Genomic DNA, 72,089 nt, shown 5'->3' on the forward strand with positions numbered 1-72,089 from the left:
GGGATCTCTTCAAGAAAATCAGAGATACCAAAGGAACATTTCATGCAAAGATGTGTTCGATAAAGGACAGAAATGGTATGGACCTAACAGAAGCAGAAGATATTAAGAAGAGATGGCAAGAACACACAGAAGAACTGTACAAAAAAGATCTTCATGACCCAGATAATCACGATGGTGTGATCACTCACCTAGAGCCAGATATCCTGGAATGTGAAGTCAAGTGGGCCTTAGAAAGCATCACTACGAACAAAGCTAGTGGAGGTGATGGAATTCCAATTGAGCTATTTCAAATCCTGAAAGATGATGCTGTGAAAGTGCTGCACTCAATATGCCAGCAAATTTGGAAAACTCAGCAGTGGCCACAGGACTGGAAAAGGTCAGTTTTCATTCCAATCCCAAAGAAAGGCAATGCCAAAGAATGCTCAAACTACTGCACAATTGCACTCATCTCACACGCTAGTAAAGTAATGCTCAAAATTCTCCAAGCCAGGCTTCAGCAATATGTGAACCGTGAACTTCCAGATGTTCAAGCTGGTTTTAGAAAAGGCAGAGGAACCAGAGATCAAATTGCCAACATCTGCTGGATCATGGAAAAAGCAAGAGAGTTCCAGAAAAGCATCTATTTCTGCTTTATTGACTATGCCAAAGCCTTTGACTGTGTGGATCACAATAAACCGTGGAAAATTCTGAAAAAGATGGGAATACCAGACCACCTGATCTGCCTCTTGAGAAATTTGTATGCAGGTCAGGAAGCAACAGTTAGAACTGGACATGGAGCAACAGACTGGTTCCGAATAGGAAAATGAGTTCGTCAAGGCTGTATATTGTCACCCTGCTTATTTAACTTATATGCAGAGTACATCATGAGAAACGCTGTACTGGAAGAAACACAAGCTGGAATCAAGATTGCCGGGAGAAATATCAATCACCTCAGATATGCAGATGACACCACCCTTATGGCAGAAAGTGAAGAGGAACTAAAACGGCTCTTGATGAAAATGAAAGTGGAGAGTGAAAAAGTTGGCTTAAAGCTTAACATTCAGAAAATGAAGATCATGGCATCCGGTCCCATCACTTTATGGCAAATAGATGGGGAAACAGTGGAAACAGTGTCAGACTTTATTTTTCTGGGTTCCAAAATCACTACAGATGGTGACTGCAGCCATGAAATTAAAAGACGTTTACTCCTTGGAAGGAAAGTTATGACCAACCTAGATGGCATATTCAAAAGCAGAGACATTACTTTGCCAACAAAGGTTCGTCTAGTCAAGGCTATGGTTTTTCCTGTGGTCATGTATGGATGTGAGAGTTGGACTGTGAAGAAGGCTGAGCACCGAAGAATTGATGCTTTTGAAGTGTGGTGTTGGAGAAGACTCTTGAGAGTCCCTTGGACTGCAAGGAGATCCAACCAGTCCATTCTGAAGGAGATCAGCCCTGAGATTTCTTTGGAAGGAATGATGCTAAAGCTGAAACTCCAGTACTTTGGCCACCTGATGCGAAGAGTTGACTCACTGGAAAAGACTCTTATGCTGGGAGGGATTGGGGGCAAGAGGAGAAGGGGACGACAGAGGATGAGATGGCTGGATGGCATCACTGACTCAATGGACGTGAGTCTGGGTGAACTCCGGGAGTTGGTGATGGACAGGGAGGCCTGGCATGCTGTGATTCATGGGGTTGCAAAGAGTCGGACACGACTGAGCAGATCTGATCTGATCTGAACACAGAAAATTGAGAGACATGATTAAATGTTATTAGGATGTCAAGTGTTGGGATGGCCTGTTATGCAGCAAAAGGTAACTGATACACCTGCTCTGGGGCTTCCCTGGTGGCTCAGTGGTAAAGAATCTGCCTACTAATGCAGGAGATGCAGGAGACTCAGGTTCAATCCCTGGGTTGGGAAGACCTCTTGAAGAAGGAAATGGCAAGCTACTCTAGTATTCTTGCCTGGGAAGTCCCATGGATAGAGGAGCCTGGAGGGCTACAGTCCATGGGGTCACAAAAGAGTCATACACAACTTCGCAAACGACGCCTGGACTGAAAGACAGGCACTGTGTTTAAGGAAGAAAATATGTTTGCCCCCTCTCCAAGGCAAACATAGTGAACTAGAGATCCTTGGGCTTTTAGGGGATCTGAGAATGGACTTCAGGGAGCCTATGACTCTACCTGGATCAGCATGCAAATTGTAGGTCCCTGCACATGTGTGCACTTCTCAAGGAAAAAAAGATCATAAAATGAATCAGATTCTCCCACCTCAGGAGTTCCTGACAAGGAGTGGGCTGGACAAGGAGTGGAGAAGACTTATATCTCCTTGCTGTGACCATAGACTCTGTTTCATCGGGTTTAGCTTATTCAAACTTTTTTTGAAGTATATGACAAGTTTGTCAAAAGAATCAAACCTCAATGTATAAAATAGATAAAAGCGCTGCTGCTGCTAAGTCACTTCAGTCGTGTCCAACTCTGTGCAACCCCTGAGACGACAGCCCACCAGGCTCCCCCATCCCTGGGATTCTCCAGGCAAGAACACTGGAGTGGGTTGCCATTTCCTTCTCCAATGCATGAAAGTGAAAAGTGAAAGTGAAGTCGCTCAGTCATGTCCGACTCCTAGCGACCCCATGTTCCACAAGCCCACCAGGCTCCTCCACCCATGGGATTTTCCAGGCAAGAGTACTGGAGTGGGGTGCCATTAGGCTTAGATTCTCCACAATGCTGCTGCTGCTAAGTTGCTTCAGTCATGTCCGACTCTATGCGACCCCATAGACAGCGGCCCACCAGGCTTCCCTGTCCCTGGGATTCTCCAGGCAAGAACACAGGAGTGGGTTGCCATTTCCTTCTCCAGTGCACGAACGTGAGAAGTGATAGTGAAGTCGCTCAGTTGTGTCCAACTCCTATCGACCCCATGGACTGCAGTCTACCAGGCTCCTCTGTCCATGGGATTTTCCAGGTAAGAGCACTGGAGTGGGGTGCCATTGCCTTCTCCGCTCCACAATGCTACATCACCTTTATTCCCCACACAGGTTCCTGAGATACCCTTGTGATTGAAAACTATTTGCCATGGGGGCAATTTTCCCCCATACTTTGCCTTTTCCACAATGTCATATAATGGAATTTATACAGCATACAATCTTTGGAATGTGGCTTCTTCCACTTAAGATGATGCTTTTGAAATTCATCCACACCAGACCATATTCCAGTGGATCCTTCCTCTTTATTACTGAGTAGTATTCCATCATGTGGATACTATGGTTTCTTCATCCATTCATCTGTTAGTGGACATCTGAATTGCTTCCTTATAAGTTTTAAATACCAAAAGAAGTTTCTGGGGTAATTTGAAAACTTCCCTTCCTGGGATTAAAATTGGCTTGCATTTTCTATGAGGGTGGCAGAGGCAGAAGAATATTCCTGTGACCTGGATTTTGAAGAAGCTAGGGGAAGTGCTTCCTGTCCTTTATTGTGCCCATGAAGTGAACATCATGAAGTGTTTCCTTGGTATTACCTGCCTCCTGAGAAACCTGTATACAGGTCAAGAAGCAACAGTTAGAAATTGACATGGAACAACAAAATGGTTCCAAATTGTGAAAGGAGTAAGTCAAGGCTGTATATTGTCACCCTGCTTATTTAATTTACACACAGAGTACATCATGTGAAATGTTGGGCTAAATGAAGAACAATCTGGAATCAAGGTTGCTGGGAGAAATATCAATAACCTCAGATATGCGGATGACACCACCCTTATGGCAGAAAGTAAAGAAGAACTAAAGAGCCTCTTGATGAAGGTGAAAGAGGAGAGGGAAAAAGCTAGCTTAAAACTCCACATTAAGAAAATTAAGATCATGGCATCTGGACCCATCACTTCACAGAAAACAGATGGGGAAACAATGGAAACCTTGACAATCTTTATTTTCTTGGGCTCCAAAATCACAGTGCTGGTATACTTCAGCTAAACATATCACCTAGAGATTGCCATCATTGATTAGTGGTTTACTGGAAGTGTGCATGTATGCTCAGCTGCTAAGTCAGGTCTGACTCCTTGCAACCCCGTGGACTGTAGCCCGCCAGGCTCCTCTGTCCAAGTGATTCTTCAGCAAGAATACTGGAATGGGTTGCCATTCACTTCCCCAAGGGATCTTCCTGACCCAGGGATTGAACCTGGGTCTCCCACATTGCAGGCAGATTTTTACCATTTGAGCCACCAGGGAAAGAAGGCTGGGCAAGCTAAATTCATGCAAAACAACTGGATAAGACTCTTGAGAGTCCCTTGGACTGCAAGGAGATCAAACCAGTCAATCCTAAAGGAAATCAGTCCTGAATATTCATTAGAAGGACTGATGCTGAAGCTGAAGTTCCAATACTTTGGCCACCTGAGGCGAAGAGCCAATTCATTAGAAAAGACCCTGATGCTGGGAAAGATTGAAGGCAGGAGGGGAGGGGGATGACAAAGGACAAAATGGTTGGATGGCATCATCAACATACTGGAGTGGGTTGCCATTTCCTTCTCCCAATGAGTTTGAGCTACTTCTGAGAGATGGTGAAGGACAAGGAAGCCTGGCGTGCTGCAGTCCATGGGGTCACAAAAAGTTGGACGTGACTGAGCAACTGAACAACAACAAAGTACTTAGCTGAAATCAACGCAAGTTTTCAATAGTGATTCCTACCAGCATGTCATTTGGCAGATGCGGGAGTTATGCACAGCCAAAAAGGGGATGTAAAAATCCAGTCCCACCCCTCCCTCCAGGTGCCCACCCACTTTGAGGTCGGTTGGCACCACGGCACACACGAGGATGCAGATGAATTCCCAGACAGTTGTGTAACAGCCTCGGTGTAACAGATAGGCAGGTGTCACAAAGCATGGACGCCCTGAATCAAACCAGCTTTATCACATTTCACAGTATTTCAGGCCTCTCCTTCCCAGCTCTGATTCCATGCAGGGCCCTGAAATCGATATGTGCCCCAGCGAGCTCAGGAGGGCCCCCATCCAACCCGGTAGGATGTGCCTTAGCTCTGCTGCCTGAAACAGGCCCCCCCAGCTGCTGAGGACCCTGGGAGATGATAGCAGTTGCAGGGCATTCTGTTCATTTCTGGCGCCAGTGGTTTCACGGGCATCTTTTCTTGCTTGGCAGCCCCCAGGAAACAGAGATAACATAGACTGTGCACTTTGCTTATGGGATTATGAAATATGTTCTGTCATTTGTAATAAGACAAGGAAAAGTGTTTGCCCCAAAACATGCTTCTATGAGTTGGCACTGTAAAGGAGAAGTTTTCAGTGGAGAAGATGAATCTGGAGTTGGGAATTCACCTTATCCTAGAATCCTTGACTTTCTCCCCCCTTGTTGGTCTTGCCTGAGGTGGACTGATGTAATTCTCTGCAGAGAACTGGGCTGGGAGCTCAAGAGAAGCATGGAGCTGCTGCTGCTAAGTCGCTTCAGTTGTGTCCGACTCTGTGAGACCCCATGGATGGCAGCCCACAAGGCTCCCCCATCCCTGGGATTCTCCAGGCAAGAATACTGGAGTGGGTTGCCATTTCCTTCTCCAATGCATGAAACTGAAAAATGAAAGTGAAGTCACTCAGTCGTGTCCGACTCCCAGCGACCCCACGGACTACAGCCTACCAGGCTCCCCAGCCCATGGAATTTTCCAGGCAAGAGTCCTGGAGTGGGGTGCCGTTGCCTTCTCCCAGCATGGAGCTAGCAGGTCTCTAATAGATGCTACAAAGGATAGCTCCCTCCATAGCTCTTGGTGTCCCCCAGACAATTCTCAGTTGCATCACCCAGGAGAACATGCACAGTTCCCTAGATTCTTGGGGTCTCTACCAAGAGTTGGAAGCTAAGTTTACTCTCCCAATTGGCTGGACACTGCAACCTTCACTGTTCAATTTCTTGTGTGAAAAACTGCCTTTTCTTAATTGAGTCTAACGAAGAAAATTGCATTAATTGGGGGAGACCCAGCCTCTGACTCATGGTCATGGCTTGACTGAAACATTCCTTGAAGGAAACCAAGGTTCAAATGATGTAGCATGCTCAGTGACAGCTGGGGTGGGGTGGAGTAGGAGAGGGAGGTCAACATAGCAGAGAGGTGAAGGGCAGAGCCTCTGCAATCAGATGGCCTAGCCTACCACTGTCCTACTGCAGGACCATGGCAAGTCATTCAATCTCCTCGAGCCTTGGTTTCCACGTCTATAAAATGAAGTGATAATAATGCCTATCTCCTTGGGTTAAAATTGAGTAACAAATGTTTAAATAAAGTGAATACTTGGTGCTTGGCACATAATAAGCCCTCAGTAAATAAAATATATTGTTCTTGTTGATATATTCCAACAATGTTCTGTTAGGGAAAACTTCCTGGTTAGCTACAACTAAACTAAACTACAACTATAGCTTAACTTTCTGGTTAGTTCCAATGGGAACTGGTCAGTCAGCCTTAGCTGCCCAGCACTGCCTCATTTTCAGACTGGGTTTTGAAGCTCTGAGTCCAGACTCTGCATAGGGGCCTGGCAGAATAACAGGGCATCATTTACCTGAGGTTGGTAGTGCTTGCCCCATAGATGGTTACTTGCAGAATTATGGGCAGAGGTGGATAGTCAAGCTGGCCATACCATCTCACTTGGGCATTAATTCCATGCAGCTGATCGTCCAGGTATGAAATCAATCAACGGAACTCAGCACCCTCCTCAAGACCTTCTTGACTTATGTAAATATATGGCCACCTATATCTGCCTGCCCCCGCCCCCATAATGCCTGAGCCCTTCCAACCTGCTCCTCCCTCCACTGCAGTGCTCTTCCCCTGGCTTCTCTTAGATCACTCCAACTCATCACTCAGGTGCAGCTTGAACGGCACTGCCTGTGAGCCATCCTCCTGGGATTCCTCCATTATTCTTTCGTCACCCCAAGTTTTTACAGCGATAGTGCCTATCACAATTTTTAATTGTACACTTCTTTGAAAGTTGGTGTATTTGCTGTCTGTCTCTCACTCTATCTTGCATCTTCTTGTTTCCTTATTGTATACTCAGAACCTGGCAGAGCAGTCACTTGATTTGTTGAGTGATTGATAGAATGAATAAATGAATGGATGAACGAATGAATTCCAGTGGGCTGTATCAGGTTGAACCATATAAAACTGCTGTTATTCGATGATCTCTAACCTACAAAAATAGCAATTTCAAGTTTTGGCCTAATATTTACCATATGGGAAATTTACCTTCACTTATGTATGATGAATTTATGTTATAAAGGGCATAAGAAGTCATCTGTTAGTGCAGGCTCACTTCACTGTTTGGGAGCCCATACCAGTATCTCCAGAAATGTAACACACCTGAAGTACATATAACCATCCTTGATTCATATGTGATGAAACCAAGCAGCGTAATTCTATGGACCGCCCAAGGTCAATGCTGCTTGTGGTTTAAATTATACACATGTGTGTTTATATATACTGGTAATTTTTAAAGCCCACATTCAGTAGCAAAAAAAAAAAAAAGCTTTGCAAATTGAGGGTACATATATAATTGAATTTAAAACAACACAGTTAATAAAATGCTTTCATTGTTTTTGAACTTAATGGCAAGTGAGGCTTTTATTGATTTCATTCTTTATACTCACCATTAACGCAATACAATTGCTTTTTAATTTAACTCAAGTGCTTTTAGCTCACAATTTTTAAATTCAATAAAAATCACTTTTAAAAAATCACTTTATTGCTTTGCTCACTCTGAATTAAGCATTTCGGTGAACTTGAACAAAACCTCTTTGCAAATAGATGCATTTCTGTAAATATGCATCAGCATATACTCATTACCAGCTTCTAGCCTTTCAATCTGATCACAAGTCAATGAACATAATCACCAATCAATTTTCTTATTAGTCAGAAAGTTGTGGCTGATATCAAGGCCTGGTAAGGGTAGAAACTATGTGATTATTAAATTCTGACAGGTGTCCTAATTATCATTGTGACAGTAACTGCTTTAAGTTGTGTAATTTTATTCAATGGTGTTGAAAATTTTAATTGACATATAAAACTTCGGCACATGTAAAGATGAGCTAGTTATTGCTAACTTTGGCATCATTTTGGACATTATTCAAAGCAGTAGGCTGGTTTCCTTACTCCCATTCGCACACTCCCAAGCAATATTAACAATCTATAATTGGTTCTAATAAACGTTGCTTATGTCTGCTCTAGGAAACTTCTTTACCACCACTATTTCCCCTGAAAAACCTAGATTTAAGGTTAGAGTACAAGTTCTACAAGCGGCATTGTATCCACATAAAAACTTTATTAGCAACTTTACAATCTTAAGTCTTTTTAATGCTAAAAAATTTCCTCAATATTGACATTCCTATAAACATTGGCCAAAAAAAAAAAAAAAGATCATCATTCCTGCAGTCTGCTAAATGCAAACATATTTTCCATGTGCACTTCATATTCCCTCTCCTCTTAATACCTCTGAGTCAATGACTTTATCTCCACTATAGAAAAAAAAAAGGCAAAATTTAACAAAGAAGAACATTTCCTATTTTCTCAGACCCTAGCATACAAGCCAGGGAACATTAATTTTCTGAAATTAATCAATTATTCATGCGTTTGCCTTCTCTCTCCATGGTGAGTAGGTGGGAGTGACATCTTAAGGGATCTTGTATGGACAAAATGCTTTTGGAACGGTGCTTTCTGAGATAGAGGATTAAACTAAAGATCTTGTTTAAACTCCAGTCACAGTATTCAGCCTCCTTGAAACCCAATTTGAGTGTGTCCCAGGTCCACAACTCCACTGGTGTTGGATGAGCCATGCCTCCTAAGGGCAGAGCGAAACATGGAGAACGGTAAGGCAGGTGGCTCCTCCTCCACCCTTTCTCTAAGAGAAAAAGTAAAAGAAGAAAATAAAAATGCGTAAGAGTTTATTAATGAAAGCAATAGGCCAAAAGAAGCAGAAGATGAGCAAAAGTCAACATGGGCACACATGTTCTCAGGGAAAGGTTGGGGAAGGAGAAATAATCACAAAAACATGCATGAAAACCAGTGTGTCAGGGGACCACAGAGCCTGCTCGGATGTGACAGAGGCAGTGTTTGTAGCAAAAGAAGAACAGAGCCATGAAATAGCACACAGACACTCCCAGAATGGGCCTGAGGGTGACTGGCCAGTGATGTGGGTAGCCACTGACAGCTCAGACCACAGGCATCCACAGCAACATCAGAACTTCTTTTAAAAAACACCCAGTTAGTTGTTCAGTCTGTAAAATGGAAAGTAGCTAACACTTTTTTCCAGACCACACTCTTTCGGTGGCTATCTATACCCAGACACTGAACAGCCCCTCACTAACAAGCAATGAACAGGCAGCCTCCAGCGGACTTCCAGAAATGGTTCACAAATGCAGAGCTGTTTCCTTGGGCTCTTGAAGATTAGAGATTTATGAGTCGATTTGTGGCTGTAGGCCCCCCTCCCTGGGCCCTTAACCTTAGTACTTAAAGCCAAGTCTTCATAACTCAAGAGTAAGAGCAAGAACAATCTCTCATTTACCCTGCACCTGGGACTCTGGTCAGCTCTGTGTACACAGCTCACTATCTGTCATATTCCCCAAAGCTCTGTGGTAAGAACCCGAGCTGTAGACAGAACCTGGTTCTATCATTTCCTGTCACTATGATACTGAGCAAGTTACTTAAACTTCTTTATGCCTTCATTTCTTCATGTGCTAAGTGTAAATAATATTAAAAATCTATTTCATGAGTTGTTACAAGGATTAAATGAGATCTGCACCAAAGTTGTTTGTAATAGCATCCAGCACATTGTAAGCACTCAATAAAGATCAAATTGCCAACATCTGCTGGATCATCGAAAAAACAAGAGACTTTCAGAAAAACATCTATTTCTTCTTTATTGACTATATCAAAGCCTTAGACTGTGTGGATCACAATAAACTGTGGAAAATTTTGAAAGAGATGGGAATAACAGACCCCCTGACCTGCCTCTTGAGAAACCTATATGCAGATCAGGAAGCAACAGTTAGAACTGGACATGGAACAACAGACTGGTTCCAAATAGGAAAAGGAGTACGTCAAGGCCCTATATTGTCACCCTGCTTATTTAACTTCTATGCAGAGTACATATGAGAAATGCTGGGCTGGAAGAAGCACAGGCTGGAATCAAGATTGCCAGGAGAAATATCAATCACCTCAGATATGCAGATGACACCACCCTTATGGCAGAAAGTGAAGGGGACCTAAAAAGCCTCTTGATGAAAGTGAAACAGGAGAGTGAAAAAGTTGGCTTAAAGCTCAACATTCAGGAAAGTAAGATCATGGCATCTGGTCCCATCACTTTATGGGAAATAGATGGGGAAACAGTGGAAACAGTGTCAGACTTTATTTTGGGGGGACTCCAAAATCACTGCAGATGGTGATTACAACCATGAAATTAAAAGATGCTTACTCCTTGGAAGGAGTTATGACCAACCTAGATAGTATATTGAAAAGCAGAGATACTACTTTGCCAACAAAGTTCCATCTAGTCAAGGCTATGGTTTTTTCCAGTGGTCATGTATGGATGTGAGAGTTGGACTGTGAAGAAAGCTGAGCACTGAAGAATTGATGCTTTTGAACTGTGGTGTTGGAAAAGACTCTTGAGAGTCCCTTGGACTGCAAGGCAATCCAACCAGTCCATCCTAAAGGAGATCAGTCCTGGGTGTTCATTGGAAGGTCTGATGCTGAAGCTGAAACTCCAATACTTTGGCCACCTTATGCGAAGAGTTGACTCATTGGAAAAGACCCTGATGCTGGGAGGGATAGGGGGAAGGAGGAGAAGGGGACAACAGAGGATGATATGGCTGGATGGCATCACCAACTAGATGGACATGAGTTTGAGTGAACTCCTGGAGTTGGTGATGGACAGGGAGGCCTGACTTGCTACAATTCATGGGATCGCAAAGAGTCGGACATGACTGAGCAACTGAACTGAACTGAACTGAATATTATTATGGTTAGAGCTATTCCCAGGGGCAAAACTGCCTAGAACCCAGCCTACTTCATACCCAGTTATGACAAAAGGTAGAACAAATATTTTTCTAGTTCTTTTTTTATCTATATAACTAGCCATTATTTAATAGACATAAAGATAATATGTGCCACGTAAATTGATCTATAAATCTAAATGATAGATTTTATTGACAATAAATAGCAAATAATGCCATATATTACTAGAAATACAAATGCCTAGACTTATTTCGTTCTTGTTTTTGTTAGTGATGTGACATGTGCACAATCTCACACAGATTTCCTAAACTCTAAGAGACTCCATTTCTTCCTCCATAAAATAAGGATGACAATCCTGGCAACAGAATACTTTTTTGGACTGTTTTTAAGGCTTTTAAGATAAAATAAGGTGATGGGCATGAAAGTACATTGGCACAGATTTACCCTGTGTGCAAATGTCAAGCTGTACTCATTTAAGCAAATGTCCTAAAGGACCTTCTCTCTAAACTACCTGTGACAGAATGAGCCTTGCTCTATCCAGGTTTTTGCTAAAATCTGTTCCTAAGTGAGCTGAGGGCAAAGTGGTTTCTCACAGAAAGTGTGGAGCTACAAGGACCCTTAGGATCAGAGGTTCCCGTTCTTCATCTGATCCTGCTGAGACCAAGGCCTGAATTGCCTTCCTTCTCCAAAGAGACAGAAGCCTCCCGACAAGCAGTCAGGGATTTCTCACTCTTTGCAAATAAATGGTTTTATTTTTATTTTTTTTTAACTTTACAATATTGTGTTGGTTTTGCCATATATCAACATGAATCCACCATAGGTATACACGTGTTCCCCATCCTGAACCTTCCTCCTTCCTCCATCCCCGTACCATCCCTCTGGGTTGTCCCAGTGCACCATCCCCAAGCATCCAGTATCGTGCATCGAACCTGGACTGGTGACTTGTTTCATATATGATATTATACATGTTACAATGCCATTCTCCCAAATCATCCCACCCTCTCCCTCTCCCACAGAGTCCAAAAGACTGTTCTATACATCAGTGTCTCTTTTGCTGTCTCGTATACAGGGTTATCGTTACCATCTTTCTAAATTCCATATATATGTGTTAGTATACTGTATTGGTGTTTTTATTTCTGGCTTCACTCTGTATAATAGGCTCCAGTTTCAAGCCCCTCATTAGAACTGATTCAAATGTATGATACACACAGTTCAGTTCAGTTCAGTTGCTCAGTTGTGTCTGACTCTTTGGAACCCCATGAAACGCAGCACGCCAGGCCTCCCTGTCTATCACCAACTCGCAGAGTTCACCCAGACTTATGCTTATCGAGTGAGTGATGCCATCCAGCCATCTCATCCTCTGTTGTCCCCTTCTCCTCCTGCCCCCAATCCCTTCCAGCATCAGAGTCTTTTCCAATGAGTCAACTCTTCACAAGAGGTGGCCAAAATACTGGAGTTTCAGCTTTAGCATCATTCCTTCCAAAGAAATCCCAGGGCTGATCTCCTTCAGAATGGACTGGTTGGATCTCCTTGCAGTCCAAGGGACTCTCAAGAGTCTTCTCCAACACCACAGTTCAAAAGCATCAATTCTTCAGCACTCAGCTTTCTTCACAGTCCAATTCTCACATCCATACATGGCCACAGGAAAAACCATAGCCTTGACTAGACGGACCTTTGTTGCCAAAGTAATGTCTTTGCTTTTTAATATGCTATCTAGGTTGGTCATAACTTTCCTTCCAAGGAGTAAGCATCTTTTAATTTCATGGCTCCAGTCACCATCTGCAGTGATTTTGGAGCCCAAAAAGTAAAGTCTGACACGGTTTCCACTGTTTCCCCATCTATTTCCCATAAAGTGATGGGACCAGATGCCATGATCTTACTTTTCTGAATGTTGAGCTTTAAGCCAACTTTTTCACTCTCCTGTTTCACTTTCATCAAGAGGCTCTTTAGTTCCTCTTTACCTTCTGCCATAAGGGTGGTGTCATCTGCATATCTGAGGTTATTGATATTTCTCCCGGCAATCTTGATTCCAGCTTGTGCTTCTTCCAGCCCAGCATTTCTCATATGTACTCTGCATAGAAGTTAAATAAGCAGGGTGACAATATGCAGCCTTCACGTACTCCTTTTCCTATTTGGAACCAGTCTGTTGTTCCATGTCCAGTTCTAACTGTTGCTTCCTGATCTGCATATAGGTTTCTCAAGAGGCAGGTCAGGTGGTCTGGTATTCTCATCTCCTGAAGAATTTTCCACAGTTTATTGTGATCCACACAGTCAAAGGCTTTGGCATAATCAGTAAAGCAAAAATAGATGTTTTTCTGGAACTCTCTTGCTTTTTCCATGATCCAGCAGATGTTGGCAATTTGATCTCTGGTTCCTCTGCCTTTTCTAAAACCAGCTTGAACATCTGGAAGTTCACGGTTCACATATTGCTAAAGCCTGGCTTGGAGAACTTTGAGCATTATTTTACTAGCATGTGAGATGAGTGCAATTGTGCAGTAGTTTGAGCATTCTTTGGCATTGCCTTTCTTTGGGATTGGAATGAAAACTGACCTTTTCCAGTCCTGTGGCCACTGCTGAGTTTTCCAAATTTGCTGGCATATTGAGTGCAGCACTTTCACAGCATCATCTTTCAGGATTTGAAATAGCTCAACTGGAATTCCATCACCTCCACTAGCTTTGTTCGTAGTGATGCTTTCTAAGGCCCACTTGACTTCACATTCCAGGATATCTGGCTCCAAGTGAATGATCACACCATCGTGATTATCTGGGTTAAGAAGCTCTTTTTTGTACAGTTCTTCTGTGTTTTCTTGCCACCTCTTCTTAATAGCTTCTGCTTCTGTTAGGTCCATACCATTTCTGTCCTTTATCGAGCCCATCTTTGCATAAAATGTTCCCTTGGTATCTCTAATTTTCTTGAAGAGATCTCTAGTCTTTCCCATTCTGTTGTTTTCCTCTATTTCTTTGCATTGATCGCTGAAGAAGGCCTTCTTATCTCTTCTTGCTATTCTTTGGAACTCTGCATTCAGATGCTTATATCTTTCCTTTTGTCCTTTGCTGTTCACTTCTCTTCTTTTCTTAGCTATTTGTAAGGCCTCCCTAGACAGCCATTTTGCTTTTTTGCATTTCTTTTCCATGGGGATGGTCTTGATCCCTGTCTTCTGTACAATGCAGTGGCTGCACAGGCACAGGAGGGCCTAGAGGAGCTATTCCATGTTCAAGGTCAGAAGGGGAAGCAGTGAGCAGATACCCCTTATCCAAGGTAAGGAGCAGCGGCTGCTCTTTGCTGGAGCAGCCGTGAAGAGATACCCCATGCCCAAGGTAAGAGAAACCCAAGTAAGATGGTAGGTGTTGCAAGAGGGCATCAGAGGGCAGACACACTGAAACCATACTCACAGAAAACTAGTCAATCTAATCACACTAGGACCACAGCCTTGTCTAACTCAATGAAACTAAGCCATGCCCGTGGGGCCAGCCAAGATGGGCGGGTCATGGTGGAGAGATCTGACAGAATGTGGTCCACTGGAGAGGGGAATGGCAAACCACTTCAGTATTCTTGCCTTGAGAACCCCATGAACAATATGAAAGGGCAAAATGATAGGATACTGAAAAAGGAACTCCCCATGTCAGTAGGGGCCCAATATGCTGCTGGAGATCAGTGTAAAAATAACTCCAGAAAGAATGAAGGGATGGAGCCAAAGCAAAAAGAATACCCAGCTGTGGATGTGACTGGTGATAGAAGCAAGGTCCGATGCTGTAAAGAGCAATATTGCATAGGAACCTGGAATGTCAGGTCCATGAATCAAGGCAAATTGGAAGTGGTCAAACAAGAAATGGCAAGAGTGAACATCGACATTCTAGGAATCAGCGAACTGAAATGGACTGGAATGGGTGAATTTAACTCAGATGACCATTATATCTACTACTGCGGGCAGGTATCCCTCAGAAGAAATGGAGTAGCCATCATGGTCAACAAAAGAGTCTGAAATGCAGTACTTGGATGCAATCTCAAAAACGACAGAATGATCTCTGTTCGTTTCCAAGGCAAACCATTCAATATCACAGTAATCCAAGTCTATGCCCCAACCAGTAATGCTGAAGAAGCTGAAGTTGAATGGTTCTATGAAGACCTACAAGACCTTTTAGAACTAACACCCAAAAAAGATGTCCTTTTCATTATAGGGGACTGGAATGCCAAAGTAGGAAGTCAAGACACACCTGGAGTAACAGGCAAATTTGGCCTTGGAATATGGAATGAAGCAGGGCAAAGACTAATAGAGTTTTGCCAAGAAAATGCACTGGTCATAGCAAACACCCTCTTCCAACAACACAAGAGAAGACTCTATACATGGACATCACCAGATGGTCAACACTGAAATCAGATTGATTATATTCTTTGCAGCCAAAGATGGAGAAGCTCTACACAGTCAACAAAAACAATACTGGAAGCTGACTGTGGCTCAGATCATGAACTCCTTATTGCCAAATTCAGAGTTAAATTGAAGAAAGTAGGGAAAACCACTAGACCATTCAGGTATGACCTAAATCAAATCCCTTATGATTATACAGTGGAAGTGAGAAATAGATTTAAGGGCCTAGATCTGAAAGATAGAGTGCCTGATGAACTATGGACTGAGGTTCGTGACATTGATACACACAGACCTACCTCTAAATCCCATGACATGAAGTTTGTCACATCCAGCCCCTTCTCGTCCATAACTGCTGCAGCCAATTTGAGATGTGAATGCAATGTTCAAATCTTCCTCTAACTGTTGAACAAAATATCCATCAAGAAATAAACTGCTTCAGATATATTAACCAACCTTCATTGCCCTAAATAGTAGAAACCAGTAACAAAAACTATTTCAAACACCCTTTGCTATTTCACCTCACTTGGAAAGCAACGAGGTGTATTTCCTCACCACCCACAATGCTTGCCTTAGGAATCACTGAGAAAGCTTGCTGAGCCCCTCAACACCCTTCATCCAGCCGCACATCATTCTTCAGCTACCTTCAACATTAGCCTTACACCAGACACCACATAAAACAAAAATGGCAGTATATTCACAACCTCTGTTCCAACTGTGCATCTCTTTCCCATTTTCCATTCTTGTTATTGATCCTTAAAGCTGCTGTCCTCACCATTAATTCACTATCTTCAGCCTTTGTCCTTCAAAGTTGACCCTAGGCACTTTCTTCTTGGGTCCCTACATGGTAATCCTCATCTCCTGCCCTTCCCTTCAAAGCCAGACAATGTCTGACTCCTTTCTATAAGCTGCCTCAGTCCACCTGAGACAACACTCCAGGTTCAACCCAGATCAAAGCCCCATCCACTGTCATCACTTTCTTCCAGGTGACATCTCAGCAGAGTTCACTTGAGTCACTTCACATGTCCCTCCATATGTGTTAAGTCACTTCAGTCATGTCCAACTCTTTCTGACCCTATGGACTGTAGCCCACCAGGCTCCTCTGTCCATGGGGATTCTCTAAGCAAGAATACTGGCGTAGATTGCCATACCTTCCTCCAGGAGATCTTCCCGACCCAGAGATCAAACCCAAGTGTGTTGTGTGTTAAGAACTGGCAGGGGTGTTCTTTACCACTAGTACCACCTGGGAAGCCCTCACATTTCCCTACCTACTCTTTAATGACTGATATGTCTTGAATATAGAACACATTTCCTATTTAGAGAAGCTTGGTCTCAATTACTTTCCAAGAAGGCTGGAAAATGGAACCAGTGCTGTTCCCAGAAAGGTCAGGCTGCATGGACATGCAGCATAGCTGGTGTCTTTAGTCACTAAAAGTGACTTCCTACCACATCCCAATTGAAGGTTCTTTCACAATGGAAATGAACTTGCTTTTTCTCTTCTTGGTAAAGCGGTAATGGTAAGTGTGGACTTTCCAGAAGATTAGGTTCTACAGGAGATGTGTAGGTAGAGCAGTATAATATGTTAGTCTTGGGGATGTAGTGACAGAAGAAATATGTTTTACAGGTGAAATCTCTTCATTAGCACGGACACCAGGCTTGGGTACTACCTACTCGGTTTGGATCTTGGGGCTGGAGCAGGGAGAACTAATCTATGACAACATGAGGTCCTGGGAGCAGAGAGTGATTGAACCAGATCCATCAGTGAGGACCACAGGGAGGAAGAGTATCAAAGGCAAGAAACAAAGTCAGTCTCAGAGATGAAACTTTGGGACCTGGAATTGAGAAATTAAGATTTAGTGAAATCTAGTTTGTCAAGCCAATGGGAAAGTAGTTAGGATGGAATGGGACTGATGGGGAAGTCCATAGCAACTGCCTAAAACAGCAGTAGAAGTGTTAGCCCTGCTTTCATGGATTAATGAGGGTCTGATGGAAGGGACCACCTGGTCTATTACAGACTTTTAAAATTTATTCATGCATTTAGACACTACCATCCTCCAGAGGATTTTCAAGGATGTTCAGTCTTGTCTGGAAAACACCATCACAGAACACCATAGAATTGATTTTATCTTCCCATAGGTTTCCAAGTCACCTGTCACATCCCATCTCATTAATTCTGATGAATTCAGGAGGAAGTTCAGTCTGGATTAGAGGTTGGTTTAAATTAATGAAAAAATTTAAAGAAACACTTTTCTTTCTTTCTTTTTTTTTTTTTTACTTGAAGTCACAAGCTAGGTGCATATTGGGTAGGATGTGAAAATAGCAATTTAGGCCTGGTGATGGACAGGGAGGCCTGGCGTGCTGTAGTTCATGGGGTCACAAAGAGTCAGACATGACTGAGTGACTGAACTGAACTGAACTGAAGAGTGGGTGAAGGGAAAGGGGTTGTAATACTTGACTCTTAAGTTTTCTTCCTTCATTTTCTGAGATCTTAGATTCTAAGTGTACATAAAAGCACACAAATATTTATGTCTACAAATACCTAGAAGATTAATTCAGCTAGTTTTGTATGGCTCATGACTAAAAGTAAGGAAATGATTTTGACTCTACCCAGGAAGTATTCTCTGTTGGAGCTCTCCAAATAGAGTGGATCACCTTGTAAGGTAGCAAGCTTTCCACTCTAAAGTGTCCAGGGTAGGAAGAGAAGCAGTTGAAGGGGATAGTGTGGAGGGGGTTAAATGAGAATAGTTATGCATAATGACCCTAGACTCTATTATTCTGGAAAATAACATATAAATAACTACTACACTCGGCTTCCTCGGTGACTCAGTGCTAAAGAATCTACCTGCCAATGCAGGAGATACAGGTTTAATCCTTGGTCCAGGAAGATCCCTTGGAGAAGGAAATGGCAACCCACTCCAGTATTTTTGCCTGGAAATCCCCATGGACAGAGGAGCCTGGCATGCTGCAGTTCAGGGGTCGCAAAGAGTTGGACATGACTTAGTGACTGACCAACAAGTGCCACACTACTTGAAGAACTGGAAAGTAGCAGGCTTATAAACTTTGTAAACTTGATTACACTATGAATTTGTTTAGCAAATGCTTCTTTATGTAGATAGAGTGCATCCTTGGTTGAAATTACCATTATTTAGGCATTAATGGCATTTTAATATATGAGGGTTTTATCGCATCACCAAATAATCTAATTGTAATTCAATTTGCAGCCAGCACTTAATGCCACGAAAAAAAGAAAGTGGGGAGGCAAATTTCTGCTTTCTGATACACATGACCTGTATCTAAATTGTAGACTGATTTGTATCTATTCAAGAAAAGGTGTTATTCAGGGAAGATTAGCATATTTCATAAAGGACCAAAATGAACCTAGTAATTACAGAAGTGTTGATTGAATTGTTTGTGGCATGGACATGGCTTCCGTCCTAACAGGGCCCCTACCACACTCACTTTCAGTCCACAGAGTAAACCTGATTACCTGGCTGGTTATTTTTCAGCATCCTTTGCCACCAATGCTGACTGCAATGGGATCAATATTTACTCAACAGCAAACGAGTGTTATATTAGGAAATAGAAAGAATAACTCAGAACAAACATGCAACTCAATTCAAAGAGCTGTGAAATCCCCTCCTTGACATTATTGTCTTTCTCTGCAAGCAAAGGCAGAAATACTTGGCTCCTGCCTGGGTTGCAGGTACTCCTGGGACGCTGAAAACACAAAACACGGTGGCAGTGGCAGGACTGCAGGCAGGCGTAAAGCCCACGCAATGGTCGTGGATTAGTGTCTCCTCAGCACCTGGAGACAATAGACACAGAAACAAGCCCTGTGCCTCGACTGCCATTTGTGGGTCTGAATATCCACGACGTGTAGGGCCAGCTTCCTCCAGCTCAGCCCTGACTCTCCATTTCATTTGTCTTTTGAGCTCCATGTGCCAAGATAGAAGCTGCCAGGTGCAGTGTGTTTATTTCATTTTGGGCCAGATTAGTGTCCCCAAGAGAGAGGCTGGTTTGTTGCTGTGAAGCCCATGAAAGTTAGGATGAGAAACAACCCCTGTAGGTGGCCAGCCAGTGTGCCTCATCTTCCCCTTTGCACTGAGAGCTGCCTGGGCTGGGAGCGCCTTTGCTCCCTGCAGTCCTTGCCTTTCCCTGCACTTGACCCAGGTAACACACTTCACCTGGCTCACTCCTACACCTCCTTGAAGACTCAGTAAACTTCCCCTGCACCCCCAGTACTCCCACCTCTGACTGTGCCCCCACTATAATCAGGCTCCCTCCTGGTACAGTTTGGATCCTGTGGGCAGGATCTACCTCAACTCTCTTCCCACTAGACTGGAACTCTTTAAAGGTGATGACAGCGTTTTCTCATCTCTGCTTCCAGTGCCTTGCCCCATAGTGAAGTGAGAAAGTGTTAGTTGCTCAGTTGTGTCTGACTCTTTGTGACCCCATGGATTGTAGTCCCCTCCAGGCTCCTCTGTCGATGGACTTCTCCAATCAAGAATACTAGAGTGGATAACCATCCCCTTCTCCAGAGGATCTTTCTGACCATAGTAGGTATTCATCAAATATGTACTAAAAAAAGACAAACTGGATGCTTGGAGCCAACCAACATTTGGCCATTTCAGATGTAAATATGTCTCTGAGAAAAAGAAGCGTCAATTTATGCCTTCCTAGAATCCCCTTGGGGTGACTAAACTTTCCAAAAGAGGGGTCTGATGAAATGTCTGCCCTTGAGGTTCCTTCTGGAAGACAGTGTTGTTTCTAGGACACATTCCCGCCACCACGATTACTGCTAGCATGTTAACAGCTCTAACGCACATGCAGGACACTACCTGGACTCCTGCATCTGTCCTGTAGCCAGGTCTCGGGCAGATTCTACTTCCCTGCCATGGACCCTATGCTTCTCAACCAGTCAGCTCTGGCACAGGCTCTAGACATGTTCCTCCCCCTCCGCCAAGGAACTGGATGACTAAGACCTTTGAGCAGTGATCTAGTCAACTGTCCACCATGTTTCCAATCTCTTGAAGTGCCTTCTCATTAATACCCAGTAAAGGACCTAGCCCCCAGTTAACCTTACATGGTTCTCCCACCTCTTTACCCTTAAGAGTCCTGCTCAGTTGTCAAGGCTAAAGCTGCTTTCCCAAAGGTTTGAGTGTTAAGAAGGGAGGCTGCAGTCCCCTTCCTAAAGTTTCTTTCCCATGAGTTAAAGCTAATTGAGATAATTAACTTTAACTACATTTTACCTTCAGAGAAACTGAGGCACCATAAAATGATGATTTGTACATGGTTAGGCTGTCTGAGGAGGCCTTACAAACAGCTGTGAAAAGAAGAAAAGGGAAAGGCAAAGGAGAAAAGGATAGATATTCCCATTTGAATGCGGAGTTCCAAAGAATAGCAAGGAGAGATCAGAAAGCCTTCCTCAGCGATCAATGCAAAGAAATAGAGGAAAACAATAGAATGGGAAAGACTAGAGATCTCTTCAAGAAAATCAGAGATACCAAGGGGACATTTCATGCAACGATGGGCTCGATAAATGACAGAAATGGTATGGACCTAACAGAAGCAGAAGATATTAAGAAGAGATGGCAAGAATACACAGAACTGTACAAAAAAGAGCTTCTCGACCCAGATAATCATGATGGTGTGATCACTGACCTAGAGCCAGACATCCTGGAATGTGAAGTCAAGTGGGCCTTAGAAAGCATCACTACGAACAAAGCTAGTGGAGATGATGGAATTCCAGTTGAGCTATTTCAAGTCCTGAAAGATGATGCTGTGAAAGTGCTGCACTCAATATGCCAGCAAATTTGGAAAACTCAGCACTGGCCACAGGACTGGAAAAGGTCAGTTTTCATTCCAATCCCAAAGAAAGGCAATGCCAAAGAATGCTCAAACTACTGCACAATTGCACTCATCTCACATGCTAGTAAAGTAATGCTCAAAGTTCTCCAAGCCAGGCTTCAGCAATACGTGAACTGTGAATTCCCAGATGTTCACTGGTTTTACAAAAGGCAGAGGAACCAGAGATCAAATTGCCAACATCCGCTGGATCATCAAAAAAGCAAGAGAGTTCCAGAAAAACATTTATTTCTGCTTTATTGACTATGCCAAAGCCTTTGACTGTGTGGATCACAATAAACTGTGGAAAATTCTTCAGGAGATGGGAATACCAGACCACCTGACCTGTCTCTTGAGAAATCTGTATGCAGATCAGGAAGCAACAGTTAGAACTGAACATGGAACAACAGACTGGTTCCAAATAGGAAAAGGAGTACGTCAAGGCCCTATATTGTCACCCTGCTTATTTAACATATATGCAGAGTACATCATGAGAAACTCTGGACTGGAAGAAGCACAAGCTGGAATCAAGATTGCCAGGAGAAATATCAATAACCTTAGATATGCAGATGACACCACCCTTATGGCAGAAAGTGAAGAGGAACTAAAAAGCCTCTTGATGAAAGTGAAAGAGGAGAGTGAAACAGTTGGCTTAAAGCTCAACATTCAGAAAACAAAGATCATGGCATCTGGTCCCATCACTTCATGGGAAATGGGGAAATAGTGGAAACAGTGTCAGACTTTATTTTGGGGGGGGCTCCAAAATCACAGCAGATGGTGATCGCAGCCATGAAATTAAAAGACACTTACTCCTTGGAAGAAAATTTATGACCAACCTAGATAGCATATTCAAAACCAGAGACATTTCCAACAAAGGTCCATCTAGGATGAACTGAACTGAATGTATGGATGTGAGAGTTGGACTGTGAAGAAAGCTGAGCACCGAAGAATTGATGCTTTTGAACTGTGGTGTTGGAGAAGACTCTTGAGAGTCCCTTGGCCTGCAAGGAGATCCAACCAGTCCATTCTAAAGGAGATCAGTCCTGGGTGTTCATTGGAAGGACTGATCCTAAAGCTGAAACTCCAATACTTTGGTGACCTCACGTGAAGAATTGACTCATTGGAAAAGACCCTGATGCTGGGAGGGGTTGGGGGCAGGAGGAGAAGGGGACAACAGAGGATGAGATGGCTGGATGGCATCACCGACTCGATGGTCATGAGTTTGCGTAATCTCTGGGAGTTAGTGATGGACAGGGAGGCCTGGCGTGCTGAGGTTCATGGGGTCACAAAGAGTCGGACACGACTGAGCGACTGAACTGAACTGAACTGAACTGAGGTAACTTTAGCTACCTGTCCAGCCTTGCACCTAGATATGAGATCCTAGAATAGGGGGCCCTTGTCGGTAGGCAGTGCTTGCTATCCTTAGCGACTAGAACCAAGGGTATTGACTTATCTGGCAAGCTATGATGGACATCACTGTTAATAAGTCTCTCTAACTAGATTCTCTCCCCACAGCAAATGGCCTCTCCTAGTCAGATTCACTCAAGTATTGAGAATTTGGTACCACACTTACTATGAAAAGTCATAACAAACATTTTTTTATACTGAAAGAATTCCAAATGCAGAAGTAAATAAAAAATAAGTTATCACTTCTTCAAATATTAAGTAAACAGAATAAGTAAGATAAATACCCATTGCCTTTCTAACAGCTCTTTAGTCGGCCCCAGAGTATCTAGAAATAGCCATATATATGTGTGTGTGTGTGTGTACATGACATTATCAACAATGTATATAACAGTAATTGTACAATTTATCAGGATACATTATTGTCATTTATTTGTTCCCCTCTCTGTCCCAGTGGACCGTGAGCTCACAGGGAGAGTCTGCATCCCAATGCCTGGAGTAATCATTGCTAAATATTTTTTGAAGGAGTGGATGAACAAATTAATAAGTGAAAGAAGAAACAAATGAGTGAATGTGTCGATATGTCCCCCAAATACCTCCATGTATGTCATGTATGTAAATTATATACTAAATAAATCTCAAAATGGAATTATATAAATGTTAATGAGTGGTTTGATTTTTTTTTCAAAATGTCTCTTTCCTATAGCAAGATGACTTCAGAGATAAGGACCCAGGACTGCCATGTGATTGATTGCTTGCAGGACCAATCAGAGCTCCCACTTACTCCAAAATTGATGGCTCCAGCCCCACCATGGTGGTGCAGTTTTTCATTATATGAAATGGAAAAGTGATTTAATAATTCTTTCTGTCTTATATTGCTTTAAAGAATTTCAGACAGTTAAAAATTGCATGGATTTTTCCACCATCTGTGTGAGAGTGGGGAAAAAAATGCTGGTTTTGTTTTTCCTGTTTTTAATATGAGCCAGATGAAACAAAAAGATTGTTTCCCTGCAAACTATAGGTCAAGTACCTATAGAGGCTCAGGGATGCTCTGTAGGTTATCATATTATCTTTCTTTCTTGACAGGATACCATTAGGTGGTGTATTATTTCAACATTTATTATTTTTCATGTCCTTTTATCTTCACACTAGGATTTCTTTTAAAATTCCAATCTATGCATTTGGTTTCATTATACAGCACTGTCATTTACCAAACCAATTTTTGAATGGCTTTCAATATTCTTTAGTTTCACATTTGTCATATCAGCCTGAGATGGTGCCCTAGTTATGTCTGTTTTAGCTTGTTAAAAAGAAACCTATCCAGCGAATGAAGTGTTGGGAGATCACACCTTTAAAGGTAAGCATTACGCGTTCTGGAGAACTGGAAATTGCTCAACGAGGAAAGGCAACCATTACAGAAAATAAAACAAAAATGTTGAAACCGCATGTAACAACTGGTGTTCATTTTTAGAATATCATCAATTATGTTAACATCTGGAAAAATTCGGTAGACTGCTGCAGTTTTCTCCTACAGCCCATGTGCAGATCTGTCCTGATTCATAAATGGATTGCCCTACCCAAGTGTGAAGTGGCCCAGAGCTTTCCTTGTTTTAGAGTCAGTAGCATAGAGAGTTTCTAGCTGAATGCAAAAATATTAATAAAAAGAGACTTTCAGTTTATTCCACCTAGTTGACAACAGGACATCCTATCCACATAGGCATGACTGCCAGAGGCCCTCTGAAGCACCTTGACACTGTCTTATGATGTTCTGAGGAACTTTTCAGGATCTATTTGGATGTCTCTATTTCTACCATAGTTTTACTAAGCTAAAGATATTTACATTGCAGGAAATGTGAAGAATTTTGGAGAAATACTTACAAGTCTCTGTTGCAATGTTGTCAGTTAAGAGTCACATGATGCATAACAGATTGGCTGGCCTAAGAACTGTCATTTCAACAGAACCAGACACCAAACAGGGCAGCAGAAACCCCTGACATCATCTTAAACTTGCATTTCACAAGACATTGCTCCTCCCACATTATACTGATAAAAAGAAGACCTTTTCAGTTCAGTCACCAGATGATGGGATGGGTTTGATTCACTTTTTAGTAAAATAGGAAAATTCAGGTCACACATTCATTAGGGCTGCCATTATAAATTACCACATATTGGGTGGCTTAAACAACAGAAATTAATTCCCATGGTTCCAGAGACTAGAAATCCAACACCAAGGTATCAGCTGGGCCATGCTTCCTCTGAAGCCCTAGGATGTATTCTTCCTTGCTTCTTCCAGCTCTTGGTGTTCTGTGTGCTAAGTCACTTCAGTTGTGTCTAACTCTTTGCAACCCCATGGACTATAGCCTGCCAGGCTTTCCTGTCCGTAGGATTCTCCAGGCAAGAATATGGATTGGATTGGAGTGGATTGCCATTTCTTTCTCCAACCCAAGGATTGAACCCATGTCTTTTAGGTCTCTTGCATTGGCAGACAGTTTCTTTATCACTAGCACCACCTAGGAAGTCAGTGATTGCTGGCAATCCCGGGTGTTCCTCGGCTGGAACATCACTCCAACCTCTGCTTCCTTTGTCACAGGGTCTTCCCTGTCCATATCTTAGTCTCTGATATGTCTCTTCACTAAAGGGTATCAGTCACTGAATTTAAGTTTCACTCTAATCTAGTATGACCTCTTCCTTGACCTCTTCCTAACTACAAAAATCCATAAAGATCTTATTTCCAAATAAGGTCATATCCTGAGAATCTAGGAGGGCAAGAATTTTTGGGAGACACTATTCACTCCAGTACAGGGGTTAATTATAGTTTTGGAGAGCTTTGTAAATTTTCTCAGTCCCAGTTGAGCTTTGAACATGAAACACACAACAACCTCTCTAACATGCCCCTTCCCAGTTCTTCTTAAGTTTCATAATACTCTGCAGACAACAAAGACAGAATTCAAAAATTCTGAACCACACATTTTCATTGGATCCAGTGCTCTCTTTGCCTCTAGAATAGATTAAGATTTTCTAGTTTGGAAATTTAACCTCTACATGGTTTGGGCTGGTAACGACAGCCAAGTTGGTCTCAGACTTAACACTAGATGGGATAAGTTGAGGAGGAATTCATTAACGGTGCAAGATTTTCATGTACTTTGATTGAATATCAGTCTAGATAGGAAGTATTTGACAAAAGTAGAACTGAAAGCTAAACCATGGTTTGATTGTCTGGACAATTTTGGGTAATTATACCAGTTTAAGTTAAGCCATAAAGGAGACTCAAACAATAGTGACGTCAACAAGGCAGGTTTATTTCTCACTTTCTGCAACTGAGAAGTCTCCTTCTTCAAGAAACCTGGGTCTCCTGCACTGCAGGCAGATTCTTTACTCACTAAGCTATGAGGGAAGCCCCTGAGAAGTCTGGAGGTAGGCAGATATTTATGCAGGATGGAATCTTTAGGGACCCGGGCTTCTTTCACCTGCAAACCCTACCAAGATAAGCCCTCATCTTCATGGTCCAATATGCAGCATCCATTTTCCAACATAAAAAGGTAATGAAAGGAGCATTTTCAAGATAACTCCGGATCATATGGCTCAGGAACACTAGATCTGTTGGTCATGCCTCCAAAAGAGTCCAGCCATCTCTTGCCTACATTCTGAGGTTGGATGCCAAATACATGAAAGATGTGTGCCTTGATGGTCTGCTGAAGAAGCAGCAGGCACCTGTCTTTGTTTGACATGTTCTTATTTGATTATTTTTAATAGACTTTTTGAGATATAATTTGCATACCAGAAAAAGAATATGTGCATTTTTGAATGTATAGTTTGAGGAGTTTTGACAAATATATATATCTTTGCAACCACCACCTCAGTCAAGATATAGAAACCTCATGCCTTTTTCAGTCAATCCCTCTTCCTGACCCCAGACAAACATGAATTTGATTTCTCTCATTATAGATTATATTTTTCCTCTCGTAGAACCTCATACAAATGGAATCAGACATTGCATGTTCTATTCTGCTTGGCTCCTTTAGCACATTAAAATTCTTTTGAGATTCATCCATATTGTTGTATATATCAGGACTTGCTCCCTTTTTACCAGGAGAGCAGAATTCCATTGTGTGGATATACCATAATTTGTTCATCCATAATTTTTTTTAATTTATTAATTTTTGACTACACTGGTCTTTGTTGCTGTGCATGGACTTTCTCTATTTGTGGTGAGCCAGGGCTACTCTTCTTTGTGGTGTATGTTCTTTTCATTGCAATGGCTTCTCTTATTGGTGAACACAGGCTCTAGGCTCTCGGGCTCCAGTAGTTGTGGCTCACAGGCTCTAGAGCCGGGGCTTGGTAGTTGCGGTGTATGGGTTTAGCTGCCCCGTGACATGTGGAATCTTCCTGGGCCAGGGATCAAACCTGTTTCTTTTGCAGTGGTATGCAGATTCTTAACCACTGAGCCATCAGGGAAGCCCCATCCATTATATTATTGATGAACATTTTGTTTCAGTTTTGGGATTATTAGGACAAAGCTGCTGTGATCAGTCTTGTGTAAGTCTTAGTGCAGGCACAGGTTTTAATCTCTTTGGGGTATACACATAGGAGTGGAATTGCTGGGTCATGTAGTAAATGTATGTTTAAATTTATAAGAAACAAAAATTGCTTTCCAAAGCAGCAGTACACTTTCACTTTGCCACCAGCAACATATGAGATTTCTAGTTGTTCCTTATCTCTACCAAAATTTGATTATTATCAGTCTTTTTAATTTTAGTAATTCTAGTGAGTATATCAGTTCAGTTCAGTTCAGTCAAAGGCAATGGCACCCCACTCCAGTACTCTTGCCTGGAAAATCCCATGGATGGAGGAGCCTGGAAGGCTTCAGTCCATGGGGTCGCTGAGGGCCGGACACGACTGAGCAACTTCACTTTTTACTTTTCACTTTCATACACTGGAGAAGGAAATGGCAACCCACTCCAGTGTTCCTGCCTGGAGAATCCCAGGGATGGGGAAGCCTGGTGGACTGCCATCTATGGGGTCGCACAGAGTCAGACACGACTGAAGTGACTTAGCAGCAGCAGTTCAGTCGCTCAGTCGTGTCCAACTCTTTGCGACCCCATGAATCACAGCAAGCCAGGCCTCCCTGTCCATCACCAATTCCCGGAGTTCACCCAAACTCATGTCTATCAAGTCAGTGATGCCATCCAGTCATCTTATCCTCTGTTGTCCCCTTCTCCTCCTGCCCCCAATCCCTCCCAGCCTCAAGGTCTTTTCCAATGAGTCAACTCTTTGCATGAGGTGGCCAAAGTATTGGAGTTTCAGCTTTAGCATCAGTCCTTCCAAAGAACACCCAGGACTGATCTCCTTTAGGATGGACTGGTTGGATCTCCTTGTAGGCCAAGGGACTCCCAAGAGTCTTCTCCAACACCACAGTTCAAAAGCATCAATTCTTTGGTGCTCAGCTTTCTTCACAGTCCAACTTTCACATCCATACATGACCACTGGAAAAACCATAGCCTTGACTAGATGAACCTTTGTTGGCAAAGTAATGTCTCTGCTTTTGAATATGCTATCTAGGTTGGTCATCCTTCCAAAGAGTAAGTGTCTTTTAATTTCATGGCTGCAATCACCATCTTCAGTGATTTTGGAGCCCCCCAAAAAATAAAGTCTGACACTGTTTCCACTGTTTGTGATTTTAATTCAAGTTTCCTTGATGACTAACTCTTGTTCATATGTATATTGATCATTTTATGTCCTCTTGTGTTAAATGTTTGAATAGTGTGCTCATCTTTACAAGTTTGTTTTGTGGTCTTAATATTGAGTTATAAAATTCTTTGTATATTTTGTACACAAGTTCTCTGATATGTTTATGCATTGTATATATTTTCTTATAATGTTGTAAAGATGCTTTTCCCGTGTTTTCTTCTAGAAGCTTCATAGTTATAGGTTTTACAGTTAGGTCTATGATTCAAGTTTATCTGGTATAGCATGAAATAGAGGTTGAAGTTGATTTTTTGTGTTTCTCCTTATGAACGTCCAGTTCTTATAGCATGACTTATTAAAAGGAGTATACTTTCTCTGTTGAATTAACTTGGTATTTTTGTTGAAAATCAATTGGCTAAATAGATGTGTGACTAGTTATGAACTCTCTGTTCTGTCCCATTAAACGTCTATCCTTGTACAAGTACTACACTGTCTTCATTACTGTACCTATTTCTTGAGTCTTTAAATGAGAGTGTTAGTCCTCTTTCTTCTTCCTTATTAAAGTTGTTTCTGCTCTTCTGTTTTTCTTTCATTTCTGAATAATTTTTAAATCAGCTTGCCAATTTTCAAAATAAAGAGACCACTGGTGATATTCTGTAGAAATTGGCAAAGTGATTCTAAAATTTTTGTGGAAATGACAGGGATCTAGAGTAACCAAAACAACTTGAAAGAGAACAGCATTACCTGATTTTAAGACTTACTATAAAACTTTACTAACCAAGACTATGGATATAGTACACATCAAAACCACTGAAACAGATCAATGGAACAGAATAGCGAGTTTAGAAATAGACATATGTAGACATATGTATGGAGAAGGCAATGGCACCCCACTCCAGTACTCTTGCCTGGAAAATCCCACGGATGGAGGAAGCTGGTGGGCTGCAGTCCATGGGGTCACTAGGAGTCAGACACGACTGAGTGACTTCACTTTCACTTTTCACTTTCATGCATTGGAGAAGGAAATGGCAACCCACTCCAGTGTTCTTGCCTGGAGAATCCCAGGGATGGGGGAGCCTGGTGGGATGTTGTCTTTGGGGTCGCACAGAGCCGGACACGACTGAAGCGACTTAGCAGCAGCAGCAGACATATGTCTACATATGTAGACAATTGTTTTTTAGTTTTTATCTTTTGGGCGTACCCCATCCATGTAGGATCTTATTCCTCAATGAGGGATAGAACTCATGCCCCCTGCACTGGAACTGTGGAATCTTTTTTTTTTTTTTTTTTTTTGGAATCTTAACCACTAGATCACCACCAATGATAAGTTTTTAACAAAGTAGCAAAAATAATTCAGGACAAATGGTGCCGAAACAACTGGACATTCATATGCAAATATATATATAATACATGCATTTAATTTCCAGTATTAACAGATATTTTGCCAAAGATATGTGGATGGTAAAAGTTTGCTTAATATGTTATAGACTGAATGTTTGTGTCCCCTCAAATTCATATGTCGAAGCCCTATCCCCCAGTGTGATAGTATTTGAAGATGGGACCTTTGGTAGGTAATCAGTGTTAAATTAAAGTGTAAAGGTGGGTCCCTCATGATGGGATTAGTGGCCTTATAAGAAGAGGAAGGATTCTCTCTAACTCTTGCCCTGTCTCTTCTCTCTTTTGCACTTTCAGTGCACCCAGCTATATGAGAATAGAGCAAGAAGGTAGCCAACTACACAAGCCAAGAAAAGAACCTCAACAAAATCTAATTGTTCTGATGAGTTTCAAAGTCCACTTTAATCTTGGACTTCCCAAACTCCAGAAGGGTGAGAAAATAAATATCTGTTGTTTAAGCCACAAAATCTATGTTATCTTATATGGCAGCCCTAGTAAATTAAGACAATATTACTAGTCATTATGAAATGAAATTTAAAACTACAATGAGATATTACTACACACCAATAGGAATTCAAAAATTAAAAAGACTGTCCATACCAAGTGTCGATAAGGATGTAAACAAACTAGAACTCTTATATATTGATACTGCTGGTGGGAGTATAAAACCATATGACTGTTCTGGACAACTGTTTGGCGATTTCTTAAAACTCTGCTTATATGTCTACTAGGACACTATAGACCGCCAGGTTCCTCTGTCCATGGAATTCTCTAGGCAAGAATACTGGAGTAGATTATCATTTCCTTCTCCAAGGGATCTTCCCAACTCAGGAATTGAACCTGGTTCTCCCACATTGTGGGAAAATTCTTTACCATCTGAGCCACAAGGGAAGCCCTCTAAAACTCTACCTGTACGTCTATTATATAAGTCAGCCCTTCTGCTTCTCGGTACTTGCTAAAGAGAAATGGGAGCATGCTGCTGCTGCTGCTGCTAAGTCGCTTCAGTCATGTCCGACTCTGTGCGACCCCATAGACGGCAGCCCATCAGGCTCCCCCGTCCCTGGGATTCTCCAGGCAAGAACACTGGAGTGGGTTGCCATTTCCTTCTCCGATGTATGAAAGTGAAAAGTGAAAGTGAAGTTGCTCAGTCGTGTCCGACTCTTAGCCACCCCATGGACTTCAGCCTACCAGGCTCCTCCGTCCATGGGATTTTCCAGGCAAGAGTACTGGAGTGGGGTGCCATTGCCTTCTCCGAATATAAGCAAGCAAATATTAGTACATAAATCTCTTAGCAGCTTGATTGGAAATAGCTCCAAATTGGAAACAATCCAAATGTCCATCAACAGGTAAATGGTTAAAAATACAGTGGTATATTCAACCAATAAAATACTGATTATCAATAAAAAGGAGTGAATAGTAATCTAATACAAGTGTGCCAAGCCAAAAAACACACAGAGCATGTGGGAGGAAGTTGTCCTATAACTTGAACAAAAGCTTGACAATGAATGATACCCTAGATTATTCCTTTCCCTGTGTAAATGCTAGTGAATTTTCATCATAAATGTTCTTGAAAAGTTGTACCACTTACTAGATAGCACTTCCTTTTTATTTCTTACAACAAGCTGTTTCGTTAAAAAAAACTCCAGATACACATGTGATAAGAACTAAGATTTTGACATTATGGTTTCAGGCAAAGACACACTCTTCAATGTACTCGATACTATGGTTTCTAGTAAGAATATCTTCAGAGACAAATTTTAAATTCCTATTTGACTAAATGCAAGCACTTTGGTTTGTGTATACCAAGCAAGAGAGATAAAGAAGTGGCATCTTGATTTCTATGTTCCTTATGTACACATGTCATCTCCATGTGCTTAGTATAATTAACCTTTATTTTTGTTAAAGGTGTTTGTTAAGCAAGGGGCAGGTACACAATGGGAGCTCATTCAAATTAGGGACACACTTCAAATATACTCTCCAAACTGAAATTCCAACTTTACTCTCACTCTCTACTCTCACTCTCCCGGCTCTTTTAGAGGATCCAAGTACATAGTCCCCAACCCCTGGGAACCTGTCGCTTTTCCCCTGGAGAACTTTCATCCAGGGTCATCTTACTCACCACATCTTGATCGCACTGGGTTCCCTGTCTTTCATTACACCCAGCTGGAAGTGGATGTGGATGGTTGAGTTTCATTCTCTCCCTGGGGAAAAAGGAAGCAGCAAGCAGACAATGCCAAAAAAGTTCTGTGGTAGATGTAGAAGGAGAAAACCATGAACTCCTTCTGGTTATTCTTTTTTTTATATATGTAGCTATTAAAAATTATAACTATACTATATTTCTATAATAACTCTTGCTTGCCTGCTGTATTGAATCTCCTTCCAACCTCATGTGACACTTCCAATCTATCCACCTCCTCTCATTTCTCCTCACACATGTTTCTGGCCATGTGAGGTCTTCCCAGCCACTCCCCCTACTCCACTCTATTCCTACCTCTGTCCTTAAGACCTCTCCATTCCTTCTTTCACCCTCTTTGTCTGTTTCAATATTCAAGGCTTCGAAACCCACAGCATGTCTCTCTTCTCTTCAGTACTCTTGTACTTAGATACATTTACTATAAACGTAGCCCTAGATTATTCCACAAGGGTTTCATTTTTTTTTCCCCAGTTAGACCCAGTGAAGGTCAAAGTTTTCCCCATCTCAGTGTGCAGCACATAGTGAGGACTCTAGGAGCACCCTGCAGGAGTCTTACATTATCTGTAGTTCTACCAATTAACTGTGTAACTTGCTTAACTTTCTGAAACCCAGTCTATCCCCCTATATAGAAGCAAGATGGAGGGATAAGAACAAAAAGTTGATCTCTGCTAGATTGCCCTGGGCGAAGGTATCACATAAAACTGCTTTTAAATCAGATCCTCTCCTAATTCTTCCTTTCCAGAATTTTCTTTAAATGGTTCAATCTAAAAACTGGCCCACAAAAGTCCATCAGATTCTATGGGCCACCTGTAGTTGAACCCCCATACCCACTGTTGTCATCACCAAAGAAATACATATGCACACATGCATACACACACACACACACACCACATACTTGACTGGTACCTAGAGCATAATCAAAGGTCAGCTTTTACATACATGTAATCAGCAAAGTCGTAGAAAGATATGGAGCAAAAGATTTGGACAAAGAGCAATGGAAAACATTATGCCACTGTGTAAGTGCTCCAGAGGGGCAGAAATCAGCTTATTTGAGATAGCCTAGAGAGGAATGTCGCTAGGGGCAATGACCTGAATCAAGTTGAAAAGATGTGGTGCCGAGCAGGAAATTCCCCAGTTGGCCTGTTACACTAGGCTTGACAGCCCCAAGGAGCCAGTGGAAGCTTATGTCATTAAGAAGCTCTTGCTGTTAGTACACTGCTAATGGGAATAATCCCACTTTGGTGGGATTAGAGAATGTCTTTTAGACTTGACAGCTCAACCCCTTCATTTTTCAGGTAAGAACACTGAAAAGGAGCCCAAAAAAGGCAAATCACCTTTGTAGGATCACAGTGTTAAACCTGAACGTGACTCCACGCACTAACTCCATTTCCTTACCTTTACTCCCTGGCAAACACAGGTAAATCCCTCCGGACCTTCTCTGCCAGACCTCCAAATCACTAGATACAATTTGCAGCCCCCCACCTTACTTGCTGTTTAGGAAACATCTGGCACCTTTAATGGCTCCTCTTCTCTTGAAAAACCCCTTCTCTGGCTGCAATGATTCCACCTCTCCAGTGGCTTCTTGGCAATTGTCTTGGAAGACATGCTCAAGTCGCAGTTTCAGCCCTGCACTGGGAGCCATGTGATGTCTGCACACAGGTTTAGGAGCAAGCCTCTCTTCCTGCCTTTCTCCTTGGTCCCCCTTTAAGAAGAAGGCATCATGTTATCTGATTTATCTGACTCATCCACTCAGTAAATTTTGGGTTCAAGTTTGGGGACATGTCAAGTGAACAGATGGCCCTGGGACATTCTGTGAACAGTGTACCCTAGGCACAGCAGACCCAGAAGACTTCATGGTGGGCAGAAAGAGGAGTGTGCTAATGACACAGCAGACACACTTCCTGCCCTAAAAGCTTAGCATTCTCAAGGAAGAACTGAACTGACGCCTATGGACCGAAAGACCTGGAAATAAGAAAGGTGACTTTTAGCACAGCATTGCTGCTACATTTAGCAGATGGCAGCTGGATGTCTTTGGCAAGTTACTAAATCCCTCTCTAAGCCTCAGTCCCCCCACTTGTAAAATGAAAATAAGAACTCCTGTTTGGAGAAAGACAAATAGCATATGATATCACTTATTTGTGGAACCTAAAAATATGATACAAATGAACTTATTAACAAAACAGAAACAGACTCACAGACATAGAAAACAACCTTATGATTACCAGAGGGGGAAAGGGTCGGTGAGGGACAAATTAAGGGTTTGGGAGTAATAGATATACACTACTATAAATAAAATGCATAAACAATAATGACCTACTGTATAGCACAGGGGACTATAGTTGATATCTTTAATAACCCATAATGGAAAAGAAACTAAAAAGAAATATGTATATATATATATATTTCACATATAAATATATATATATATTTCATATATAAATATGTATATACACACACACACACATATGGGCTTCCCAGATGGCATAATGGTAAAGAATCTGCCTGCCAGTTCAGGTGGTGTAAGAGACACAGTTTCAATCCCTGCATTGGAAAGACACCCTTCAGTAGGAAAAGGCAACCCGATCCAGTATTCTTGCCTGGGAAATCCCGTGGACAGAAGAGCCTGGTGAGCTACAGTCAATGGGATCACAAAGAGTCGGATATGACAGATTCGCTGAGCAAACACACGTGCGCGCACACACACACACACACACACATATACATAGATATATAACCAGATCACTTTATATATATATATATATATATATATATATATATAATACATATAAATAGTAGAACTATTTATGGATGGGGAACACATGTATACCTGTGGCGGATTCATTTTGATATTTGGCAAAACTAATACAATTATATAAAGTTTAAAAATAAAATAAAATTTTTAAAAAACCTAAAAAAAAAAATACATATAAATATAAAACCAAATCACTTTGCTGTGTACCTGAAACTAATATAACATTGTAAATCAACTATACCTCAATAAATATAAAATTTTTAATAAAAAAATTCTCCTTGGCCTACATCAGAGGGTTACTGTAACAATAAAATAAAATAAAGAGATGCATGTGGAACAGTTAAGTAAACCATATTCCACTGCTCAAGAATGCATGTGGCTAGCATAGCTGGCCCTGACATTCAAGAAAAAGTAGGAACACCAAAGTAGAAGTGGAAATCACCGAGGCCTCCGCCTGAGTGAACCTGGCAAGGGGTTATTTGTCTGTCCAGAAAACTCAAGTGTCCCTGACAGCACAAATCACCTGGGCTCTGGACAGGTGCAGCCCCAGGACTCCTGGCTCCAGGGGGACACCGAGGGCAGGACGGCCTCTCCACAGAGCAGGCTGGACAGGACTGCTTCTGTCTGAAAGTAGCTGGGCTCCCATGGGAGTTAGGGCTTGCTGTTCACCTCAGGAGGGGCTTGTTGAAAGCTATCTCCTCTAATTGCAATTTTCTGTAACTGTCTCCTTCCTTTACTCAGTGCTCTGAATCCCATGGCTCTCCACTCAATAACAATACAAATCCCTTCTGACTCACTTCAGATCCTTAGTCTAAATTCACCAATAAGATGGCTGTTATTGTTGTTGTTCAGTCGCAAAGTCATTTCTGACTCTTGACAACCCCCTGGACTGCAGCAAGCCAGGCTTCCCTGTCCTTCACTATATCCTGGAGTTTGCTCAAATTCATGTCTGTTGAGTCAGTGATGCTATCTAACCATCTCATCCTCTTCCACTCTCTCTTCTTTTTGCCTTCAATCTTTCCTAGCATCGGGGTCTTTTCCAATGAGTCTGCTTTTCACATCAGGTAACCAAATTATTGGAGCTTCAGCTTCTGCATCAATCCTTCCAATGAATATTCAGGGTTGATTTCCTTTAGGATTGACTGGTTTCATCTCCTTGCAGTCCAAGGGACCCTCAAGAGTCTTCTCCAACACCACAGTTCAAAAACATCGATTCTTCAGCATGTAGCCTTTATTATGGTCCAACCCTCATATTCATACATGACTACTGGAAAAACCATATCTTCGACTATATGGACCTTTGTCTGCAAAGTGATGCCTTGAATTATCCCTAATTTATATAACCAGTGTTTGCTGTATCCAGGACTCCCTAAATTGTCCAAATTCAAGAAACTCTTCTTATTTTTAATTCCCATTCACCCACCCAACTGAGCAGATTCTGATGTACCAAGAGTCCAGGGTGTCAGTCCTGTCAGTCAGTTCAGTCACTCAGTTCAGTTCAGTTCAGTCGCTCAGTCGTGTCCGACTCTTTGCGAGGCCTCATGCCAGGCCTCCCTGTCCATCACCAACTCCCGGAGTTCACTCAGACTCACGTCCATAGAGTCAGTGATGCCATCCAGCCATTTCATCCTCTGTCATCCCCTTCTCCTCCTGCCCCCAATCCCTCCCAGCATCAGAGTCTTCCAATGAGTCAACTCTTTGCATGAGGTGGCCAAAGTCAGGTGTGTCCAGCTCTTTCGAACCCCATGGACTGCAACATGCCAAACCTTCCTGTCTATCACTAGTTCAAACTCATGTCCATTGAGTCAGTGATGCCATCCAACCATCTCATTCTCTATTGTCTCCTTCTCCTCTTGTCTTCATTCTTTCCCAGCATCAGGGTCTTTTCCAATGAGTCAGTTCTTCACATCAGGTGGCCAAAATATTGGAGTTTCAGCTTCAGCATCAGTCCTTCTAATGAATATTCAGGACTGAAGACATACTGAACTGGACCTGTAAGACATACTGGTTGGATCTCCTCGCAGTCCAAGGGACTCTCAAGAGTCTTCTCCAACACCACAGTTCAAAAGCATCAATTCTTCAGGGCTCAGTTTTCTTTAGTCCAACACTCACATCCACACATGACTACTGGAAAAACTATAGCATGGACTAGATGGACCTTTCTTGGCAAAGTAATGTCTCTGCTTTTTCATATGCTGTCTAGGTTGGTCACAACTTTTCTTTCAAGGAGTAAGCATCTTTTAATTTCATGACTGCAATCACCATATGCAGTGATTTTGGAGCCCCCCAATAAATAAAGTCTGTCACTCTTTTCAGTGTTTCCCCATCTATTTGCCATGAAGTGATGGGACCGGATGCCATGACCTTAGTTTTCTGAATGTTGAGTTTAAGCCAACTTTTTCACTCTCCTCTTTCACCTTCATCAAGAAACTCTTTAGTTCTTCTTTACTTTCTGCCATAAGAGAGGTACCATCTGCATATCTGAGGTTTTTGATATTTCTTCAGCCAAATTTGATTGCAGCTTGCGCTTCATCAAGTCCAGCGTTTCTCATGATGTACTCTGCATATAAGTTAAATAAGTGGGGTGACAATATACAGCCTTGATGTACTCCTTTCCCAATTTGGAACCAGTCTGTTGTTCCATGTCTGGTTCTAACTGTTGTTTCTTGACCTGCATACAGATTTCTCAGGAGGCAGTTCAGGTGGTCTGGTATTCCTATCTCCTGAAGAGTTTTCCACAGTTTGTTGTGATCCAGAGTCAAAGGCTTTGTCATAGTCAACAAAGCAGAAGTAGATGTTTTTCTGGAACTCTCTTGCTTTTTTGATGATCCAACGGATGTTGGCACTTTGATCTCTGGTCCCTCTGCCTTTTCTAAATCCAGCTTGAACATCTGGAAGTTCATGGTTCATGTACTGTTGAAGCCTGGCTTGGAGAATTTTGAGCATTACTTTGCTAGCATGTGAGTTGAGTGCAATTGTGCAGAAGTTTGAGCATTCTTTGGCATTGCCTTTCTTTGGGATTGGAATGAAAACTGACCTTTTCCAGTCCTGTGGCCACTGCTGAGTTTTCCAAATTTCCTGTCATATTGAGTGCAGCACTTTCACAGCATCATCTTTTTTTATTTGAAATAGCTCAACTGGCATTCCATCACCTCCTCTAGCTTTGTTGGTAGTGATGCTTCCTAAGGCTCACTTGGCTTCACATTCCAGGATGTCTGGCTCTAGATGAGTGACCAAATCATTGTGGTTATGTGGGCCATGAAGATCTTTTTTGTATAGGTCTTCTGTGTATTGTTGCCACCTCTTCTTAATATCTTCTGCATCTGTTAGGTCCGTACCATTTCTGTCCTTTATTGTGCTCATCTTTGCATGAAATGTTCCCTTTGTATCTCTAATTTTCTTGAAGAGATCTCTAGTCTTCCCCCTTCTATTGTTTTCCTCTATTTATTTGCATTGATCACTGAGGAAGGCTTTCTTATCTCTCCTTGCTATTCTTTGGAACTCTGGATTCAAATGGGTATATCTTTCCTTTTCTCCTTTGCCTTTCACTTCTTTTCACAGCTATTTGTAAGGCCTCCTTAGACAACCATTTTGCCTTTTTGCATTTCTTTTTCTTGGGGATGGTCTTGATCACTGCCTCCTGTATGGTGTCATGAACGTCTGTCCATAGTTCTTCAGGCACTCTGTCTATCAGATCTAATCCCTTGAATCTATTTTTCACTTCCACTGTATAATTGAAAGGGATTTGATTTAAGTCATACCTGAATGGTCTAGTGGTTTTCCCTACTTTCTTCAATTTAACTCTGAATTCGGCAATAAGGAGTTCATGATCTGAGCCACAGTCAGCTTCCAGTATTGTTTTTGTTGACTGTGTAGAGCTTCTCCATCTTTGGCTGCAAAGAATATAATCAATCTGATTTCAGTGTTGACCATCTGGTGATGTCCATGTATAGAGTCTTCTCTTGTGTTGTTGGAAGAGGGTGTTTGCTATGACCAGTGCATTCTCTTGGCAAAACTCTGTTAGCCTTTGCCCTGCTTCATTCTGTACTCCAAGGCCAAATTGTCCTGTTACTCCAGGTGTTTCTTGACTTCCTACTTTTGCATTCCAGTCCCCTGTAATGAAAAGAACATCTTTTGGGGGTATTAGTTCTAGAGGGTTTTGTAGATCTTCATACAACCATTCAACTTCAGCTTCTTCAGCATTACTGGTCTGGGCATAGACTTGGATTACTGTGATATTGAATGGTTTGCCTTGGTAACATAGAGAAATCTTTCTGTCATTTTTGAGATTGCATCCAAGTGCTACATTTCAGACTCTTTTGTTAACTATGATGGCTATTTCATTTCCTCTAAGGGATTCTTTCCCACAGTATTAGATATAATGGTCATCTGAGTTAAATTCACCCATTCCAGTCCATTTTAGTTCACAGATTCCTAAAATGTCGATGTTCACTCTTGCCCTCTCCTGTTTGACCACTTCCAATTTGCCTTGATTCATGGACCTAACATTCCAGGTTCCTATGCAATATTGCTCTTTACAGCATCAGATTTTGCTTCCAACACCAGTCACATCCACAACTGGGTGTTGTTTTTACTTTGGCTCCATCTCTTCATTCTTTCTGGAGTTATTTCTCCACTGATCTCCAGTAGCATGTTGGGCACCTACCAACCTGGGGAGTTCATCTTTCAGTGTCCTATCTTTTTCCTTTTTCATATTGTTTGTTGGGTTCTCATGGCAAGAATATTGAAGTGGTTTGCCATTCCCATCTCCAGTGGAGCACATTTTGTCAGAACTCTCCACCACCCAGTCTAGAAGATTCTGATGTACCAAGGGTCCAGGGTGACAGTTTGTCAAAGTTAGAAAGGGTGATGGTTCTGGAGCCAGATTCCTGATTCTGATCTCAACTCTGTCACTTCCTGGCTATGTAAACCTTGGCAAATTGCTTAACCTCTCTGGCTTTAAAATTTTCATCTGTAAGAGACTTCACTTAATATGTGTAAAGATCTCCAAGCATTTCTTGACCATAGTAAATGCTTGATAAGTATTATCAGTTTTGTTACTATCAGAAGAGAGGTAATACCTAACAGTGAATACTCTCTGGGCTACAAAGTCCTGGACCCTTTGTGCTGGGAGACAGGATGCAGCCTAGAGCCTCCTCGCCCAGAAATCTGAGTTGCCAAGCTCCAAGCATATCTTCTTTACTCTCATATGAAAACCTCTGTTAATACAAAGTCCACAGCACCACAATTTGACTGACAGATGCTTACCCAGTTAAAGGCACAGGGCAGTGGCTCTCAACCTTGTGCTATATAGTAGATTCATGGCAGTGGTGGGGGGTGGTGGTGAAGGGGGGCTTTAAAAAAAAAATCCTCATTCCTAAGCCCCACACCCAGAGATTCTGCTATCATTTATTCTAGGATTTGATGTGAGCATTTGGAAGCTTTGAGTGCTTCCCAGGTGATTCCAATATGCAGCCAAGGTTGAAATCACTGACACAAGATAAAGTTACAAGCTTGGTGATGAGAGAGAGGTTTTCCCAGGGCAGAGCGAGTGTATTATCATTTCCACTGTCAATCTTCCAGGACAGAGATGGGCCTTCAGCCAGGAAATGTCAACAACTTGGAGACTGATATTAAACTTGAAGAGTGGGAATTCTCATCTCTTTCTGAGCTTTGTGGTCTTAGATTTGGTTGCAAGCCTCTTCCATTGGAAATTAGACTGGAAACCAGGCATGCTGGCAGTGGCCACGAAAGAGTGGCTTGGTTGGGTGGTTCAGGCTCTCTCACTAAGATTGCAATTGACACAGGATTACAATCATCTAAAGGCTTGATGAGGGCTAGGGAGTCCTTTCAAAGGTGGCTCACCCAATAGCCATAGGCAAGTTCCAGCTCCTTGTTGGCTGTTGGCAAGTGGCCACAGTTCTTCTCCATATGGATGGACCTCTCTACAGGGCTATTTGCAACTTTGTTTCCCCAAGTGCAAGTGAAAGGGAGAGACAAGGACAGAGAGACACAGAGGGAGGGAGGGGGGAAGAGAAAGCTTGAATGCCTTTTATGACCTAATCTCAGAAGTCATACATCATCACTTCGGCTAGTGTCTGAGTCTTTGCAACCTTGTGGACTGTAGCCCTCCAGACTCCTCTGTCCATGGGATTTCCCAGGCAAGAATACTAGACTGGGTTGCCATTTCTTTCTCCAGGGGATCTTCCTGACCCAGGAATCAAACCCACATCCTCCGCATTGGCAGGCAGATTCTGTACCCCTGAGACACCAGGGAAGCCTGCTACATTTGGTTACCTAGAAGCGAGTCACTAAATTCAGCTCACATTCAAGGGGAGGAAATCAGTCTACATCTTGTCAGGGTAGCATGGTCAAAGAATGTTTGGACACATTTTACAACTACCACACTCTTCATCCTCAGGTTTCAGGTGAAGTAACTTCCCTTCCAGGAAGATGTCTCTGACCCTGAAACATGAAATTGGGATTCAAGGTCACCCTCTGGCCTTTCTATCACACCCTTTGCCCACCTCTGTCACCACACTTTGCTGAACTGTCAGTTTCTACTCCCATCTTCAAAATAAATAAATAAATATGGAAATTTCTAAAGGACAGAAATGGAGTATTTATTGTCATATTCCCACTGTCTGTCATAGAGCTTGGTTCTGAGAAGGTTCTCAAAGTGCTCATAAAAGTATGGACTCAGTTCTGTGAGTAGCTGAGAGGTCTGGGTGAGAGGAGCCTCCCTTCACTGGGCTTTTAGCAGGAAGAGTCTTGCTTGAGCTTCTTTACAGGAGAGCAGTGGGCTTCTAAGAGAACTGAGAAGCTCGAAGTCCTCTTAAGGGCGCGGCCTAGAATGACACAGTGTCACTCTCTCCACACTGCAAGTCACAGGACCAATCCAGATTTAAGTGTAGAGGAAATGGACTCTCCTCTTAATGGGAACAATGGTCTGTGCTTATCAGAGTTCGGAGGAATTGTTGATAACCATTTCTACCACAACAATCAAAGAAATTTGGAAAATATGAAATTAAGCAAAGTGAGAGCGATTTGGCTTTATTTTATCTTTACCTGCAGGAATTCTCAAAACCTTTAAAATACTCGTGATCATTGTGAGTCTCCAAGAAGGCAATTTTGTATACAATGTGTCCCAAACTCACTGAACCACTGAACTCCTCTCCGTTCCTTTTTCATTTTTTACCTTTCATAACTAGTATTACTCAAAACACAAGATCTTTAAAGATGCTTCTATCCTTAAAATCTTTTGATTTACAAACAGAAAGTGCTTTTCCCTTATGAATGAGGGGGAGGAAATGGCCAGGTCAGAGAACTCCCAGCTTCCAGTTTCTTAAGTGATTTAACACATAAATAAAGGTGAAAATCATCAAGTTATGGTCTTTCCCTCAAAAGATTGAGAAAAGACCAGAGAGAAATTCAGAATGCATGTGGGACAATCAAAAAGGAAAATTAGAGTGTTCAAATAAATGATGCTGCCATTTCTTTCAACTCTAAGTTTCTGTAATTCTTTTTACTGCCTCATGAGCCCTATCCTCAAAGCTAGAGAGATATATGGAATAGGAATCAAGTTATTCTGCTTTGTTTCTCTTTAATGAAGTTGTGCCTTTTGTTTGTTTGTTGCTGTTTTTTTAATCATGGGCAGGGATTATTAGGGCTTCTAATAGCTCAGTTGGTAAAGAATCCGCCTGCAATGCAGGAGACCTGGGTTCAATCCCTGGGTTGGGAAGATCCCCTGGAGAAGGGAAAGGCTACCCACTCCAGTATTCCAGCCTGGAGAATTCCATTGACTGTATAGTCCATGGGGAAGCAAAGAGTCAGACATGACTGAACAACATTCATTTCACTTCAGGTAGGTGGAGGAACGAGAAGAGCAGAAAACAGACCCAGAGGTTACGTATGGTTTCTTATTATCTGTGCTCTGTAGGTTACGTATGACCATCCTACTTTTGTTTTAGGATCTTCAGAAAACACAAAGAAATAGAGAAGAAAAAAAAAAAAAAAACTTGCTTGTAATCCCATCACCCAAAGAAACTGTTGTTAATAGCATATTTTCTTTCAGAATATTACTGTATATATACCTGTACAGTATTGTATATAGTAGTAGCATCTTTGGGTTTTTTTCTACCTTTTAACTGTTGTAAATAAGTGCAGCCACGAGCATTTATCTACAAGGATTTTGAGTACCTGTTCCCAGTTCTTTTGGGTAAATATCCAGGAGTGGAATTACTGTGACACTTGGAAATCCTGGTTTTGACTTTTTAAGAACCATCAAAACTGTCTTCATCCACCCTCAATTTTGTATAGTTGTAATCATACTGTCGGAGAAGGCAATGGCACCCCACTCCAGTACTCTTGCCTGGAAAATCCCATGGACAGAGGAGTCTGGTAGGCTGCAGTCCATGGGGTCGCTAGGAGTCGGACACGACTGAGCAACTTCACTTTCACTTTTCACTTTCATGCTTTGGAGAAGGAAATGGCAACCCACTCCAGTGTTCTTGCCTGGAGAATCCCAGGGATGGCGGGGCCTGGTGGGCTGCCGTCTATGGGGTCGCACAGAGTCAGACACGACTGAAGTGACTTAGCAGCAGCAGCAGCAATCATACTGTGTATATATTTGTTTGTGACACGAAAATAGTTCCTTCAAATTAGAGACTTAGGCAACATTAAAAAATGCATTTATATAAAAAAAATTTATATTTTTAGTATATATCAGATCAGATCAGATCAATCGCTCAGTCGTGTCCGACTCTTTGCGACCCCATGAATCGCAGCACGCCAGGCCTCCCTGTCTATCACCAACTCCCTGAGTTCACTCAGACTCACGTCCATCGAATCAGTGATGCCATCCAGCCATCTCATCCTCTGTCATCCCCTTCTCCTCCTGCCCCCAATCCCTCCCAGCATCAGGGTCTTTTCCAATGAGTCAACTCTTCAAGTGAGGTGGCCAAAGTACTGGAGTTTCAGCCTTAGCATCATGCCTTGAAAAGAAATCCCAGGGCTGATCTCCTTCAGAATGGACTGGTTGGATCTCCTTGCAGTCCAAGGGACTCTCAAGAGTCTTCTCCAACACCACAGTTCAAAAGCATCAATTCTTCAGTGGTCAACCTTCTTCACAGTCCAACTCTCACATCCATACATGACCACAGGAAAAACCATAGCCTTGACTAGACGAACCTTTGTTGGCAAAGTAATGTCTCTGCTTTTGAATATGCTATCTAGGTTGGTCATAACTTTCCTTCCAAGGAGTAAGCGTCTTTTAATTTCATGGCTGCAGTCACCATCTGTAGTGATTTTGGAGCCCAGAAAAATAAAGTCTTATACTAAAAATATAAATTTAGTTTTTCATTATGTTTTACATATAGGATATATACCAGTCTTTTATTAAGTTTTTTGAAGCAATTTTCTTCTCAGATAATTTTTTATTATTACAAAAACACAATTTGTAATGTGTTTTACAGTTATAATGGTATCATTTGATGAACAGAAGTCTTAATGTCTCCAAATTTATCAAAATTTTCCTTTATTGTTTGTACACATGGGTCTTTTTAAATGCATCCATTACTGTTAAATAAACATATTTTCCATTATCATGTTCCAAAAAATACATGCATATATATGTCATATTGACTGTATACATATATATACATACATACACACATATATGAACTTTTAACAAAATTGAGAATGTGATGTATATGCAATTTTGTGTCCTTCCTTTATCAAAGAACTTGATTATATCTGACTGTATAACATTTCATCTGCATCTACCTTTCCCTATGTTATTTGTGCATGACTGTTATTTTGTATATCTGCTCCAAAGCCTTTGTATCTCTGATTATTTTATGAGACAATATTCCTAAACAATGGAATTACTTGAGTATGTAGAAGATTTTAAGGTTCATTATACACACTGAAAAATTACACTTAGGAAAAGCTGTACTAAATTCTATTCCAGCTATCAATGTATAAGTATGTCTGTTTAATTATTGTCTTACTTGCATTAACTGGAGAAGGAAATGGCAACCTACTCCAGGGCTCTTAACTGGAAAATCCCATGGACAGAAGAGCCTTGTGGGCTGCAGTCCACAGGATTGCAAAGAGCCGAACACAACTTAGGCACTGAGCACCTATTTGTAATAACAAATTATTTTATTCTTTCTAACATGAAAAGATAAAAATGGTAGCTCATTCTTGTGCTGACTTTCACCTCATTGACCAGTAGTAAGACTGACAACTTTTTCATGGGTATATTTAGTCTCTTCAATTTTGTTCATTAATTATGTAAGCATGTTCTTTATCCAAAAGTTTTTCAATATTTCTTTTTCATGTATTAACTTTTAAAGTTTTTCTTATACATAAAATATTCATCCTTTTCTTCAATATTTTTGTAAATGATTTTCTCAAGTTGTCATTTGCTTTTATTTTTTTATGTAATCAAATTCATCTTTTTCTCTTTTTCTTCTACTTAAAAGAAAGTGTATCCCAATCCCCAAATCAATAAATGTCTGTTTATATCTATTCCCGTTTTTTTATCTTCTAGTTCTGTGCTGCTGTTTTCTGTCCAATAAGAATTTAGTCTGTTATATGGTGCTAAGTTTAGAGGTGATTTCTCCTCCCAACTAACAGCATGTTTGGTCGCTAATGCATCTCTATTCACACAGCCAGGATCTTTCAAAGTTGATTAGTTTGAAGTTTTAATCTGTAGTTTGAAGTTTTAGTATTGGGTAGAGAAGTTCTTTATCCTTATTTAAATCTACTTTTTCCACATCATTCTTCCAGGTGAACTTTAGAAACATTCTGTCATGTTAGCAGGGATTTATATTAAAATTAGGAGTTATTTTGGAAGTAAGTCACTTCAGTTCTGTCTGACTCTGTGTGACCCTGTGGACAGTAGCCTGCCAGACTCCTCTGTCCATGGGATTCTCCAGGCAGAAACTCTGGACTGGGTCACTATGCCCTCTCCCAGGGGATCTTCTGGACCCAGGGATCAAACCTGCATCTCATGTCTCCTGCATTGACAGGCAGGTTCTTTATCACCTGTGCCACCTAGGAAGCCCCAGTGAACATCTTTCAGTGAAGGCTTCGTAAGTGAAATTCACTCAGTCATGTCTGACTCTTTGCAGTCCATGGAATTCTCCAGGCCAGAATACTGGAATGCGTAGCCTTTAAAAACTTCTCCAGGGGATCTTCCCAACCCAGGGATCGAACCCAGGTCTCCCACATTGCAGGCGGATTCTTTACCAGCTGAGCCACAAGGGAAACCCAAGAATACTGGAATGGGTAGCCTATCCCTTCTCCAGTGGATCTTCACGACCCAGGAATCGAATGGAGTCTCCTGCATTTCAGGTGGATTCTTTACCAACTGAGCTATCACGGAAGCCCAGTGTTCAATTTCCCACTGAGAAGCATGGAGCTTATTTAAAACCCTTACATCTCTCCATGAAACTGTGTATTTTTCCTGTAGATCACAGGCATCTTGTTGTAGTTCAGTTGCTAAGTCATGTCTGACTCTGTGTCCCAGTGGACAGCAGCATGCCAGGGTCCTCTGTCCGCTATTGCCTGGAGTTTGCTCAAATTCATGTCCATTGAATCAGTGATGCTATTTAACTGTCTCATTCTCTCCCACCCCCTTATTTTGCCTTCAGTCTTTCCCAGCATCTTTTCCAGTGAGTCAGCTCTTTGATACAGGTGGCCAAAGTATTGGAGTGTTGTGTGTGCTAAATTGTTTCAGTTATGTCCGACTCTTTGTGACCCCATAGATTGTAGCCTGCCAGGCTCCTCTGTCCATGGGATTTTCCAGAGCGTTAGCTTCAGCCATAGTCCTTCCAATGAATATTCAGGGTTGATTTCCTTTAGGATTCCTTTAGGATTTCCTTTAGGACTAGTCTGATCTCCTTGCTGTCCAAGGGACTCTCTAGAGTCTTCTCCAGCACCACAGTTTGAAAGCATTAATTCTTCCATGCTCAGTCTTCTTTATGGTCCAACTCTCACATCCATACATGACTACTGGAAAAACCAAAGCTTTGACAATATGGACCTTTGTTGGCAGAGTAATGTCTCTTCTTCTTAATACTCTTTCTACGTTTGTCATAGCTTTCCTTCCAAGGAGCAAACATATTTTAATTTCATGGCTGCAGTCATAGTCTGCAGTGATTTTGGAGCCCAGGAAAATAAAATCTGCACTTTTTCCTTTCCTATTTGCCATGAAGTGATGGGACCAGTACCACTATCTGAGTTTTAAGCCAGCATTTTCGATTTCTTCTTTGACCCTCATCAAGAAGTTCTTCAGTTCCTCTTCACTTTCTGCCATTAGAGTGGTATCATCAGCATACCTGAGGTTATTGATATTTCTCCTGACAACCTTGATTCCAGCTTGTGCTTCATCCAGCCTCACATTGTGCATACTGTACTCTGCATATAAATTAAATAAGCAGGCTGATGAAAAACAGACTTATTGTACTCCTTTTCCAATTTTGAACCAGCCAAGGTGTTCCATATCTGGTTCTGTTTCTTCTTGATCTGTGTACAGGTTTCTCAGAAGATAGGTAAAATGGTCTGGTACTACCATCCTTTTAAGAATTTTCCAGTTTGTTGTGATTTTCTTAACTATTCTGTTTTCCACTGTTATGAGAATTAAAAAAAAAAAATACGATTATATACTTTAATTGGATAATGCTGGCATTTGGGAAATATAGTGATTGTTGCCTATTTATCTTTTATCAAGCAATTTTGTTGAGCTTCCTTATCAATTCTGAAATATTTTCTAACAATTATCTAGGAATTTCTAGGCATATAATCACATCATTTGAAATATCAATAAATGTGCTTCCTCCTTTCAATAGTAATTCTAGCACTTTCTGCTGTGTTCTATTGTTCTCATAAGAAGAGCAGGCATTCTTTTGTTCCTGATGTTAATGGAAATACTTCTTGTATTTTACTATTAACTATGATGTAAAATGTTGACATAAGTAGTTCATTATTTTTTTAATTTAAATTTATTTATTTTAATTGGAGGCTAATTACTTTACAATATTGTATTGGTTTTGCCATACGTCAACATGAATCCACCACGGGTGTACACATGCTCCCCATCCTGAACCCCCTTGCCACCACCCTCCCCGTACCATCCCTCTGGGTCATCCCAGTGCACCAGCCCCAAGCATCCTGTATCCTGCATTGAACCTGGACTGGTGATTCGTTTCTTATATGATATTATACATGTTTCAGTGCCATTCTCCCAAACCATCCCACCCTCTCCCTCTCCCACAGAGTCCAAAAGACTGTTCTATACATCTGTGTCTCTTTTGGTGTCTCATATACAGGTTATCGTTACCATCTTTCTAAATTCCATATATATGTGTTAGTATACTGTATTGGTGTTTTTCTTTCTAGCTTACTTTACTCTGTATAATAGGCTCCAGTTTCATCCACCTCATTAGAACTGATTCAAATGTATTCTTTTTAATGGCTGAGTAATACTCCATTGTGTATATGTACCACAGCTTTCTTATCCATTCATCTGCTGATGGACATCTAGGTTGCTTCTATGTCCTGGCTATTATAAACAGTGCTGTGATGAACATTGGGGTACATGTGTCTCAATTCTGGTTTCCTCAGTGTGTATGTCCAGTAGTGGGCTTGCTGTGTCATAAGGCAGTTCTATTTCCAGGTTTTTAAGGAATCTCCACACTGTTCTCCATAGTGGCTGTACTAGTTTGCATTCCCACCAACAGTGTAAGAGGGTTCCTTTTTCTCCACACCCTCTCCAGCATTTATTGCTTGTAGACTTTTGGATCACAGCCATTCTGATTGGCATGAAATGGTACCTCATTGTGGTTTTAATTTGCATTTCTCTGATAATGAGTGATGTTGAGCATCTTTTCATGTGTTTGTTAGCCATCTATATGTCTTCTTTGGAGAAATGTCTGCTTAGTTCTTTGGCCCATTTTTTGATTGGGTTGTTTATTTTTCTGGAATTGAACTGCAGGAGTTGCTTGTATATTTTTGAGATTAGTTGTTTGTCAGTTGCTTCATTTGCTATTATTTTCTCCCATTCTGAAGGCTGTCTTTTCACCTTGCTTAGAGTTTCCTTTGTTGTGCAGAAGCTTTTAATTTTAATTAGGTCCTATTTGTTTATTTTTGCTTTTATTTCCAATGTTCTGGGAGGTGGGTCATAGAGGATCCTGCTGTGATATATGTCAGAGAGTGTTTTGCCTATGTTCTCCTCTAGGAGTTTTATAGTTTCTGGTCTTACATTTAGATCTTTAATCCATTTTGAGTTTATTTTTGTGTATGGTGTTTGTTCATTATTATTAAGAAGAATTCTACTATTCCTGGCTTCATAAATTTTTTAAAAACAAAAGTGCTGTTTAATTATGTCTTATGTTCTTTTAAAAACTAATAATATTAGGATGAGATGGGCTTCCCTGGTGTCCCTGGTGACTCAGTGGTAAAAAATCTGCTTGCAATGCAGGAGATGCAAGTTGGATCCCTGGGTCAGGAAGATCCCCTGGTAAAGGAAATGGCAATCCACTCCAGTCTTTTCACCTGGGAAATGCCATGGTCAGAGGAGACTGGCATGCTACAGTCCATGGGGTCACAAAAGAGTCAGACACAGCTTTGTGACTAAGCAACAACAGCAACATATTATACTACATATTTCATTGATTATAAAATACATTGTGGGAGAAAGATGAATTAAGAGTATGGGATTAACAGATAAACACCACTGTAAAATAGATAAACAACAAGGATTTGTTGTACAGCACAGAGAACCAAGTTTAAAATCTGATCATAGCCTATCATGGAAAAGAATCTGAAAAAGAATATACACGTGCGTTTCCCTGGTGGCTCAGCAGTGAAGAATTCATCTGCTGATGTAGGAGATGTGGATTTGATCCGTGGGTTGGAAATATCCCCTGGAGAAGGAAATGGCAACCCACTCCAATAGTCTTGCTGGGAAATCCCTTGGACAGAGGAGACTGGCAGGCTACACATATATTATATGTATATAACTGAATCACTTTGCTGAACACCTGAATCTAACACAATATTGTAAGTAAATTATAATTCAATTTTAAAAACCTTGTAATCTCAGAGATGTTAAAACATGAGAAAGAAAACATGCTTCTTAGAATGAAGATAGATTTGCTAATATTAAAATATAAGGCTGGGCCTCACTCTTTAATAGAGAAATGTGCTTATATATTATTGTTGAATTTGGTTTGCTCAAATTTAATTATGAGTTTTTAAATGTATTCATGTGTGATATTATTTCATAGCTTTAAAATGTACTTATATATATTGGGTTTTATATTGGGGTATTTTTAGTCTCATGCATGCATGCATGCTAAATCGCTTCAGTCATGTCCAACTCTTTGCGACTCTAAGGACTGTAAACCGCCAGGCTCCTCTGTCCATGGGATTTCCCAGGCAAGAATACTGGAGAGGGTGGCTGTTACCTCCTCCAGGGGATCTTCCCAACCCTGGGACGGAACCTGCATCTCTTATGTCTCCTGCATTGGCAGGTGGGTTTTTTACAGTAGCGCCACTTGGGAAGCCCTTTAGTTTCATAATCAATTGTAATTTCTAATTGATTAGCTTTCCCCCGTTTATTTTTCTCAAAAATTATTTACATAACATGCAAATTATGGCCCTTGAAAGACTGAAGTATCACATCACTAAAAGGTTTCTATCTCAGAGACTTGTTTTACACAGTAGTATTTTAATAAATTCTTTATCTGTATGGTTATTAAACTTTCCTGATTTCCATTTCTCCTGGAGCCACAGTGAATGCTTCACATTTTTTTGAAAATGTATCATTTCTTTCAAGATATTTTTATCTGTGGGCAAAGAAATTTACATGATATTTGCTTAGTCATTAAAGAAATGTCTGTATACTTTGATTTATCCTTTTCTTTTTTTTTTTTTTTGACTTTTTACAGTAATTTTTTTTTCTCTTTTTAATTTTATTTTATTTTTAAACTTTACAATATTGTATTAGTTCTGCCAAACATCAAAATGAATCCGCCACAGGTATACCCATGCTCCCCATCCTGAACCCTCCTCCCTCCTCCCTCCCCATACCCTCCCTCTGGGTCGTCCCAGTGCACCAGCCCCAAGCATCCAGTATCGTGCATCGAACCTGGACTGGCGACTCGTTTCATACATGATATTATACATGTTTCAATGCCATTCTCCCAAATCTCCCCACCCTCTCCCTCTTCCACAGAGTCCATAAGACTGATCTATACATCAGTGTCTCTTTTGCTGTCTCGTATACACGGTTATTGTTACCATCTTTCTAAATTCCATATATATGTGTTTATACTGTATTGGTGTTTTTCTTTCTGGCTTACTTCACTCTGTATAATAGGCTCCAGTTTCATCCACCTCATTTGAACTGATTCAAATGTATTCTTTTTAATGGCTGAGTAATACTCCATTGTGTATATGTACCACAGCTTTCTTATCCATTCATCTGCTGATGGGCATCTAGGTTACTTCCATGTCCTGGCTATATTATAAACAGTGCTGCGATGAACATTGGGGTACACGTGTCTCTTTCCCTTCTGGTTTCCTCAGTGTGTATGCCCAGCAGTGGGATTGCTGGGTCATAAGGCAGTTCTATCCTTTTCTTATCCTTAGTTTTCCTTGTATTCTTTCCTCTTATCTACATTTATGAGAGATTTGTCTTTTTTCAAAAGTTAGTTTTTTGTTTTCCTATTCATTATAATTCTTTAATTTTTCTTCCCTCTGCTTGCTTTACTTTTTAGATTTTTAAGTAACTCCTCATATTGACTGATTGGTTACTTCAGTTTTTATTTTATCACATTATTACACTACTATTATATAATAGTATATTATATATATTATTATATAATAGATTATAATCTATTATATATATTATTTAAGGCAAAAAAATTAACGTATGGTGGAGACTGGCCTTGTCACCTCCATTTTGATATGTAATAGTCTCATTTTCATATGGTTTTTTAATAGCTAACTAATTTAGAAATTTTTGTTTATGTATCTCTTTCTCTGTGGGTCCCCTTGCCTCCATTTTAATTTTACTATATTGTAGCTGAGAAGCTTTTGGTTTTCAAATGCTTTTGATTTATTTCTGTTTTGAATGGCTTGTTTATATAATCAGTTTTCTTTATGTTTCATATATATTTGAAAAGAAGATAAAATCTCCATTGGTGGGGAGTAAAACCTTTACGATACCAATTAATACTGGATTACCTTAGTGGGCCCTAAATCTTCAACACAAAGTGTTCTTATGAAAGACAAGAAGAGAAAATGCAGACACGGAGAAGTCCATGTGGAGATGGAAGCAGAGTGATGCGCCACAAGCCAAGGGATTCTCGAGCCACCAGAAGCTGAGAGAGACAGGAGAGGATCACCTAGTAGAGCCTTTGATTTCAGACTCTTGGCCTCTAGAACTGTGAGAAAATAAATTATGTTGTTTTAAAAAAAAAAAAAAATACTGTCTTTTAGATTATATTATTCAGATTCTTTATGTATTTATTTGTCCTATCCAATAACTAGAGGGGACATTTCTCATAGCTAAAAGCTGCTGTTTCTTTGCTTTATCTTTCATTTTTGCTTTTTATAGTTCATGACAGTCATGTAGTATATATTACTTTTATACTTTGATTATAGATTTCACCTTTCATCATTATAAAAGGACTCTTTTCATCCCATGTAACACAGTTTGCCTTGCAATCTACTTTGTGTGAAATTTATATTGCCACCCTGATTTCCTTTGGTTTACATTTCCCTGGTAAATCTTTTTCTCAATTTTTATCATCAGGATTCTGCATCACTGTTTTGTACCCAATATAGAGTTGGATATTTTGAACCTATTTGAAGGTATTTTATTTTTAATTAAGTGTTAAGTCATTTGTGTTTATATTCATAAGTGAAATTAATATGTTTGATCTTCTATCTTTATTACATTTTGGCTTCTTTATTCTTTCCTCTCTTTGTTACCAAAAATTTATTTTGTTTGCTTAAATATTCTCCTTGACTCAGAGGATGTACACACTTTTTGTTCTACCTTGGCTTCAGTTGACCAGATGAGATCCACCCACATTAAGGAGGACAATAAGCTTTACTCAATCTACTGATTCAGATGTTAATTTTATTCCCTAAAAGCCTCACAGAAACACCTAGAATAGTTCTTGAATAAATGTTTGGGAACCTTGTGGCCCAGTCAAGTTGACAGATAAAACTATCAAAAGGCAGATTTTATTTTAAATGTGATAGCAAGTCACTGAAGAATTTTAAGCAGGCAACTAATATATGACTTACTCATTAAAAAGAAATTTTAATCAGATACAATGTGAAGAACTGATACAATGGTGGTGAAATTAGGAATAGAATTAGAAAGCTATTATGGTAGCCTCAACAGGAAATCATGGTCATTTAGATGAGGATAGAAGTGGATAGCTTTAGGATACATTTGAAGGAGGGGTTTTCCTTGGTGGCTCAGTTGGTAAAGAGTCTGCCTGCAATACAGGAGACCCAGGTTCAATCCCTAGGAGGGGAAGATCCTCTGGAGAAGGAAATGGCAGCCCACTCCAGTTTTCTTGACTGGAAAATTCCATGGACAGAGAAGTCTGGTGGGCTACAGTCCATGGGGTCGCAAAAAGTTGGACACAACTTAAACCACCTTGAAGGTAGAAAATATGGACTGACTCATAGATTGCATGTTGGAATGAAGAAAAAAGATTTCTAGATGAGGAAAATGCCTGTGTTTTCACCCTCAGTACCTGTGTATGGGTGGAAGCTTTCCATTTGCTAGTAAAAAGAAATCTCGAGAAAGAACATAGAAATCAAGAATTCTGCTGAAAAAAGTGAAAGTGGCTCAGCCATGTCCAACTCTTTTTGACCCCATGGACTGTAGCGCACCAGGCTCCTTTGTTCATGGAACTATCCAGGCAAGAATACTGGAGTGGGTTGCCATTTCCTTCTCAGGGGATCTTCCCAACCCAGGGATGGAAACCTGGTCTCCCACATTGCGAGCAGATTCTTTACCATCTGAGCCATCAGGGCTAAGTACATCTAAAAGCTATCCAAGAAAAGATGCAGAGTAAACCTTGTTCCTGGTCTTCCCAGCTGATGTTAGTGGCAATTAATCCACCTGCCAATGTGGGAGATGTTAAGAGATGAAGTTTTGATCCATGAGTCAGGAAGATTCCCAGGAAGAAGCAATGGTAATCCACTCCAGTATTCTTGCCTGGAGAATCTCATGGACAGAGGAGCCTGGTGGGCTATACAGTCCATAGAGTCACAAAAAGTCAGACACAACAGAAGCGACTTTGCATGCATGCAAGCATTGAAGCTATAAAGCTGACTCTCAAGAAGAGATTATGGCTTTATTAGTTTTTACTGCTACTGTAATATTTTACCACAGACTTAGGGTTTAAATAACACAAGTCATGGTGACATCACAGAAGATGGGGAGTAGGAAGCTCCAGGAATTAATACCTCCAGTGAAACCACCACTAAACTAGCAAGATGCATCAGAATTAACTGTTTAGAATTCTAGAATTTTAATCCAACACTTTCAGCATTTAGGGGAGTACCTGATGAAGAAGGAGGCTAGTAAATTTTGATTAATCTCAGAATAATCTCAGAGTTTTACATAGCAGCTACCTTGCTCCATGCTCCAAGTCCATGGCGGGCAGCTCTGGGGATGGTGGTACACGTTCCTGGTGAGGCTTGCTGGTGTCAGGTTGATCAATAAAGGCCTTGATCTCCAATAAGCAATTTGTGCATTTCAATCTGCCCGTTCAGTAAAGGACTACCAGAAGGTTGGCCATTATTTCAACCACAATGGGCTGAAGCACCTTCTTGGGAAATGTCTGTTGGAGACTTTAAATAGACATAACTTTTTAAAAGTCTTTTTCCTTATGGATTATGTCACTTGTTGACCAGAGAGATAATAGAGAAGAGACTCCAGTGACTACCAATGCAAGGACAAAAGATACTTTGGAAAAGTCACTTTAAAAAATGAACAATTTCGCCCCCCAATAATCAACACCAGCAAACCCCTGGAAAGGAGAATCTGGCATCCAGAGTTACTACATTATAATATTCAAGATGTCCAGTTCTCCACAAAAAACCCAAAGCATACAAAAAGAGAGATCAAGAGAAAATATTGAGAATGCTTGGATATTGGAAATTATAGAAAGAAAAACAAAAAAAAATATTAACTGTCATAAATATGCTCAAAAATTTGAAGAAAATCATAGGAAAAAAGAAAGGAAATCAGAAGAACCATGTATGAACAAGTAGGCAATAGCTATAAAGATTTAGAAATTATACAAAAGGAACCAAGTAGTAATTTTTGAGCTGAAAATACAATAGCTGAAATTAAAAATTCACTAGAGAATGTTCAACAGAAGATTTTCATCATGCAGAAGAATTAGCAACCTTGAAGATAGGGTGATTGAAATTACCCGGTTTGCAGAATAGAAATAAAAAACAATAAAGAAAAATGAACAGTCTAAGAAACCTGTGGGACTCCATCAAGTATACTAACATATGCAGTCTGGCAGAACCAAGAAGGAGAAAAGACAGAGAAAGGAACAAAAAAAAAATTTGAAGGAGTTATGGCTGCAAACTTCTGAAATTTGATGCAAGGTATGAATTAAAAAATCTGAGAAGCTCAGGGAACTCTAAGTAGGTTACACTTAAAAAGATCCACACCAAATCAGATCATAATAAACTAGCAAAAGACAAAGAGAAAATCTTGAAAGGAGCAAGAGAGAAGCAACTCCTGAGTACAAAGGAACCTCAGTAAGATTAAAAGCTAATCTCTTATCAGAAACCATGGAAACCAAAAGGCAATAGGTTATTTTCTTTATTTTACATTTAATTTATTTAAACTAAAAAAAGAAAGAAAGAAAGAAATGAAGAAATCCTGTCACCCATGCAACTGCCATAACTCCCAGCTTGGGCAACCACCAATCTGTTCTCTGTATCTACACATTTGATTTTGTAACACATCTATAGGAGACTTGGAAAATACAAAACTAGGTTAAATACAATTCCAATATACATTACAATTATTTTTAAGTAGATAAAATAAGATTTTTAGTTGGAGTTTCAATATCAAACTCTCAAAAATTAATAGAATAAATATATACAGAAGTAGAAGGATATAGTAGACCTGAAAAGCACTGTGAACCAATTCAACAAAAATAAGATGTATACAATTTTCACACAACATTAGGACACAAATTCTATCCAAGATCCCATAGACTGTAAACAAGGAGACATATCCAGTTTATAAACTTGGAACATATCCAGGGATATAAAACAAGGTGTGAAAATTTCATAGTCTAAAGGCGTTGAAATCATACAGAATCTATTCTTTTATCACCGTGGAATTATATTAGAAATCAGTATCAAAAGATATAGAAAATGGCCCACATGTTTTCAAGTGCAGTAGGACATTTACCCAGAGAAATCTTCAACTTAGCCATTGAAACTCAACAAAGTTAGGCTGAAAAAACACAGAAGGTGATTTCAGAGAAGGAAGCATTCCAATGAGAAATTAGTATCAAAGTGAGAAATTAACATTAAAGATACTTTAAACAAAATCCCATGTATTTGGAAATTAAACATCCACTTTTAAATGATAGGTGTGTCTAAGACGCCATAAAAAGGAAAATTAGAAAATATTTGTGATAGAATAAAAATGAAAAGAGAATTTGCTAGAATTTGGTGCGTGCCACTGAAGCTGCTCAATGCAATTAAGTACAATGTGGAGTCTTGAATAAGATATGAAAACAAATAATAGACACTAGCATAAAATTTGAACAAAATCTGTACTGTAGTTAATAATACTGTATCATTTGTTAATTTCCCATTTTTTACAACATAGTATTTCTTTATATTCTCAGAATTGAATTAGAAGTTTCAAGCCTTATTCAAAAAAATTTTAAATGACAAAGATAATAATTTTTTTACTTTTAGCAGTAATACTAGGTGCCAAAATGCATGGAAATATATCAAAGTTTTGGATGAATATAAATTAGAAATCTAGCATTCTATTCATATTAAGTCAAGCAAGTGGCATCAAAATGTCATGAATTGTTTTAGCTAGGCAAAAATTCACACATTTTCTAAAATATATGTTATATATACTATATATATGTATACAAAAGTTTTTCTACTACACTTGATAAAGGCTTGAGGAAGAACAACAGCAACAACAAAAAAGAGAAACTGAAAACATAAACTAAATAAAATGAGAGCACTGAATATGAAATAGAAAATGTGAAACAAACTAGATAAAAGTGAAAGATCATCATATAGTAGAGTTGTTTGTAAACATGACTGCTCATTAGATATGCATCTGGAGCTTTGGAAAAGAATAGTAGTACCTGGGCACTTGTGTTTTTCAAAACATTCCAAGATAATTCTGTTATGCATCTAGATTTTAAAAAGCAATTGCAAGTTATTTTATTAAATGGTAGTTTTAGTGACATATAAAAAAAACTTAGTGATATATGGCTTATCTTGTGGCTCAACTGGTAAAGAGTCCACCTGCAATGCAGGAGACCTGGGTTCAATCCCTGGGTTGGGAAGATCCCCTGGAGAAGGGAAAGGCTACCCACTCCAGTATTCTGGCCTGGAGAATTCCATGGACTATAGAGTCCATGGGGTTGCAAAGAGTCTGACATGACTGAGCGACTTTCATTTTCACTTTCACTTTTCACTTAGTGATATAAAATTCTATATTATTTTCTGTTGACCAATCATGATATAACAGTATTAAATGAATAATATTTACATAATCACAATAATAAAAGATGTTTATCAGTTTTCACAATAAATAGACAAAAACTAAAAGATAATTACAATTGCAAGCCATAATGGAAACATGATTAATCTAATAATATAAAATAATTATATACAATTTGGGGGGTTAAGTAGAGTGATGTCTTAACGCTTTTAATATTTTCTCCTTATATTTAACTTTTGACATTTTAAGTATAATGTCTCTTAGTGAGTTTCCTTGTGATCCTCTTATTTGGAACTCACCAGACTTACTAGATATTACTGTCTGTTTTCTTCAAGTTAGAAGGATTTTCAGAAACTGTTTCTTCACTTAAGCTTTCTGTCCCTTTTGTGTTCTCTTCTCTTTCTGGGAGCCCCATGTTGTGAATGGTAGTATGTTTGATGTTGCTCCATCATTTCCTTAAACTATCTTTACTTTTTTCATTTCTTTTTCTCTTTGTTGCTCTGCTTGGGTGAGTTCCACTGCCTTGTCTTCAAACTGATCTTTTCTTCTGCTTTATCTAGTCTGTTGTTGAACTCCTCTAGTGTATTCTTCAGCTCTGTGTCTTCTATTTGGTACTTTATTATATTTTCCATCTCTTTGTTGAAGTACTTCCTGTGTTCATCCATTCTTCTCCCCTAGTTTATTATCTTTATAACCATTAGGCTTCCCTAGTGGCTCAGACAGTAAAGCGTCTGCCTACAATGTGGGAGACCCGAGTTCGATCACCGGGTTGGAAAGATCCTCTGGAGAAGGAAATGGCAACCCACTCCAGTACTCTTGCCTGGAAAATCCCATGGATGGAGGATCCTGGTAGGCTACAGTCTATGGGGTCACAAAGAGTCACAACTGAGAGACTTCACCTTACTTATAACCATTACTTTGAACTCTTCATTAAGTAAATTACTTATCTCCATTTCACTGAGGTGTTTTCCTGAGATTTTATCTTATTCTTTTGTTCTTTGTATGTTCCTCTGTTTCTTCATTTTTCTTGACTCTTAGTTTCTATAGAGAAGGCAAAACAACAATCTCTTTCGGTCTTGAAGACAAAGCTGTGTGTAGATGAACCTTTCATTCAACCCAGCATCAGTTCATGGTGGCCTCTTTAAGCTTTGTGCTGTCTAAGCAGCCTATCATATTTTTAATAGCCCCAAATAGTTGAGAATGTACCATGATGGGTCAGTGCCCCAAAAGGGAGGAACACGACACCTACATTAAGGCTGACTAAAAACCAGACCCTTGGGCATCAGATTTTAAAAGTGTGCAAATATATATATGGTCCTGTGGGAACACAAGTATAAGCCTGCTGGCCACCAGAATCAGGCAATCTGGAGGTGTTTTTTGGTGGCAGTCATAGAAATTTGAATTCTAAGCCAGTATATAAGCTCTTTTAGGGGTGACACCTGTGAGCTGGAGCAAGGCAGAATGAATTCAATAAGACAGCATCTACAACCTACGTTCTCTGAGAGCAGCTTCATGAGCCGTTATATTTGTACCAACACTGAAGATAAGTAATGAGGCCTCCTTCACAGAAAGATGAGGATTTTGCCCCAATTCCCTGTCTGTGCAGTGAGGCCTTGGTGTGGGAGCTTACCAAGAACCACTTCCCTAATTGCCATAGTCTGTTGGGACCCAAGATACAAGCTCCATAGACACGAGTCAGGTGATCAAAGGGCATCCCCTGGGCAGCAGCTCTGAAAGCCAGGGTACCACACACACATAAAAATCTCCTTCAGGAAACACAGGAACCCTCTAGAGCAACAGAAGATGACCACGAAGAGGTCACCAGACCTTTGAGATCTCTGGAAAGGATTACAGTCAGTCCCAAGACACATATTTAATTAGAAAACCACCCCTCAGGCCACAATCATAATAATTAGCTAATAGGTGTGCTTCACATAAAGAGCAAGTTCCTAGATCTGTTGTTGTGCTGTGCCCTGGTGGTGGTAGCTGTTTAAGAACACTCTCTATGTTAGTCACATTTCTGTGAGGTCCATGAGTGTAAGCTTCATTGGTCACCAGACCTATGTGATGTAAAGATGCCCCCTGGCAGCAGTCACAAAAAATCAGGGCACTAAACAGGGTTATAGGCTTTGTTATGGGTGATGCCAATTATTAGAGTTCCATGAGAACAGTAATGCAAGCTTCCCTGGCCTCCAGAGTCAAACAATCAAGATGTGTCTCGTCGTGAGCCACAAAAAAAATCAAGGTGTGTGTAAAATCTCCTTCCAGGAGACACTAGTGCTCTAGAGCATGTCAAAGGGAGAGCATGAAGATGGTTCCTGCCAGTCTCCATCCTTGAAGAGTGTTCCAGCAGACTCATAGATGTGTGTTCTAAATTAGATGCCTGCCCCCCAAGGCCAATGTTTTAATATAAGCAAGTGAACTTCCCTTACTTTAAGTCTGGGAGCAATTGGCAGCCTCTGAAGGCAATGGCAACCCACTCCAGTACTCTTGCCTGGAAAATCCCATGGACGGAGGAGCCTGGTGGGCTGCAGTCCATGGGGTCGCTGAGTCGGGCACGACTGAATGACTTCACTTTCACTTTCATGCACTGGAGAAGGAAATGACAACCCACTCCAGCATTCTTGCCTGGAGAATCCCAGGGACAGAGGAGCCTGGTGGGCTGCCGTCTATGGGGTCGCACAGAGTCGGACACGACTGAAGCGACTCAGCAGCAGCAGCAGCAGTGCTGGACCTTAGGGTGGCTAAGTCCAAGCACAAGAGCCCTAAGAGCAGTTTCTCAGATCACGACAGTCATACGGGTCTCAGGACACGAGGCCTATTGGTTTTCAGAGTTAGGTGCTTTGGAGGTTTGTCTCTCAAGTGTATGTTTTAAAATCTCAATGTGATACCCATTGTGGGATTCAGTCTCTTCACTTCTCAGGGAGAAACTCCAGGTTTTTAGTTCCCACTCTCCAGGGATGGTGTTTGTGGTGGGATTGTGTCCCAGCCAGTCCTTCCTACTTTGATGTGGTTTTCTTCATGTTTTGCCCAATATGTAATAATCACTTAGCCAGCCTTTATGTTTTTTAAAGACCAAGTGTTCCATATGTATCTGTAGACTCAGTGTGTCCATGCAAAGATCGTGGATCTTCTTATATCACCATTTTGAACTAGAACGCACTTTCTATTGGAGTGATGATACATTTTAGAAGAGATTAAACTTAAAAACTGTCAACCAAGAATTCTATATCCAGAAAAACTATATTTTAAAAATATAGAAGTAATTAATGCATTCCCAGATAAACAAAAGCTAAGGGAATTCATCACTAGTAAACATGCCCTACCAAAAAATTGTTAAAAGGAGTCTTCCAGATTGAAATGAAAGGATACTAGATAGAAACACAAAGTCATATGAAGAAATAAAGCCCTCTGGCAAAGATAAATATTTAGATAAAAATAAATCTTAATATGATTATGGTGTGTAACTGTTTGTGTGCTATAAGATTCTAAAGCCTTCACTGATCCCTTTGTAATAATGGATAGAATATGTAGACAGACCAAGTATACCTAGCACATACAGAAAACATTTTATCCAACAACAGCAGAATATATGTTCCTCTCAAGTGTATATGAAACATTCTTCAGGATAAACCACATATTAGGTGATAATTCTCAATTAATTTAAACATACTAAAATAAAGTACCTTCAGTGATCACAATATAATGCAGTAAGAAAATAAAAGCAGAAAGAAAACTAGAAAACTCACAAATAGGTAGAATTAACACATTTAGGTAATCACTGAATCAATGAAGAAATGTCTAGGAAAATAAGAAAATATCTTGAGATGAATGAAAATGAAAAAGTCTGGACTTCTGTATGCAAAAATAAATAAATCTAAACACACACCTTATACCCTTCACAAAAGTTAACTCAGATAGTCATAGACCTGAATGTAATGGATCATAGACCTAAAACATAAAACTATAAAAAAAAAATCCTACAAGGTAATATAGGAGAATACCTAGATAAACTTGGGTATGGTAACGACTTTTTAGATGCAACACTAAAGGCACAACACTTAAAAAAAATAGATAAGCTGTATTTTAACAAAAGTTAAAAACTTCTGCTCTACAAAGACAATGTCGAAAAAAATAGAAGACAAGCTACATAGTCAAAAAAATATTTTCAAAAGACAGACCTGATCAAGGACTGTTATCCAAAACATACAAAGAACATATAAAACTCAATTTAAAAAACTTGATTTTAAAATAGGTCCAAAATTACCATAAATAACTCACCAAAGACAATATACAGATGGCAAATAAACAGAGGAAAAGATGTTCCATAATATTAATATATGTCATCAGGGAAATGAAAATTGCAACTACAATGATGAGATACAACTACACACCTGCTATAATGGCCAAATTCTGGAACAACACCAAGTACTGGAGAGAATACAGAGCAACAAGAATTCTCATTCATTGCTGGTGGAAATGCAAACTGGTACAGCCACTTTGAGAGACAGTCTAGCAGTTTCTCACAAATGTAAACATACTCTTACCATATGATCCCGGGAATTTACCCAAAGGAGTTGAAAATGCATGTGCACACAAAAACCTGCACATAGATATTTACAGCAGATTTATTCATAATCTCCAAAACTAGAAGTTAAGTGTCCTTCAGAAGGTGAATGAATAAACCATGGTACATCTAGACCATGGATTATTATTTGGTGATAAAAAGAAATGAACTATTAAACTATGAAAAGGCCTGGAGGAACCTTAAATACATACTGTTTGGTGAAAGAAATCAATTTGGAAAGACTACATACAGTAGTATAATTCCAACCATATGACATCTGGAAAAGGAAAATCTGTAGACACAGTGAAAAGGTTAGTGGTTGCTAGGAATTTTAAGGGGGCTGTAGGTGTTGGTAGGATGAGTAGTAAGAGCACAGACAATTTTTATTCAATGAAAATACTCTATGTGACACTATAATGATGAATGCATGTCATTATACATTTACTGAAAGCCATAGAATGTACACCAAGAGTGAACTGTAATATAAATTATGAACTTTTGACAATTATGATGTATCAGTGTTGATTCACTATATGTAACAAATGTACCAACAGGTAGGCAATGTTGATAACAAGGGAGGCAATTACTCTGTGGGGACAAAGGAGGAGAAATCTCTACACCTTCCCCTCAGTTTTGCTGTGAACCTAAAGCCCACTCTAAGGAATAAGTCTTATTGTTTTAGGTGAAAAGGCAACATACCAAAACTTATGGAATGCCATGAAAGCAATACTCAGAGGAAAATTTATAGCTGTAAATGCCTACATTTAAAAAGAATAAAAATCTCAAATCAACAATCTAACTTCCTACCTTGAGGAATTAGAAAAAAAATAATAATAACAAACTAAACCCAGTAGAATAAAGGAAATAAATATTAGAGCAGAGATAAATAGAATAGAGAACAGAAAAACAACAGAGTAAAAAATTTTTTAAACCTTGGTTATTTGAAAAGAAAGTATATTGACAACCTTTAGCTAGACTGACTAAGAAAAAAGAAAGAAGATACAAATAACTAAAATAAGAAATGAAAGTAAAGACATTACTACTGACCTTTGAGAAATTAACAGGATTCTATGAGAATACTACATTATAAGCAATTGTATGTCAACAAATTAGATAAATTAGATGAAACAGATAGATTCCTAAAAACACACAAATTACCAATAAAGATCCAACCAAGAAATAGAAAATCTCAAAGGACTTACAACAAATAATGAGAAAAAAAATCAGCAATCAAAACCCTTCTGATTAATGAAAGTTCAGGACCAGTGGATTTCATTTGTGAATTCTACCAAACATTTAAAAAAAATTAACACAAATAGTGCTCAAACTCTTCCAAAACATAGAAGAACAGGAAACACTTTCTAACACATTCTGAGGATAGCATTACCTTGATACCAAAGCCAGACAAAGATATCACAAGAAAAGAAAATTGCAGACCAATATTTCTTATAAATGTACATGCAAAAATCCTGAACAAAATCCTTGTAAACTGAATCCAACAGCACATTAAAAGGATTATGTACCATGACCAAGTGGGATTTTTTCCAAGGAATGCAAGGGAGGCTTACCATAAGAAAATCGATCAATGTGATACACTATATTAATACAGTGTAGGAGAGAAAACCACACAATCCTTTCAATATACATAGAAAAATCATTCAACAAAACTTGAGACCCTTTCATGATTAGAAGAAAGAACACAACACTTAACAAAGTAGGAACAGAATGGAACTTCCTCAATATGATAAGGGACATACACCAAAACCCCACAGCTAACATTATACTTAAAACAGTGAAAAACTGAAACCTTTCCCCTAAGATCAGGAACAAAACAAGGATATTTATTTCACCATGGCTACTGCAGTGGATATTGCACTGGAAGTCCTAGACAGAGCAATTATGCAAAATAAGCCATTCAAATTGGAAAGGAAAAAGTAAAACTATCAATAATTGCAGATGGCATGATTCTATATATAGACAATCCCAAAGAATGCACACACAAATACACTAGAACAAACAAAATCAGCAAAGTCGTAAATACCAGTCGTGTTTCTCACTAATCACGAGGGAAATGCTTATCAAAACTACAATAAGATATCACCTCACACATGTCAGAATGGCTGTCATCAAAAAGAACACACATAACAAATGTTGTCAAGGATTTGGAGAAAAGGGAACTCTTGTACATTGTTGGTGGGAATGTAAATTGGTACATCCACTATGGAAAACAGTAGGAGGGTTCTCGTGGTAAAAATAGAACTACTATCTGACCCAGCAATTCCAAGCCCAGATATACAACAGCAAACAACAACAACTAATTCAAAAGCTACATGCACCCCAATGTTCATAGCATCATCATTTACAACAGCCAAGATATAGAAGCAACCTAAGTGTCCATCAATAGATGAATGGATAAAGAAGATGTGAGATATATATCTGTACATATATATATATGCAATGGAATATATATATATATAATGGAATACTACTCAGCCATAAAAAAGAATGAAATTTTGCCATTTGTAGCAACATAGATGGATTTGATGGAGAAGGAAATGGCAACTCACTCCAGTGTTCTTGCCTGGAGAATCCCAGGGATGGTGGGCTGCCGTCTATGGGGTCGCACAGAGTCGGACACAACTGAAGCGACTTAGCAGCAGCAGCAGCAGATGGATTTGAAGGGCATAATGCTAGGTGGAATAAGTGAGACAGAGAAAGACAAATACTGTATGATATCACATATATGGAATCTAAATAGTACATATAACAGAGAATACATTGAACATATATGTATTTATATAACGTATACATATAACAGAGAATATAACAAAGAAACAGACTCATAGATGTTATGAACAAATCAGTGGTTACCAGTGGGTAGAGGGAAGGTGGAGGGGCAAAATAGGGGTTGGGGATTCAGAGGTACAAATCTTTAGTTATAAAATAAGCTTCTAGGGTAGATTGCACAACATGAAGAATATAGCCAATGCTGCTGCTAAGTCGTGTCAGTCGTGTCCGACTCTGTGCGACCCCATAGACGGCAGCCCACCAGGCTCTTCTGTCCCTGGGATTCTCCAGGCAAGAACACTGGAGTGGGTTGTCATTTCCTTCTCCAATGCATGAAAGTGAAAAGTGAAAGTGAAGTCTCTCAGTCGTGTCCGACTCTTAGCGACCCCATGGACTGTAGCCTACGAGGCTCTTCCATCCACGGGACTTCCCAGGCAAGAGTACTGGAGTGGGGGTGCCATTGCCTTCTCCAATATAGCCAATATTTTATAGTAATTATAAATGGAACATTATAGACAGTGTATTAAAGAGCAGAGACATCACTTTGCCCACAAAGGTCCATATAGTCAAAGATACGGTTTTTCTAGTAATCATGTATGGATGTGAGAGTTGGATCATAAAGAAGGCTGTGAAAAGGAAAGTCACTCAGTTGTGTCCGACTCTTTGTGACCCCATAGACTATACAGTCCATGGAATTCTCTAGGCCAGAATACTGGAGTGGGCAACCTTTCCCTTCTTCAGGGGATTTTCCCAACCCAGGGGTCAAACCCAGGTCTTCTGCAGTGTGGGCAGATTCTTTAAAAGCTGAAAGAAGGCTGAGTACTAAAGAATCGATGTTTTCAAACTGTTGTGCTAGAAAAGACTTTTAGAGTCCCTTGGACTGCAAGGAGATCAATCCAGTCAATCCTAAAGGAAATCAAGCCTGAATATTCATTCATTGGAACGACTGATGCTGAAGCTGAAGCTCCAATACTTTGGCCACCTGTTGCAAAGAGCAGACTCATTGGAAAAGACCCGGATGCTGGGAAAAATTGAGGGCAAGAGGAAACGGAGTGACAGAGGATGAGATGGCAGGTTGGATGGCATCACTGGCTCAATGGACATGAGTTTGAGCAAATTCTGGGAGATAATGAAGGACAGGGAAGCCCAGCGTGCTGCAGTTCATGGGGTCTCAAAGAGTCAGACATGATTTAGCAACTGAACAACAGCAACAATAAATGGAAAATAAACTTTAAAAATTGTGAATCAGTTGTGTTTCTTTATAACAGCAACGAACAGTCCAGAAAGAAATTTTTCTTTATAATGGCATCCAAAGGAATAAAATTCCTAGGAATAAATTTAATCAAGGAAGTAAAAGACTTGTACACAAACACTATAATACATTGTTTAAAGATATTAAAGAAGACCTAAATAAATGGAAATACATTTATTTCATGGATTGAAAGACCTATTGTTAAGATGAAAATACTTCCTAAAGTAATCCACAGATTCAGTGCTACCCCTCTCAAAATTCCAATGACACTTTCTGTAGAAAAATGAAAAAGTTGATCCTCAAATTTACATACAATTGCAAGGTACTCCAAATAGTCAAAACAATATTAAAAAAGAAAATGGGAACCGTCTCTGGTGGTCCAGTGGTCAAGAATCCACCTTCCAATGCAGGGGACACCAGTTTGATCCCTGATCTGAGAACTAAGATCCCACAAGCCACAGGGCAACTAAGCCCACATGTCATAACTGCTGAGCCTGTGCCCTCTAGAGTCCGTGTGCCACAACTAGAGAAGCCCAGACACTGCAATGAAGATCCAGCACAGCCAAAAAAAAAATTTTTTTAACAAAATTTGTAGGATTAATACTTTCTCATTTCAAAGTTATTACTAAGCTACAAAAACTTGTAAAAAAAAATATCTGATACTGGCATAAGATATACAGACCAATGGAATACAATTCAGAGTTCAGAAACAAACCCAAACATCTATGGCCAATTGACAGGGATGCTAAGACCATTCAAGAAAGAAAGAACAGTCTTTTCAACAAGTAGTGTTGGAATAACTGGATAATCACATGCCAAAAAAAAAAAAAAAAAATGAAGTTAGATATTAACCTAATTCCATATACAAAAATTAACTCAAAATGGATCAATGCTCTAAATATAATGCTTAAAGTAATAAAGATATTGGAAGAAAACATAAGATTAAATCTATGCAACCTCAGATTTGGCAATGTATTCTTAGATTTGGCACAGAATACAAGCAAAAAGAGGGAAAAAATGGGTAAATTTGACTTCATAAATATTAAATGTTTGTGCATCAAAGGTGATTTTCAAGATGGTGAAAAGACAACTTTCATATAAAGAACTCTTACAATTCAATAATAGCAAAAACATCCATTTTATTTTTTTTTATTTTATTTTATTTTTAAACTTTACAATATTGTATTAGTTTTGCCCAACATCGAAATGAATCCGCCACAGGTATACCCGTGCTCCCCATCCTGAACCCTCCTCCCTCCTCCCTCCCTATCCATTTTAAATAATGGCAAAATACTTGGTAATTTCTCCTAACTGGCCAACAAGCACAAGATACTCAACATTATTGGCCATCAAAAAATGCAAATAAACCTCCAAATGAGATATCACTTCACAACTACTAGGATTGCCAAAATTTTTTAATGGAAAGAAAAAGAACAAGTGTTGGTAAGACTGTGAAGAAATTGTAGCCCCTACACATTCCTGGTCAAATGTAAAATAGTGCATTACAAATAGTGCAAATGTAAAACTGTGAGATGTAGTTTCTCAAAAAGCTAGACATAAAATTACTATATGACCTAGCAATTCTACTCCTAAGTTTATATCCACAAAAAATGAAAATACTATTCACATTGAAACTTGTACTTGAATGGTCATAGAACTATGATTCACAATACCCAAAGAGGAAAAGGGCTTCCCTGATAGCTCAGTTGGTAAAGAATCCACTTGCAATGCGGGAGACCCCAGGTTGATTCCTGGGTTGGGAAGATCCCCTGGAGAAGGGATAGGCTACCCACTCCAGTGTTCTTGGGCTTCCCTTGTGGCTCAGCTGGTAAAGAGTCCACCTGCAATGAGGGAGACCTGGTTTTAATCCCTGGGTTGGGATGATCCCCTGGAGAAGGAAAAGGCTGCCCACTCCAGTATTCTGGCCTGGAGAATTCCATGGACAGTCCATGAGGTCACAAAGAGTCAGACATGACTGAGCGACTTTCACTTTCTTTCACTTTCAAAGATAAAAATAACTCAAATGCCCATCAGTGGATGAATGGATAAGAAAATTGTGGTATGTATATACAATATACATCCCATAAAAAGGAATGAAATACTGATACATCCTACAACTTTGATAAACCTTGAAAATACTATGCTAAGTAAAGAACCAGATGCAAAAAGTAACTACATAATGGGCAGGAGTTTCCTTCTGGAGTAATGAAAATATTTTTAAACTACAGAGACGTAGTGGTGATATATCATTGTGAATGCACCAAACACCACTGACTTGTGCCCCTTAAAATGATTAACTGTTATGTATACTTTTATCTCAATTTAAAAACCAGACGAGTTTATTATCTTATAGCTTTGGAAGCCAGAATTTCAAAATCAGTCTCATTGGACTAAACACAAAGTGTCCAGCAGGGCTGGTTCCTTCAGAGGGACTTTGAGGGGAAAATCTTTCTGTCATTTTCAGACACTGCCTACATTTCTAGGTTTATGATCCCTTTCTCACATCCCTCTATCTTCTTGCTTCCATCTTCACGTTTCCTACTACTCTCTCAATTCTGATTCTCCTGCCTCCCTTTTACTAGTACTCTTGTGATTGCAAATGAGTCCTTTTGGATAATGCGGGATAATGTCCTGCATCAATATTTGAAACTTAATTACATCTGAAAAGTTATATATGTGTGTGTGTGTTTGTGTGTGTGTGTGTGTGTGTGTGTGAGGTAATATATTCCTGGGTTCCAAGGATGAAGATGAAGAACTAGAAGTCTATGGAGGACCATTATTTGGGTTACTATCAGGACTAAAGATTTAAATGCGGGAGTATTTTGTCTATGAATGGCTTTTAAAGCTACAGGAGCAGAGTATGAGTACCCCTCACCCTCCCTTTATATCATGAGTTCTCCATTATCAAGGTCTTATTTTTGATTCATTTCTTTTTAAAAGAAAAGGCATGTGGTAGTTATAATCTAATCCTCCAGTACATGAGTATAAAGTTTTTTCCAAAGTTTTGAAGACATTGCTCTATTGTTTCCCTTCATATACTACAACAGAGGATAAGGATGCTGTTTAAATTTTTTTTCACTTCTGGCCAGGGAAACTAATTTTTTCTTCCATGGATGCCTCCAGTTCTCTTTGTCATCTAAAAGTTTGCCATTACATATCTAAGAATGGTTCTCTTAATGTATATGACCTGATATGACAAACCCCTCTAATACAAATACCCAGGTCTTCCTTCATTCACTTATGCAATAACTTTTCCAGTATTTATGCCAATTGTGCACAGGAGAGATTAGCACTCATGAACATAAATTCAAGTGGAAGTGAAAGTAGTAACAAATGTATAATATAGTTTCAACCAGTGATATAAACAGTGAAGAGAAATGAAGAGGATAAAGGAAAAGACAGTAACAAGCGTACTGGCACACTCTGTGTTTCCGAGAATTTTTGAGGCACCAGCATGAGGCTAGAGATGCTGCTGGTGGTCAGGTGGGCTGCTGGAAGCCAGGAATTCAAAAAGTCACTGTGATTGTGATTATTGCTAATCTAATTAAGTTTTGTATTTTTTGGTGTATTTTATGTTCTTAACTTTAATTTTCATCCTCTGTCCTCCATGTATGTAATCTTCTTGCTTGTTGTTTTACTTAACAAATACAGGATAGTGTTTACTACATGCAAAACCTGGTTTAAACATTTATCAATAATTAGTTTAATTTAAATAATTAAATTAATTGATTTAATTTAAATGTCACATGTCCCTTTGAGGCAGGTAACTATTATTAGACCCATTCTACAATCAAGAACACTGAGTCATAGAGACTGCTTCATTCATCTCTGTGCTCATTTTTCTCCACATCCTGTGGTGGGAGTGGGGGCAGCTATCTAACTTGTCTGTAATGTTGTTGACTCAGTCTTCAGCATTATCAGTTTTGCTATTTTCTGTCTGCAGTGAGGATTTAAATTCTGCAACTATACATTTCTTTTTTGTACATTTATTTTCTTTGCAGTCCTCATTACCAACATTTCAGGCTATTTCTTCCTCATAGTATGTTGTTCCTTTCATGGAAACAAGGCTTTTTGCATCCTTCAGAGTATTTCAAGGAGTTTCTCAATGTTTTATCCCCTATCACTTGTGCAATCTCTTTAATATGTTCCATGTTGGATTTTTCCAATTTTCCAATCTTAAAATTAGCATCCAGACATGGCATACACCTGCAAGAGTGCTTTGTGAGTTCTATCCTCCTCATCACTGTGGTTTTAGTAAAGCCCATCCCCAAGTGTATAGCAGGAGGGCAGAAGGGTGTACATGAGGATTCAGAGCTCCAGTGTACAGCAGATGCTCATCTAGTACAGCCAAACTGCGAAAATGTCCTTCTTCAATTTCCCGGCTCACTGACTCTACAGTAAAGTGAAATGAAAGTCTCTCAGTCATGTCTGACTCGTTGCAACCCCATGGACTGTACATTCCATGGAATTCTCCAGGCCAGAATACTGGAGAGGGTAGCCATTCCCAAAGTGAAAGTGAAGTCGCTCAGTCGTGTCCGACTCTTTGTGACCCATGGACTGTAGCCTATCAGGGTCCTCTGTCCGTGGGCTTCTCCAGGCAAGAATAGTGGAGCGGGTTGCCATTTCCTTCTCCAGGGGATCTTCCCAACCCAGGGATCGAACTCGGGTCTCCTGCATTGCAGGAGGGCGCTTTATTGTCTGAGCCACCAAGGAAGCCATTCCTAAAGGACCCCCAAATTAAACTCCAGCATGCAATGCTACTATGGTTCTTCCTACTTGCAGAACTTAATTAACTGAGACTATATTTTCCATGTAATAATATCCACATCATCATCCATATTCCTTCCTTCACTGTACTTTTATTCTCTCAGGGGACATGGAAAAAAGAATTATTGGGTGGGTGGGAAAGGGATTCCAAAGAATAGTAAAATGGGAGAAGATATGGTGCTGGCATTTAACTGGCTGGCTCCAGTTCTAGTTGTTCACAGCAGCCTCTACTCTGATGGCTAATGCCTGTGTGGTCAAGATCATTGAATATTTTGAATAATATCTCAGGGTAGAGACACATTCTACAGGAGATCAATCCTGCCCTGTTTCTTTGGTAAATCACATGTTGCCCCTGCCCCAATAACGGTTCTCACTTTAGTTTTATAGGTCTTGGATTATTGGTGTGGTTCATTAATTCCCCAAATACTAATAAGGAACTACTATGTGCTAAACATTTGTTAGGCCTGCTGCTGCTGCTAAATTGCTTCAGTCGAGTCCAACTCTATGCGACCCCATAGATGGCAGCCTACCAGGCTCCTCCATCCCTGGGATTCTCCAGGCAAGAACGCTGGAGTGGGTTGCCATTTCCTTCTCCAATGCATGAAAGTGAAAAGTGAAAGTGAAATCGCTCAGTCCTGTCTGACTCTTCGAGACCCCGTGGACTGCAGCCTACCAGGCTCCTCCGTCCATGGGAGTTTCCAGGCAAGAGTACTGGAGTAGGTTGCCGTTGCCTTCTCTTTGTAAGACCTAGGGGCTAAAATTTTAAGTCATAAATACATGACTCTGCTTCCACACACTTTCATCTTTTCCCATGTATTCATAGTTGGAATCTGGAAAGCTCTCTAAAATTGCTATCCAGAAATTATTTTAAACTGGAAAATGATAATGTACTTTTAATAAGAATCATGAGCAAAGCAATGTGGAAAACAGAAAAAGGTCATAGGGCTGGAAATCAGACAGCTTAAGTTCTTATCCTTGCTTTGCCAGTGTTATCTGAGGACCTTGGATGAATCACTTAACCCCTCAAAATTTCAGTTTTCTAAGTGTAAAATAAATGAATTGGACCAAATTCTCTCCAAGATTCCTTCCAGCCAAAAATTTCTATGTCCTCAAGATAAATGTTCTTCTCATTAACGTGGGTGTCTCAGAAGCCATTTATTATCAGTGGATCTCAAACCGTATGTTTATCAGTACAGTAGTCTGATTCTCCTGACCCTCTTTATACCATTCCTAATAAGAAATGTACCAACCATATGTGAAACACATGGGCTCTGCCCAAAGGCCATACAAGATACATAAATTTCACAAGTGAAAGATGCAAAACACATGTTGACACATCTCAAATCCACAT

The sequence above is a fragment of the Bos indicus genome, chromosome 2 (genome assembly GCF_029378745.1).
Source record: "Bos indicus isolate NIAB-ARS_2022 breed Sahiwal x Tharparkar chromosome 2, NIAB-ARS_B.indTharparkar_mat_pri_1.0, whole genome shotgun sequence".
Classification (NCBI taxonomy): domain Eukaryota; kingdom Metazoa; phylum Chordata; class Mammalia; order Artiodactyla; family Bovidae; genus Bos; species Bos indicus.